The sequence below is a fragment of the Osmerus mordax genome, chromosome 20 (assembly GCF_038355195.1).
Source record: "Osmerus mordax isolate fOsmMor3 chromosome 20, fOsmMor3.pri, whole genome shotgun sequence".
In the NCBI taxonomy this organism is placed as follows: domain Eukaryota; kingdom Metazoa; phylum Chordata; class Actinopteri; order Osmeriformes; family Osmeridae; genus Osmerus; species Osmerus mordax.
Window position 1 is genome coordinate 12194779 of NC_090069.1, and position 72089 is coordinate 12266867.

The 72089-nt window shown below is 44.2% G+C and overlaps 1 pseudogene; it reads left to right on the forward strand.

Annotated features, from left to right (window-relative positions):
• Positions 1-25201: 25201 nt before the first annotated feature.
• LOC136964570 (uncharacterized) lies at positions 25202-55634 on the forward strand (annotated as a pseudogene).
• Positions 55635-72089: the final 16455 nt, after the last annotated feature.

Below are 72089 nucleotides of genomic sequence, written 5' to 3' on the forward strand. Positions count from 1 at the left end.
TTTTCAATTTTTTGGTGTATTGTTTAGTGACTGCTTGATAGTGTATATCATTTTGATGACTTTGTTTATGATTTGAGAGCAACGTTTGATTTTGAGCACAGGTAAAACTGTTTTGAGGCTAAAGTTTCATTTTGCAAGAGGATTCAGAGGTTTTGTAAATAGTGCTTGAAGATGAGGTTTTGTGTTTCTTGTTTACAGAAAATGGAGCAAGGTTTCAGAAATTGTGTTCTAGCAATTGAGAAAAACGGTGTCACCCGTTAATTGTTACTTGTTATCGTCCTCCTGTTTGTTTATTTAGTCTCGTATTTAGTATAGGGACATTCTTGGTTAGGTAGATAGGGCACTCTTTTGTTGATTACTTTTCTTTGGCACCGTTCATTTACATGTACTGTTTACCTGAAATATGAATTGTAAACTTACAGCAATGGCGGTCAAAGGATTCTGTTCCGTCTTGTTGGTCACGGCAACCCCGCCCCTGACGCAAGCGGTTCTTAATACGGACCAATCACAGCCAAGGGGTATCCGTAAAATGACGGACGGACAGTCAGGAAAATCAGGAGGTGCACGTAGAGCTCTCCGAGGGGCTCGGAGAGGGCACGGAGAGGGAGTTCCTCGTCTGAGAGGGCGTTCCCTGTGTCCGTCTCCGTAAAAACGGAGAAGTATAAATCGGCCTTTACGGCCTTTCCCTCTAGAAGAGGTCCGTAACAGATGGGGGCTCGTCCAGGGATCCTCCTTGGTATCGTTTAGTGTTTAGCCTTGTCAGGTTGTCAGTTAGCGTTGTGTAATGGCTTCGTTTGACCTACAGAACTTTGTTGACAATCCGTCTATGGACCGACTCGACGCCTGTCGAAAGGATGATTTATTCGCCGTTGCGGAGCATTACGGAGTGGTTGTGCTCATGACGATAGTCAAAAGTAAGCTAGTCGAGTGCGTTGTAAGCTGGCTACATAAGCAGGTGTTAGGAGGAGGCGATTGTGCTTCTGCAGCTTCCTCTACACCAGGGTCTGAACATGTGGTGGATCAGACTACTGCTGGTCCAGAGTACACGCCCCTTGCCGCGTTACGCCCCTTCCCCTGCCTTATCACATGTGAGTGGTAGTGACCGTCAACTGAGGTTACATTTGGCCCGACTACAGTTCGAGGCACAGGAGAAGAAGAACCAGGCTGACTACCGTCACCGGCCAGAGATCCGCAGACTGGAGATCGAGGCCGAGAAATAGTTGGAGATAGCTAGTGCAGATTGCTCCCCGGCACTCCGTTCAGGGGATAGGAGAGTCTGACGCATTTGATGTGAGCAAGCACATAGCATTAGTACCCCAATTTTGGGAAGCCGAGGTTGACTCTTACTTTGGAGCGTATTGCCTCCTCGCTAGCATGGCCGAAAGATGTCTGGCCTTTGTTACTACAGTGCAAGCTGACTGGGAAAGCTCAGGAAGTGCTGGCTACAGGGGCGGCCTTACCTATGTTTCACCCATTTCAATTGAAACGGGCCCCGCCCTCCAAGGGGGCCCCCAACAGACCAGCAAAAATCCCATTAATTTTCTCTGTAGGATATTGATTGTCAGCCATAATGTCTAAAACATCCAAGGACTGACCATGAGCTACGAGGTTGTGAAACGAAAGTTTCTGCTCCTATAAAAGCCACAAGTCCATATGAAATCAACCTTGTTATTTGCGATCTTCTGTTACAATACTACACTACCCACAATCCTAAGCAAAACAACACTGACTGATATCTCTGATTAGTCGAACTCGCAGTTACCATGGCAACGTTTACCGCCCCCGCGACCGGCTTAAACAATCTAAAGTATCAGTAGGCTATATCAGTAGGCTAGTTTATGTGTTTATACCTTTGCCTTTTTTTGCCGTTAGGTTAAAATGTTAGTTTGAGAGGAAATGAAGATTGACTGCCTTAACAACCCTGCCAGTACGTGTCCTGACTACCTGTCCCACAGGCCCTAGTGCTTGTGTGGGTATCTGACCATCAGTTATTGTAACAGGTGAGTTGACATTAGGGGGCACTGTCTTGCCTAAATCAAGAGCGTCAGTTGGGGAGTCAGAGTCAGTCAAGTTTGAGTCAGGAGGCACACTGGAACCAGTTAAGTCTCCCACAGGTAAGTATTCATCTCCTTGACCACTGACCTCATCAGACTGGGTTCTCGTGGGTGTCAGTTGAACAGAGTCCCTGGACAGAGAATGGGGCATCACATCCTCCACCTCGCACTCATCAGCATCTCCCATAGACTCACACACAGCATCAGATGACGTGCTTAACCACGAGTGAGTACGGTCCTCAGAAGCGTCTACTGCCAGGCCACTCAAGGCATCAACAGAGGGAGGCTGAAACTCACTGGCCACATCTGAGGCATCTTCATTCAGCTCCTCACTGCTTTGTTCTGGAACAGGTAAGAAGCTCACATCCAACATCAGGTTCCGATGGACGACTTTGTTTCTTCTACTGTCATCCCTGACTTTGTAAACGTGACTCTGAGGGTTCCGGTCTATGATGGTATACACGGTGGGCTCCCACTTGTCCGATAGCTTCCTTTTCCCCCTTTTCCGCTTTATTGGCAAACAAAACTCGGTCGCCAACGTTCAGGTGAGTTCCACGGACTCTCTTGTTGTAGCCATCAGCTTGATGTTGCTGTTCTTTCCTCGCATGCTGCTGAGCTATGCCGGCAGCCACATGAAGGTTCGCCATCAACTTCTCTGCATAGGTCTTGTAATTCACCACAACTGGATCCTTCAAGACTTGTTTAAAGATCATATCTACTGGAAGTCTGGGGACTCGACCGTACATCAAGTAGAATGGAGGATATCCAAGTCGTCTCATGATTGGTGGCATTATAAGCAAAGGTCAAAGTCTGTATCTGTTCGGCCCAGTGTTGTTTGGCTGCTAGTGGTAGAGCACGCAACATACTGCCAAGCGTCCTATTGAACCTTTCAGTTTGTCCATTCCCCATGGGATGGTATGCTGTTGTGTGTGTTTTTGTAATCTCTGAGAGGCTGAGGAGTTCGGCAATGAGTTTACTTTCAAAATTGGCTCCCTGATCGGAATGTATTCTCTCTGGGAAACCATAGATGCAGAACACGTTATCCCATAACTTCTTCGCTATTTGCTTTGCAGTTTGGTTGACACAGGGGAACGCATGAGCCAATTTTGTGAACAAAGTGAACATCTACAGATCTTTGTTTACTGTCCTCAGCCATCGAAAAATCAATGCACACCAGTTCCGTGGGTGCTGAAGTGCGAATGCTCTCCACGGGGGCTCGGGCAGCTGGCTCAGGGGTCTTTGCAAGGATACAGCGTTGGCAGCATTTCACATATTCCTTGATGTCTCTTCCCATTTGCGGCCAGAAAAAACGCTGTCGAGCAAGGTGTGCTGTTCTAGTTTGCCCTTGATGCCCAGCGAGATCATGCACACCAGCAAGAGCCTACAGGGCAGGAGTTGTGTCTTGTTCTGAGGGTACCGCCTGAGGAAGAGCCTTGAAAAACTGAGTTGCTCTTATCTCTGCTCCCTTTTCCACCTCTATGTGAGCTTCACAAACAGATCTCACAGCCTACCACTTTGTAAAGCTCTCTCTTGGAAGTCGCTTTGGATAAAAGCATCTGCTAAAAAAAAATGAATAAATGTAAGAGCCTTGGTCTGCCAAGCCAACAGGCGGCACAAACTGATACCTCTTCTCTTTGCTTAATGGGTCTTTAGTTACCCTGTATAGGACTCCGTCCTGGACTTTCAGATGATGCCACTGCTTGCACAGTGTCTTAGCCGTAGCTGTTAACCTACTTCTCCCTCGCCTAGGTGGTGGCCCACCCCTCAGAACAAGTGGCAGGACCTCCCTGATAACTGAATCCGTTTCCTGACTGTGCCTTAGCTCGCCGATGGAGAGGGCAGGAGTTGTGTCTTGTTCTGAGGGTACCGCCTGAGGAAGAGCCTTGAAAAACTGAGTTGCTCTTATCTCTGCTCCCTTTTCCCACTCTATGTGAGCTTCAAAAACAGATCTCACATGTGAGGGCTCTTGACTACCAGCCAGCATGTCTTGAGTGGTGTCCATGGTCGCGCAGCAGCCTGCATCATCTGTCCGGAGACACTGGACCTTGCAGCGGAAGAGATCCTGGACTTTCTCCTCCTGTGTTCCCTCTGCTTCGGCCAACAGACATTCATACGGTTCGCTGATCAACCTTTGGCTCACTGACTTGGCAAAAGGATCTCTACTTAGGGCATCCGCCACGATGTTCTTTATTCCAGGGATGTGTTTGATACTGAATGTGTATGGAGAAAGCTTTGCCACCCACCTTTGTTCGTAAGCATCAAGTTTTGGTTTTGTCATTATATAAGTTAAAGGATTATTGTCGGTCCACACTGTAAAATTGTGGCCCTTCAACCAGTGGCTGAATTTTTCACAAACACTCCATTTGAGCGCCAAGAATTCTGGGCGGTGGGCAGGATACCTCTTTTGTGAGCCAGTGAGAGTCTTGCTCGCAAAGGCGATCGGGCGTGCCTTCATTTCCCCCTCTGGTATCTGGGACAGAACTGCTCCAAGGCCGTCGAGAAGCATCTATGGACAGAATCAGTGGCTTAGAGAAGTCTGGATGGGTGAGGACCACACAGTTCAGGAGCTTCTCCTTGAGGCTGGCGAAAGCGGAGTCGCAGTCAAGGGTCCAGTCTGCAGGTTTGAGCTTTCTGTAGAGTCCTGGATTCTGACTGTACTTTCCACCCTTTCCTCTCCGTTTCTGGCCATCTGTGAGAGCGAACAGGGGTTTTGCAATGGAGGAGCAATTTGGTATGAAGTGCTGGTAGTAAAATACCATCCCCAGGAACGACTTCACTCTCCGGACTGAAGGAGTGCAGCTATCGTTTTCCATCAAGTCCCTCTTTGACATTTTGGTGACAACCTCAACTTTTTCCAGGTCAACAGCAACACCGTCACCGTCAACAATGTGTCCGAGGAACTTCACGGACCTCCGCAAGAGATGGCACTTTTTCGGACTCAACTTCAGGTTGTGCTCCCGCAGCCTCTGAAAAACCACCTCCAACCTGCTGAGAGCCTACTGTTCAGAGGGGGCAAAGATCAAGAGATCATCTAAGTAGCACAGAAGACTGATGAAGTTCAGATCGCCAAAGATGCTTAACATCATCCTCATGAAGGACGCCGGACTGTTGCAAAGCCCCTGCGGCATTCTGTTAAACTCGTGCAGGCCTAGTGGTGATGTGAAGGCGGTGTATTTTTTGTCCTCCTCATGCATGGGCAGGTTATAAAAACCAGATGTGAGGTCCATGGTGCTGAAGACAGTGTTACCACCAAGGGCAGCCAAACAGTCAGATTGATGGGGCAAAGGATGAGCATCCTTGATGGTTCTCGCATTCAGCCATCGGAAGTCTGTGCATATACGAAGATCGCCATTTTTCTTCCAAACCATCACGAGTGGTGAAGCGTATTCACTCATTGATTTCCGTATGATTCCCTGCTCTTCCATCTCAGTGATAGTTTGACGTAGCTTTTGATAGTGGGCTGGCGGCACTCTACGATACGGAAGCCGTAAAGGACGGTCGTCAGTGAGGCGGACTCTATGCACAAAGCCCTTGGCTTTTCCGCAGTCTAGATGGTGCTTTGAGAATGTCCTGATACTTCTCCAACAATGGTACGAGTTGGAGCTTGGTGGAGGGGCTCGCTTCACAATGATCAATGTCAACGTTTCTCAGACCAGACTTCTGCAGCCTGTCTTTCAGATCAGTGTTGTCGTCGTGTTTCACATGACTCACTTTAACAGAGCCATCGCCACTCTGAGAGGAACCCTGGAACAGTGTGAAGTCTTCAGCCGCGACACAAGGAGAGACGTCTGCCAGCTTGCTGTTCTTTTTAAAGGTGAGTGGTTTGTTGGAGATATTGGTGATTTTCATAGGGGTCCAGCCATCTCCCCACAGCGGCGTGACCACTCTCCCCACCATGATGCCCAGAGGCACACACCTGGAAGTGGTTGGCTCCACAATAACCGTGCTCCCAGGGGACTTGGGCACGTTACTTGGCAGTCTACCCCACAGTAGGTACTCTTGTTTGGGGAGGAGAGTCACCGCCTGAGTTAGCTTCACTGTCCCGACTTTTTCCGGCACATCTCCACCCCTCCATCTCCTGAGGCTTGCCATCATCTCCAAAAACTGTTCGCCGTCTGAAGACCCCTGTGTGTTGCGTGAAATAAGTGTCCAAAGTGTCGGCAACTTATATTTTATTGTATATTTAATTCTATTCTAATCCCACTTAGTACTGCTAGTTTATGTACCCTTAGTATAGTTAGTCCACATATTTAAATTTTAGGTATATGTTTATTGTATGCACCTTCCTGCCAAAGCAAATTCCTTGTCTGTGCAAACTTTCATGGCGAATAAATCCCTTTCTGATTTTGACTCTGAATAATTGTTCTAGTTTTTCAGCTGATGTAGCACATATTTCAGCATGTTGGTGCCCACTATGAGGTCATCTTTCTTACCAGTGACTACGAGGACTGGGACCATACACTTCACCCCATACAGACTCAGTTCCATGTTCCATACAATGTGCAGTAGACTGACAGACTCTACATCTACTCTGAACAATGGCTACTGGACTCCTGTTCGGCTACACGGCTACTGCTGTCTGGGCCTTCTGCTCCAGCACACGGTTCAACAAGCCAATGAGAGCCTGGATACAGATGCTCTCGGTCTGAGTAGAGGATGGGGGCTCCATTGCCTTTGAATAGCAGGTGAGGTCTGTGGTGTTATTAGTAGTGACGGTCTCTATTGCTGATGTCTGAGCATGTGCACCAATGTTCTTTGGCTGGTAAGACTTGGCTTGAGACATTGTTCTAGCCTCTCTCTGATGTTCAATGAGGTGTTCCTGAATCTCATTTGCTGTCCACTTCTCTGCTGTTTTGCACTTTAGGATACTTGCAAGAGCAGGGTCAGGACAGTGTTTCACCAGCATCATTGTGACCTCATGGGAGGTCGTCGATGTTTCGCCCCTGCCTCCTCAGACACTCATCTGCGACATCCACAGCCTTATTCAAGCGTATCCAGTAGTCCATGGGACTTTCTCCGGCCAGAGGAAGAGTGTTTAAAAAAATCTGCAAGAGGCATCGAGGAGTAGGTTACCTCACTGAAATGTTGTTTCAGGATATCAAAGACAAGCTTGGAGTCTTCAGCTGGCCACAGCGATAGCATGCTGCGCAGTGTAACTTTAACGATGTCTCTAGCCTTTCCCATTAGTCTTGACATTATCTCCTGGGACTGTTCTTGTGAGGACACACCCCTCTTATTCAAGTAGACGCTCATCATTTCTTCCCACTCATGCACTGTGTGTTTGTCCGTTCCATCACCCCAGAAGTACGGTGGCTCTTTGACATCTGTCTTCATAACTGGGAGAGTCAGTTGGCTGAGCGGTGAGGGAGTCGGGCTAGTAATCCGAAGGTTGCCAGTTCGATTCCCGGTCATGCCAACTGACGGTGTGTCCTTGGGCAAGGCACTTCACCCTACTTGCCTCGGGGGAATGTCCCTGTACTTACTGTAAGCCGCTCTGGATAAGAGCGTCTGCTAAATGACTAAATGTAAATGTAAATGTAAATAACTAACTTTACTCCAGTCATGTTCAAGTCAGACTGTCCATGTCCTAAGTTCAGACTAAGTGTAGGAGTGGTTGGGCTATCTGCACTACTAACAGATCTCTTTAGCTGACTAGCAATGTTCTCTCCGATTTCGTGAGCTAATTGTGTGATGAGATTCCCTAAGTCTGAGGAGCTCACATCTTGACTAGACACTCGCTGTCTTGGAGAATGCTCATCTGTGTGCGCGTGGGTGTATGAGAATACAGGGCGACCCACTGGACTAACACCACTCTCAATGTCTGAGGCATACCCTAACCCATGCGTGAGCAGTGCGGGGGAATGTGCATCAGTATTTACACGTGTGGACGAGAGCGCAGGTTTGCCTAGTGCTCCAGCACCTCTAACTGGCGTGCTCTGGCCCCTACCTAGGCTTACCAAACCAACATCCCCCAAGCTAATTGGTGTCTTTACGTCCTTACCATCAACCATTTTTGCAAAAGTTGTGATGTATTAGGCTATAGCAATAATATGTGAATTACTAGTCAATGCAAATATGAAAAGAAAAAAAGAAATCACGATGTAAAATAATATTGAGATAGAGGCACTTAAGAGTTACACATTAACATTAGCCTGTGTACTTGTCAACGTCCCGAAAAGGTTCTCTCTCGTCACAGCAACCACCGGCGATCACCCTGGCGATGATCTGAAGCGATGTTATCCGGGTCACGGCACCAATGTAGCCGGCGTGGTCTGAACTTCGCCGACTACTGCGTTGTGTTCCGGTGCACTGATGACAGGACGCTGAAGTTCTTTTAGGCACTTTATTTTTCGTTTTTTGCTCAGCCAAGAACGCAAAATGCGAAAATGCGGCACATATAGCCACCACCATCCAACAGGGGGCGCTTACACAACAATACTCTCAACAGCTACCATAAAAGAAACCAAGATTTTGGTGAAATAAACTCATATATACAAAATAAAAAATGAAAGGTTGCACAAATATTAGTCATTCCTTGACATGTTATACTTGTCATGACTAAAAGGAGAGCTCCAACTATGAACTCTCTAGTCTGAGAGTTGTCATGTGTTGGGAGCAGTGAATCTCTTTCTCTGAGACTGTTGTAACTCTCCCCTGTCTGAGCAGAGATTTCTGACCTCATTCTCTCTCATCGCCCCACCTCCTGTCCCCTTGATCCTATCCCCTCCCCTCTCTTTCAAACCATCTCCCCCTCCATCATAACTTTTCTTCTCCATGTCCTAAACTCCTCTCAGACCTCCGGCACCTTCCCCTCTGCCTTCAAACAGGCCAGAGTTAACCCTCTACTCAAAAAACCCTCCCTTAACCCTGCCGTCCTCCAGAACTACAGACCGGTATCACTGTTACCCTTCCTTTCAAAAACAATTGAAAGTGCTGTATCTAACCAACTGTCTAACTTTCTCTCTCAGAACAACCTGCTTGACCCCAACCAATCGGGCTTCAAGACTGGCCACTCCACAGAGACTGCCCTCCTTTCAGTCACCACTGCCCTCCAATCTGCCAGAGCGGCTTCCAGGTCATCCGTCATCATTCTGCTGGACCTTTCTGCAGCGTTTGATACGGTTAACCACCAGATCCTGCTCTCCAGACTTTCTGAGATGGGCATCACTGGCACTGCACTCCAGTGGATCTCATCCTACCTGTCAGGAAGATCCTACCAGGTCTCCTGGGGAGGCAAACTGTCAGGCCCTCGCCAGCTCTCCACTGGTGTCCCACAGGGCTCCGTCCTTGGACCCCTCCTCTTCTCTCTATACACCACCTCACTTGGACCAATCATCACCACCCATGGCTTCTCCTACCACTGCTACGCTGACGACACGCAGCTATACCTGTCGTTCCCCCCGACCGATCCGGGGATCTCAGCTAGGATTGAGGCCTGCCTCACAGACATCTCCGCCTGGATGACCGAGCACCACCTCCAGCTGAACCTCGCCAAAACAGAACTTCTCATCATCCCGGCTAAACCCTCCATCTCCCACGATCTCTCAATCACCCTGGGATCTGCGACGGTGACCCCTTCATCCTCTGCCAGGAACCTTGGGGTTACCATGGACGACAAGCTCTCCCTCACGGCCCACATTGCTGCAGTCTCCCGGTCGTGTAGATTCACCCTCTACAACATCCGGAAGATCAGGAGATACCTGTCTGAGCACTCCACCCAGCTGCTAGTCCAAGCACTTGTCCTCTCAAAGTTGGACTATTGCAACTCGCTGCTCGCTGGTCTCCCAGCATGTGCAACCCGCCCTCTTCAGAGGATTCAGAACGCGGCGGCCCGCCTGGTCTACAATCTACCCAGACGCTCCCATGTTACCCCGCTCCTCATCTCTCTCCACTGGCTACCTATCATGGCCCGTATCAGATTCAAGACCTTGTTACTGACCTTCCGAGCAGTGAACGGGACTGCACCCGTCTACATCAAGTCTCTCCTGCAGCCTTACACCCCCACCCGTCACCTACGGTCTTCTTCAGACAACCGCCTGGTGGTCCCACCGCTCAAGACCGCCCGGTCCCAACACAAGCTCTTCTCCTGTCTGGCCCCCCAGTGGTGGAATCAACTCCCCACCTCTATCAGAGACACTGACTGTCTCTCCACCTTCAAGAAAAGGCTCAAGACGCACTTGTTCCGGGAGTACAACGGTACTTAGGAATGGTTCGCTTGACCCGATGTTAGTTTCCTCAAGGATCACAATGACTCTTGCTTAGAGACTTGTTGCTCTTGTGGTTAGTGGTAACTGATTTAACATTTTTGTACTCGCTGTGATATATTGTTTTTATTATTGTTGCTTGTTTTTTCCACAGGTACACTGGCACTTATAGCGGTTCATGTTGTTTAATTGTAACTTGTTTAACTACATGCTCTTATGGTTCTTCCCTTTGGCACTTACTTTGGTTGTTCACAATGTGTGCTTCATGTTTTGGCTACTCGCAATGTTTTGTGGCTATCTTGTTGTTATGATCAGTGACCTATGCACTTTGTAAAGCTCTCTCTTGGAAGTCGCTTTGGATAAAAGCGTCTGCTAAATGAATAAATGTAATGTAATGTAACGTCATTACTGCCTGACTGTCACAATATATGTTTACATTCTTGTGCCCTATAAAAGATGGTCCTCCGGCTTTCAGAGCTGAGAGAGACATGATTGAGACCTAAGCCTGGTGTCGTGTTGTCATTTTATTGTCAGGGGTCTGGTTTTCTCTCCCAATCTGCAGATTGATAATACTTATTAAAATCCAGAACTCAACTGAATTTAGTCACTCCGTTTATGAAGAGACGGACAAAACACTTTCTTTATCACTGTTTTCCCTTTCGTTAATCTGCGCTTTATTTGGGTTTGGTATTTTTCACACGGCACGAGCACAATTGGCTGCCGAACTACAAACTCTGCCATAGCCTACTTTGTCGGTGTTATTAGTCAAAATGGCAAAGAAATCTAGGGAGTCAGGTGGCTGAGCGGTTAGGGAAGCGGGCTCGTAATCTGAATGTTGCCAGTTCGATTCCCAGCCGTGCCAAATTACGTTGTGTACCTTGGGCAAGGCACTTCACCCTACTTGCCTCGGGGGAGACTGTCCCTGTACTTACTGTAAGTCGCTCTGGATAAAAGTGTCTGCTAATTTCGGAGAACTACGGAGAGCCCCTTGGCTGTGATTGGTCAGTATTAAGAATCGCTTGCGTCAGGGGCGGGGTTGCCATAATAAACAGGACGAACAGAATCCTTTGACCGCATTGCTGTAAGTTTTTATTATTCATATTCAGCTAAACAGTACATGTAAATCAGCATCTGAATTAAAATGTGACGAGAAATGGGCAGTGTAGTTGCTGAAAATGTGCGTATTTTATTGATGAAACGGATCATTTGTAAATTTGCTCCGACTTCTCGATAACATAGGTAAATAAACACTCGACGACGACTTACAATAAACCGTTGCGCCACCTACTCTTCTGGCGGTGAATTGTTTTCAGCACCCACAGCCACAGAAGAACCATAAACGAAGTCTATCCGTGCGTATCCGTGCGCCTGCTCATCCGTAAACGGAGACGAAGAAGCATATTTTGGCCTTAAGTCTCACTTGGGTAAATTTCAACTTAGACTTAAGCCTCAAGCCGTTCCACTAACGTTCCGTTCTAGAGATGGTCCGATCAAGTTTTTTGGTGCCGATCACTGAAATCAGTATCTGCCGATCCGATAATACCGATCAACTAACTGGCAACCTTCGGATTACTAGCCCGATTCCCTCACCGCTCAGCCACCTGACTCCCTACACTCTCACTTACTATAAAATAATAATAAATATTAAAATAATAATAAAAATATTAATCTTTAAATATAAATCACAAAAATAGAATCACGTGCAACATTCCACTCTCTAGAGGGTCTCAAGAGAACTTGGAGCTTATACAGTAGCTTTCCTGTGGAAAACCAATAATACAAACTTAACTGCAACATAAACAGGCTATAGCCAAATATCCAATATGTATCAAGTCAGTCAGTTTCAAGTCGATTAGTCTGCATTTAGGGGGAGATAACATACAGAATAAAGATTAAAGGTAAACAGGAAGTCAGCAATTAAACAAAAAAACTAAACATGTATATAAACATGAGTGAGTGAGACACTATACAAATAGATCTATTTATAGTGTCTCACTCACTCTCACATACTTCAGTCACTCTCACTTCACTCACTTCACGCACGCACTCACTCGGAGAGGGAGTATTCAAACTTCTGATTAAGCAGCATCACTGGCAGATTTGCCTTGATAAATATAAGCATATCAGCATTTTTAAGCGTCAACCTGTTCCTCTTCTCATATAAAATATGTCCTACTGTGCTGAAAAGTCGTTCGCTATCTACACTTGTACAAGGAGCGGAGAGGAAGACTCGTGCTGCTTGTGCAAGAGCAGGAAAGCGATCTTTATTGGCCTTCCAAAAAGCAGTGGCTGAAAATTCCAACCGACTATTTTCCGATAGACGAAAACTATGACAAACGCTATAGTATGGCTTCAAAATTTACAATTAGGAGGCTAACAAGTAACACTAGCAGGTAGTAGCATTGCTACGAGTATTATGCTAGGTTGCTAGCTAACGGAAGCTAACTAAAGCTAGCTAGCTTCCGTTTTGGAAAAATAACTGGGGGAAGCGTCGGAAATATTTAGAACTCACGCATGTAAAGGTTAAAGAATAATTTCTTACCACTGGCGGCTTGAAATGCTAAAGAATATATTGTGCTTATTAAAGTTATGTCTTATGAAACTTAGAAGTGTGTCAGGCTTAAACATGGTGTCTCACACAGGGTGTGGGAAGCAGGCTGTTCTTTGTGTCTCTATCTCTTCATTTTCAGAAACAACCTTGAAACCGGGTGGAGATGGCACCCGAGCAGGTGGGACGCGTAGGCAAGAACCACTCCCTGATGCACGAGAGAACAAGCTCAACCCTCTTTTCATCTTTCTGTTTTAATTGCACTGTATAATATATGCTGGGGCAGGGACAGATAGCCAGTTGGACTTCGTGAACCAGCCCAAACTCTGTTGCGGATAGGGAAACGTAGACAACCCCAGAGCTCTGTACTTGTTGATTTCCAACTGCTGCATTAAAGCTGATATTATGGGACCTCTGCGACTCCAGACCACTCTTTCTAGAACACAGATTTGTGTCATTGAATACCATCATTACATATTGGAATAGACACAAAATATTTCAGTCCTTCAATGCCTATCTAACGTTTTATTGAAACGTCTCTGATAGTAGTTCTCAAAGATTTTATGTCATCTGATTGGCAATGTTTGATCGGCCGTTTTGAGAACGCCTATCAAAACCAATAATGGGAATATCGGCCGATATGGATCGGCGCCGATCAGATCAGAGCATCCCTATTCCGTTCCACTAACAGGCAACGCTAATTCAAGCTAGACCTCAATAAGCTTAGACTGTGCAGCCCAGATCAGGCGATCGTCGAAAAGAGGAGTTATGTCGCAAAAAGTAAAGCGTAAACCAGAAGAGTGGTGTTATTTTCAGCAGCGTAAATTGTGTTTGGGAGTTTTTTTGGAGTTGTCCCCAAAAAGGGCAATGTTGCCGCAATTAACACGGCAAGGGAGACAACTTGTCAATCCATTACGACCGTTAAAATACGTAAATTGTAGGTCTACCAAATCTACTTAACATAACTATATGCAGTTAGGCCTACTGATAATTTGCTTAATTTGATGAGCTGTCTAAAACTGTTCTGACAGTTGCCTAATCACTGGCCAATATTCTCAACAGGAGATTGAGAATAATAGCCCCAAAAAGAACGTGGCAGCAATTGAAAATTGTAGGATAAAATTCAAAACACTGAAGAAGGCCATGGTTAATTGCACTTGATGTGGGCTAATAATGTTTTTGTCTTCACATCTTGAACAAAATTATTAAATTACTTCAAAATAACTTTTTTCAAAATGTATTAACTGATAGGAAAAATGCTGAGCTTTAAGATAAAAGGGAAAGATGCCCAGGACTAAAATGGGGATTCACTGAAATAAGTATTATTGCACAGATCCAGCACAAACGTTCAGATTAGAAGGTGACCCAAACTGTAGCACACTTTGCTTGGCTAGGTTGGTCATTTAAAATTGCTCAGCATGATTAGGAATATATAATTATTAGGGGTGTAACAATATATCGTGGAACAATATATTGCAATGCAACATTTTTACAATATGTATCGTAGAGTTATGGAAATATTTTTACAATATTACGTCCGTTTGATCCTATTGGTTGAGCCACAAGCATGCGACCTACTCTGCACCTGCGTCATGCGTGCATTCACTGCATTCACAGAAATCGCTTGAACTGAGTGAACTCAATTGTATGTACAACAAAGAAAAGTATTGGCAAATGTTTAATGTTTTGGAAAAAATCTGTTAATTGAATTTGTTTCATAAAAAATTATGTTCAAAATATTGTGAGACGTATTGTATCGTACACCCAGTATTGTGATACGTATTTTATCGTGAGCTGAGTGTATCGTTACACCCCTAATAATTATAATATTACGCGTGCATATTTATTCCAAATCCAATTATTACTATTCTGGCTGACAATGTATGGACAGCTGCCCCAGATTTCCAATTAGCATAGTCTGCCTCCACAGATCCAGAGGGGGCTTGGACAGTGGCAGACTGTGGCTGTTTGAAGGGCAGGGGCGGAAACATTTAAAGGGCTGCTACTGCACGACATGGGCTCTCACCAGTGTAACCATGGGAAGCCTCACTTTGGGAAAGCATGCCCTAGTGGGCACATTGTAGGGGAGACTGTTGGGCACAGCATCTAATCGTCTTGTTTGGAAAGGGCACCATTAGGGACACTGCCATGTAGGGGCAGCTTAAAGGGCACTTCATAACAGCACCCTTTTCCATTGGAAGTAAGGGCACGGGAACAGTCAAATATAGACCATTGTAAGGGCACCTTATAGGGTACTGCATCACATTTTCTCTACTATAAAGGAACTCATTAAGACATGTTTTGACATTTATAGAGGGCACACTATCAGATATTGCGCTAAGGGGCACCCTGGGCACTGAAGCATATTTCACAATGTGAATGGCAGACAGTAGAGTCTTGGTCAAATTTTTTGCCACTCAGCGACTAAGTGTTGTACCTACCCTTTCCGTTTTGAGTTAATGTAATGTGTTTCTGAGTTAATGTAATGTTGTTTCCCATTTGGGGGAGCGTGTCCTTGTATTGGGGGGAGGTGAGCAAGTCATCCTATTTGGGGGGAGTTGACTCGTATTTGGGGGGAGTGTTTTCATTTGGGGGATGCACTCATGTTAGTGGGTGTGATTTGCACTTCAGGGCCACCGTACAGATCGGCTTTGTTTGGATTCAGCAGCCATTTGCCAACAACTCAGCCGGATGATTGTAAGTTACTTATTGTCATTGTCAGTAAGATTCAGTTCTTGTATTTGTCAAACATAGCAATGTTCTATTGTGTTTATTTCACAACAATCATGTGTTTCACCAGACGGTAAGCCGCGAAATGTGAAAGAACGGTTCATTGACTAGCTTGCAAAGTACACAGCTTATCCTAGGCCATTATAGAGTTAGCCTAGCTGTAGTCAAACAAGCAAACAAGCCTTAGCTATATCAGCTTGTCTGTCCAACAGTAAACAGCGTCAACTGGACAATTGTAAGTAACTTATTCATTGTTAGTGAGATTCAGTTAATGTATTTGTCAAACATAGCAATGTTTTAGCTGTTATTTTTATTTCACAACACTCCAATCATCTGTTTCGCCAGACTGTAAGCCACTAAATTAAAGAACAGTTAGCTCTAGGCTAGCTTGCCAGGTACACAGCTAGTTTAGTGCTACCCACTATAGCTGAAGAGCTAGGCTAGTCATAAATAATATTTTACTCTGAGGGAATCTAAGTACACAAAAGGGTAGCATAAAAAAGTCTGCCATTGTAATTTAGTTTTGTGTGGGTCAGTAGCCTAATTTCCTAGTAGTTGGCTAGAACGCTGGCATTTCACTCTTTTTTAATGCATAACATTTGCGTTTCCGTTTACGCCCAAAATAACATTGATAAATACATAAACTGTGTATTTTCAACTTCCATTCTATCTTTCACCTATCCTGCTCTGCAAACACTAAAATAAAAAAATGTTGTCATAACTTTTAAAATCTTTAATCAGACCCTCCAGGAATTCGCGATGTTGCGATCGCACCAATTCAGGCGAATTCAACGATTCCCCGCGAATTCAGCGCAACGTTGCAATTTTAACCAATCACCGCAATTTTCCCGCAACTTTGACCAATCATCGTTGTCTCCCACAACTCTCTTCAGTAGGGGTTAAATCCAGTGTTGCACCTGAACGCTTTTATTGAACGAAAGTTCATGAACTCATTGATAATTTTGGTGAACGTGAACTGAAACTGTAAAACAGCACCATGTCAGCATAGAGCGTACAGATCCGGAAGTGATGATGTCTGTTTTACCGAATACGGAAGTGTTTTCCGCATAACCCCTATTACTTAATTTTCAACCAATAACTCAATTAAAATTACAAAGAGGGAAATTCGCAACTTTCACTTGCTCCCGCAATTTCATCGCAACAAACACCTAAAAAACACCGCAACTTTCATCAAAACTTTTTGGAAAAGCTCCCACGAAATCAGGAATTTTAGCCTGCATCTATCACAAAAAAGGCCCGCGAAATCCTGGGGGGACTTTATAATATGCTGTTCTACAATTCCCAAATACTTATGTACAGGGATGGAAATTAAATATTTTGTGCCACTCAATGTTTTAACCAGCCACTTTCTTGTTTTTAACTGACAATGTGTAACTGCATGTGAAAATTAATACTACAAGATCTACAATACTTAAGCAGTTTATTTAATCTCAGTCTCAATGAAACACTGACACTTTCTCTTTTATACATACACAAACCACGAACCTATATACATTTCATTAAATGAGTAGGGCAGATTAAACAACAAACTAACATTCCTCCACCCATCCTCCCCACTCCCAGTACAGTTTACTCCTGCTCATCAGAATCAGATTCTGAAGTTTCAGAGGTGCTTTCCTGAGCGTTCTTCTTCCACGACAGGGCGAACAGCACCCCGACGCGAAGCGGAGGGGTGTAGCTCCGCTCTGAAGGGGCTTATTTTCCCGATAATGACAACGGCGTTCTATACATTATCCCGCTTATTACACGGCTACTTGCTAAAAAAAACTTAACACAGTGTGTCTTATTACAATTTATATGTCACCATTTGTAGTGTTGATCAGCAGAGAAATAGTTCGCCAAAGACATTGAACTTCATAGACGTTGAACATTCTTTAGGTTTCAAATCAGCTTACGTCGCACGCTGGAGTTGAAAAGTTACCGGACTACTTGCGGAGTGCTACGAAAGACGTGAATCCGAGGCAAAAAGGCCACTTCTCTTGACAGCGGTCAGTTATACATAGCAACGGTCTGTTATCAAAAAATAATTGACCGCAGAACGTTGGGAAGCCCCATTCAAGTGAATGGGGCATTCTACAGCATTAAGAACAGCCGTGTAATAATTGTATTCACCCGCCACGGTGGCCGGTAGGTGAAGCGAGTTTACCCGCTTACCCACAACACAAAATTACCCACATTTGGCTGGTGGCGGGTGCTAATTTCCATCCCTGCTTATGTATGTTTCATACGCTCTACGTTTTCCTCTATCTTGTATTGAAATTGGTTGGAAATTAGGTTTTATATTGAATTATGGTGTACGGAGAAGATTTTTGTAAAAATGGCTGTGTGAAATCTTCTTGATAAAGGATGATTTGTCTAACATAATCATACAAATATTTATTTATGTGTGTTCTGGATTACTGCAAAGACTGCGGCCTATTTTCAGAGGGTTTTAGTACTTGTATTACTTATAAAATTGATTTTATTAATTTTATGTAAAGCACTTTGAGCTGCAATTATTTTATGAAATGTGCTATATAAATAAAGTCTTCTTATTATATCATTAGAAAGCCATACTTCCTTTCTTCAAAATGGTATAAACAGTTCAGGTATATTAAAACCCTGTCCATATGTCAAAACCAAACCCTGACACATTGCTGAACACTCAGATAATGATACTATGCTGACAAATCAAAATGTATTTTTATAACCCTTTTTACATGCCTTCATTGAGTCCATCCTCACCTCCTCCATCACCGTCTGGTACGCTGCTGCCACTGCCAAGGACAAGAGCAGACTGCAGCGTATCATCCGTACTGCATCCTGAGGACTACATCCATTCCGCCAATGTTAAACCTATTTTTCATGTATATGAATAAATGAAAAGTGAAATCAATCACTTGAGTGTCTTGACTGAAATGAGCGAAGCAAGTTCAGGCATGGCACTCGGGCAGCGCGTGTCATATCACCCATCGCCGTGTTCTCAGCCCATAGGCTCAGCTCGATAGGCGGCGCTATAAAGTCGCACACATGCACGCACACGCATCCTCGATTACCTTTGTGTTCTGCGCTGCTGCCACCCACCACCATCCCCTTCTCCCCCATGTTGTCTGTCTGTACTCCCTGTGGGGGATTTAACTCGTTGCTCCCTGCCTCATGTCATGCATGCTGCAGTGAAGGCAGGGAGCGCTTCTCCATGTACATCCATTCCGCCAATGTTAAACCTATTTTTCATGTATATGAATAAATGGTGAAATCAATCACGTGAGTGTCTTTACTGAACTACAGTGTATGTGCACACACCTGCTCACTTGTACACATGCACGCCTGCATATTTCCAACACTACCTCACACATAGGGTGTAGGGGACAGACAAGTCTCTTTACATAAGACCTATTATTTCTCCAAATTGGGTGGAACGAGGAGAACTTCCTTGTCAAACAGATTCTTTATGTGAGTTTTATTGTTACAGATTAGGCTCAGCTTCTTGCATGGAGGGTGTCATCTAATGAGGCTGGTTTGTAATTTTTGTTTGTAAAAGGCCGTGTTGATTGGTCTTCCATGCCCATCTCAGCAGGGGCGGATCTACCGGGGTAGATCCGCCCCGGTAGATCTACCCCAGTTGGCAGCTTTGAAAACAAATCAAATTTGTGGCTGATCGGACATTTGCGAGAACTAATTTCTAATATCCCAGTGCAAAATATCCGAATGCAAGTAAATGCAGCACAAGACGACTCCATCCACCCTCCCCACACCGCCGACCTAAGTTGCTTTCATTTGAACACAAGGAAGGCGCGAACTGACCATAGAAGACCATAGAAGACTCCAACTCAAAGAAAGCAAAAATATATCTTCAAATTTCAATAGCTTTTTGGTCATGTGAACTAAAATCCTCATTCATTTCAGTGTCCAATGACTATGCATACATGTTGCACAGCCTTTAGGTTTGTTTTTTAGCACACTTCTCACACAGATTATGCTAATCTACTATGGATATTAATGCATTCAAGACAAAGAAGAGAAGAGAAAGAAGTTGAGAGAGAAATATACATGCAGTGAGATCGAAAAAAGATCAGAGTCACGAAAGAGAAACAGGCAAAGAGATGGAAAGAAAGAGGCAGAGAGAGAGAGACGGTCAAAAATCTAGTAGTAAGCAAAGGCAGGGAGGAGAGTGAATTGGTCTGAAGTTGTGCTTGGGAAGCTGGGAGGGCTGAGAGCTGGACCTCATGCGCACAATCGCTAGGTTTCCATGCAAACAACATAGGCGGTTAAGGGGGAGGATGTTAAGGAGAAGGCAACACCCTTGTGTTGCGCTTTGTTGTGTGACACATACACAGCCCACCCTAGCATTCCAACTCCTATATTTGGCCTTGAATACAATTGCAGGTTTGAGAGTGACAAAAGGGACCAGGGCAGGCTCTGCTGAGGACAACCCACTGTGCACTGTTTATCTGTGTCAGAGGAAGCTACATAACTATGAGTCAATATTATCTTTTCAGCATTCAAATAAAAAAATTCTGAGAGTTGGAGTAGTATAGATGCAATTTGTACAGTGTGTGTATGTTCTCTACTGTTAATGTAGACTTATCGCTCATGGATGTGTGTTTTTACTTGTTTTTGAGTGTGTGTGCGTGTGTGTACTGGGGTAATTATACAGTAGTGGACCTGTGGCAGGACAGTAAATCAAGTGTAGAATGGCTTGGCCCTGCGGCTTGTAGGGTTCCTCACCCAGACGGGACATCAGGGAGGAGACACCGGCCCGACTTAACTGCTGCCTCTAGGCTGCACTGTCCATTGCCAGCACATTGGTTGCTATTAAAAATCTTCTTAAGCCCAGAGAGAACCAAACTCTCGTCATTCTCAATCTATATGCATTTCCATTTATTTTATTAGAAGCAGCTCCTTTTTAAAATTGTCTGTATTTTGTGATTTGGCAAATATTGCTTCATCAATCGCCTGCACATGCAGGTACATAATTCATGCATATGCATGCGTACACATTTACAGACACAGGTACAGGTGAGTTGTTTGTCATTCGACTCTGGGTGTGTCCCCCCTACTACAAGTCAACCAGGGGGAGCGAAGTGCATGATGAGAAGGCCAACCTTGCTTGCCAACACACAGAACGTGACTACAAAGTCCTCTTGGAGCCCAGACATGTGCCAACATGAGTCAAAATCACACCCCAACACCAGCACACACACACATTTTCTCTTTCTGTCGCTATCAGGAAATTAAAACTTTGCTCTTTACAGGAACTAAGTAAAAGGTGAGGGCAAGAGTACTTGAGACAAATGCCACAACTGAGTCAGAAACGCTGGCTTGATGCACACTGTTTTCCTGCCATCTGTTTACCACAGACAGGAGTGCCCACCCCGCCCCCTCTCCCACCAAGCCTCTGGGGTGGGGGTGGAAGCCTGGACCTACACTAAAAAAGGCAGCTATGTTCAGGAACACACCCATCACCATAACCCCAACCCCACCTAAACACTATGATGACATAAGTGCTGCGGGCCAACTTCAGACAGGCTGAACCAGACAGACAGACAGCCCTCCCCTACCCAGGCTTGATAAACAAGGAGTTGGGTGGAGGTGATGTTGCCTAGGCTGATTGGTGATCAGGAGGGGTAAAAGCAGGCAGTTCACCATGACAGCTGACCACACCCACATTATTAGAGTTTTGGTTACACCCCTCCCCAAGGTGCATCTGGTGTAGTGCTGTGGAAAATTAAGATACATTTGGAGCTAACTCAAACCAGCAACTAAGTCAAACCTTTAAGGACAATTTGTTTGGGACAATTTGCCAAGGATATTTTCCATGTTCATACTCATGTCGTTGTGTCAGTTGTAGTTGCGAGTCTTTTCCTACAATAACTTCTGAATTCAACAGAAACTTCAGAAAAAGTTTAATGTGCAGAGTCTGAGACAGAACACAGTCTATAAATAGCCTCACACCTCTCGACCACTAAAGATGAACATGTGAATTTTTCTTAATGCCATGGCAACTTGGAGGTGCAAATGAATCCTACCTGCAAAGGCAAGACTTTGTGGGTGTAAATGCTGTTTGTCAAATCGGTTACTGGTGGAACAAATACTTATTTAGTATTTATTTAGTAAAGATACAATAGACAATGCGACAGTATGAAGGAATCAAAGCGTATAGCCAACCGTAAAGACACAATTATTTCCACCTGCAGATACAGTTAATTCACATGACTGTTGTAGTTAAAAACACTTACCTACATCTGTAATTGCACTCGCTGGGCTAAGCCCTAGCCTCAAGCAGGTCAACATCAAATGGAATATGACTTAGCTATGACTTAAACTGTGGGCAAGACACAGGGAGGAGGGGGATGTTTTGTTGAAAAGATTACCCAAAAAACGAGTGAGTCTCTTAGGACTGTGTGGGATGTCTTTTGGCTGTGGATAAACCCAACACATCCACGACACTCCTATTTTTTGTGCCTGTACAGGCTGTGAGGTGGCAATATGTTTAAAAAACATTTTGTTTCAGAGAGGCCAGCACTGATGGAAAGTCGCTCAGTCGTCAGCGAGGTGTGACCATTTAAACACCCCCGGACCTCGTCCTGTCCCTCCCCGTAACCCATCCCCTCATCACTTTACAGTACAGTAGACACACAAGAACATGAGTAATGTCCAACAAATACACACACACACACACTACACGCACACACTACCCACTTTACTCTTCGTTACATTATATTGTGTTTTTGCAAAAACCTAATCTTATGATTGGCTCGGTTTATCCACAGAAGACTAAGTCAAAGGAGGTAAAGAGTGCAGTCTCACTGTGGAACTAACTGATTAGGTGCCCAGACAACACACACAACCAGTAAAGTTTGCACATCTGGCTAAGATAGACACCTAAACACATTTACAAGGGGGAGATACTTTAATAATAATAATATGCTGACATGGTACTGTTTAGCATACGTGTCACCAGGATCTCTAATGAACATTATATTTTTTTATTATAATTCAGTTTGTCCAATTGTTATTGATTATAAAAAGGATGGTAGGGATGACACAATGTTGCATTTATTAGGAGAGAGATCTCACTCCACTTGTCCTCAAGGATATTGTGGTGGACATTTTTAAAGATAATCAATCGTTAAACTGAACTGGATGAATTTGAAGTTATATTTAGATACATACAATATCTTTGAGTTCTCTCATACCAAATATATATATATATATATTTGCCAAATAGATTTGGACTTCAGAGTTAATTGTATTAAAATAGCCATGAAGGTCAACCTGACTCTTTCATTTCTCTCGGTGTCCTTTTCCACCTTACTTGACACGCTCCAGTCCCTGCCCTCACTTGCACCTGACACCCTTCCTACCCCCTTCCTGTCATAAACCTATAACCCCCTTCTGCCCCTCCCTCGTTCCTATCCATCACCCCCCTCCCCCTTCTCAGCCTCCCTCCCTCTCTCCACTTTCTGACACTCTCTGTGTCCCTCCTGAACTTCCCTCTGCAGTCCATCTGCCCCCTTCCCACCTCTCCCACTCCCTTCCAGCTCACCCACCTACTCAACGGGTGCTCACCACACATGCAGGCACACACACACAGCTCAGGGCTGTCAACGCACTCAACAGGGGGTCCCGTTGCAGTGCGATGGCTACACCAGGAGGGGGAGTGCACCCTTTTACCGTCTCTGCACCTGGAGGAACACTGCATGAAAACTGAGTGAGGAGTAAGCTAATGTTTCATATGTTTCATAATTTCACTGTTCATGTTATACAACATAAGTTAAATGTAAAAGGTAGTGCACCCTTTAAAATATAGCCTAAATGTAAAATTGATAAAATATTTTTGTCCTTTACCATCTACACAGATCACTTTATAGTAACAAAATGCAAATATGTCTTCAGACATTTTTCATTCATTGCACGTATAGAAATCTAATACCTATATATCTCATGTACTTAAGTATTTACTAAAATGATCATGTTTGGTACTTGGCATTTTTTATTTTATTTACATGCACTGACTCTTGAAGCCTATGACCCATCGGCATCTTTAAAGCTTAAAATCTTATTATCTGTCACTCTTACAAGCTGCAAAACCATTATTGTGCCCCTGTTATCGGGGTTTGCTGTAAGAATGGATCTTGCCAGCGCTTGTTTCTCTTGACTAATTTTCCCACAAAACTCTATGGAAACATCAGGCAGTAGAAATAATAGACATAGTTATCCATTCCTTCCACATAGCTCATTTGCAGTAGTGTAATGATTGACACTGGTTTGCCACCTCAGACTTCTCACAGCTGTATCTATGAAGCAGGAATTGAACTATCAACCCCACCTAGTGGTAGGTGGTAGGTTTCACAGGGTTGAAAAGACTAGACTACAGATATTTACATTTACATTTATTCATTTAGCAGACGCTTTTATCCAAAGCGACTTCCAAGAGAGAGCTTTACAAAGTGCATAGGTCACTGATCATAACAACAAGATAGCCAAAAAACATTGCGAGTAGCCAAAACATGAAGCACACATTGTGAACAACCAAAGTAAGTGCCAAAGGGAAGAACCATAAGAGCATGTAGTTAAACAAGTTACAATTAAACAACATGAACCGCTATAAGTGCAAGTGTACCTGTGGAAAAAAGCAAGCAACAGTAATAAAAACAATATATCACAGCGAGATTTTTTTTTTAAACAGTTACCACTAACCACAAGAGCAACAAGTCTCTAAGCAAGAGTCATTGAGATCCTTGAGGAAACTGACATCGGGTCAAGCGAACCATTCCTAAGTACCGTTGTACTCCTGGAACAAGTGCGTCTTGAGCCTTTTCTTGAAGGTGGAGAGACAGTCAGTATCTCTGATGGAGGTGGGGAGTTGATTCCACCACTGGGGGGCCAGACAGGAGAAGAGCTTGTGTTGGGACCGGGCGGTCTTGAGCGGTGGGACCACCAGGCGGTTGTCTGAAGAAGACCGTAGGTGACGGGTGGGGGTGTAAGGCTGCAGGAGAGACTTGATGTAGACGGGTGCAGTCCCGTTCACTGCTCGGAAGGTCAATACCAGGGTCTTGAATCTGATACGGGCCATGATAGGTAGCCAGTGGCGAGAGATGAGGAGCGGGGTAGATTGTAGACCACGCGGGCCGCTGCGTTCTGAATCCTCTGAAGAGGGCGGGTTGCACATGCTGGGAGACCAGCGAGCAGCGAGTTGCAATAGTCCAACTTGGAGAGGACAAGTGCTTGGACTAGCAGCTGGGTGGAGTGCTCAGACAAGTATCTCCTGATCTTCCGGATGTTGTAGAGGGTGAATCTACACGACCGGTAGACCAGATATGCTGAACAAAGTTGTTTCATTAAAGTTACAATATTTAACGTTAAACAAATGCATCTCTTAGAATTTGAATATCGTAGAAAAGTTCATTTTCCCCCATAATTTAATTCAAAAAGTGAAACCTTCTAGAATCATTAAACAAAGTTGCATGTTTCAAGCCGTAACCTTGATGATTACGGTTTACAGGTCATGGAAATAAAAAATCCATTATCTCAAAATATTAGAATACAAACATTTTAACACAAATGTCAACCAGAGAAGAGCTCTAATCAGCTTATTAACTCAAAAAAGGATTCCTGAGCCTTCAATCTCTAAATCTGGTTCAGTACACACAACCACAATTATGGGGAAGACTGCTTACTTGACAGTTGTCCAGAAGACACTCATTAACATCTTCCATGATAAAGGTAAGCCACAGAAGGTCATTGCAGAAATGAATGGCTGTTTGCAGAGTGCTGTATCAAAGCTTCTTCATGGAAAGTTGACTGGAAGTGGAAAGTGTGGTAGGAAAAGGTGCACAAGTAGCAGGGATGGCCGCAGCCTTGAGAGGATTGTCAGTCAAAGCCGATTCAAGAACTTGGAGCTTCACAAGGAGTGGACTGAGGCTGGAGTCAGTGCATCAAGAGCCACCACACGCAGACATGTCCAGGAAATGATAATCCAGAGTCAATGCAGCCATCTACCAGGAGATTTTAGAGCACTTCATGCTTCCATCTGCTGACAAGCTTTATGGAGAAGCTGATTTCCTTTTCCAGCAGGACGTGGCACCTGCCCACAGTGCCAAAACGACTGGTAACTGGTTCTCTGCACATGGTAATGCTGGGCTTGATTTGCCAACCAACTTGCCTGACCTGAACCCCATAAACAATCGAGGAATCTAGGGTCTCAATCAGGGCCAGAGTGGGGCCACTTTTCAGCCCGGGAGTTTCAAGCCCAAGACCGGACCACTTAAAAAAAAAAATGTTTTAAGCATATATTGGGGTGATACAAAAAGGATAATGTTTTAATTACATTTAATATTTATCTTTCAGGCCCAAGACCGGACCACTTTTTTTTTGTATACCAAAAGGCTAATATTTTAATTAAATGTAATATTTTGCTTGCGAATAGGTTGACAACGCTACAACGATATTAGCCGAATAATTGTGTGGCGGTGTGCAAGAACCCGTCGGATGTTGCGGCCGCTCATTGTTGGCTATAGCCTAAGACCCAAAAAAGATCGAAAATCAGTTTTCTGTCAAAATTGAGATTTTTGATGTTTTGTATAGTTAACACCCTAAACTTAATTGTAATGTACAAAAAGTATATGATTACTTATGAAAAACAGTTAATTTCAACGCTTTTGAAAAGAGTTTCAAGGAGTCAGGTGGCTGAGCGGTTAAGGAATCAGGCAAATAATCAGAACGTTGCCGGTTCAATTCTCAGCTGTGAAAAATGACGTTGTGTCCTTGGGGAAGGCACTTTACCATACTTGCCTCAGGGGAAATGTCCCTGTACTTACTGTAAGTCGCTCTGGATAAGAGCGTCTGCTAAATGTATATGTTTAAGTGGGTTTTTCAGCCCCTCCTGGCCTCTTCCTCCGATCCATCCTCCCTGACGCGTATCATTACGGTAGGTCCGCCCGGCCCAGGTATCGGTAGCCTGAGAAACCTTTTTGGAAAAGACGGGCAATGGACCTAGGGGAGAACTCCCTCACATGGTACAACCCATGCAGAGGCTGCGGTGTCAGAATGCAGAACTTGTGCAGCATACTTTAAGAGAAGATAGACTAACGTGACAAATGTCAACAACAAAAAAATCCTCGACCGGCCCAAAAGTGAAGCGGCCCACCGGGAATTCTCCCGATTACCCACTCCGGCCCTGGTCTCAATGCAAGGCCTCTCAATGCAAGATTGTATTGTCAAGAGGAAAATGAGATACACCATACCCAACAATGGAGATGAGCTGAAGACCGCTAACAAAGCAACCTTGGCTTCCATAACACCTCAGCAGTGCCGCAGGCTGATTGCCTCCCTGCCACGCAGCAGTTAATTGTGCAAAAGGAGCCCCGACCAAGTATTGAGTGCAGAAATTAACATACTTTTCAGAAGGTCACCATTTCTGTATTTTAAAGAATATATTGTGCTTATTAAAGTTATGAATTTAGAAGTGTGCTCAGGCTTAAAAATTGGGTCTCACACTGGGTGTGGGAAGCAGGCTGTTCTTTGTGTCTCTATCTCTTCATTTTCAGAAACAACCTTGAAACCGGGTGGAGATGGCACCCGAGCAGGTGGGACGCAACTCCCTGATGCACGAGAGAACAAGCTCAACCCTTTTTTGATACTTGTGTTTCAATTGCACTGTATAAATATATGCTGGGGAGGGACAGATAGCCAGTTGGACTTCGTGAACCAGCCCAAACTCTGTTGCGGGTAGGGAAACTTAGACAACCCCAGAGCTCTGTACTTGTTGATTTCCAACTGCTGCATTAAAGCTGATATTATGTGAGTCAGGTGGCTGAGCGGTGAGGGAGTCACCGGACTAGTAATCTGAAGGTTGCCAGTTCGATTCCCGGTCATGCAAAACTGACGTTGTGTCCTTGGGCAAGGCACTTCACCCTACTTGCCTCGGGAGAATGTCCCTGTACTTACTGTAAGTCGCTCTGGATAAGAGCGTCTGCTAAATGACTAAATGTAAATGTCTAAATGTAAATATTATCGGACCTCTGCGACTCCAGACCACTCTTTCTAGAACACAGATTTGTGTCATTGAATACCATTATTACATTTTGGAATAGACACATAGATTTATGAATCCTTCAATTTAAATTTTTTTATTCTAATATTTCTAAATACTGGATTTTTGATTTCCATGAGCTGTGGGACCTAATTTGCCAATTTACAGCCATAGTTACTGTTATTGTGGCACTGTATTTAAGTAATTGAATCAGAATCAGAAAGGATTTTAATCGCCATGAAAGTTTGCACAGACAAGGAATTTACCTTGGCAGGAAGGTGCATACATTAAACATATAGGAATCTTAAAACTTAAATACGTGGTCTATCTATACTAAAGGTACAAAGTCTAACTAATACTAAGGGGATTTATAATTAAAAAACTAAATATATATAAAATTAAATATAAAGTGTAGCCATAATTTACAATATAAAAATACAAATAGTACAAAATATACAAATAGTGTAATATAGTGCAAAATACAATGTGGTAAGGTGTTATTGTGCAGTTTGTTATTAAAGTCAGTGTGAGCCCTTGGCCTTGTTGAAGAGGTCGAAAGCGGATGGGAAGAAACTGTTTTTGTGGTATCAGTCCTGATGGACCGCAGCCTCCTGCCGGATGGGAGTTGCTGATACAAGAGTGTGTCCAGGTTGGGAGGAGTCGGCCACAATCTTCCTTGCTTGCCGCAGGGTCCTCGAGGGTAGGCATATTGCAGCCGATCACCTTCTCAGCAGATGTTGAGATGTTATTGTTGAACTGTTTTATGTTTACTGTGCCTGGTGGAGGCTGGAGTGGGTGCCATGCTTGAGCCTGTATCACACCACTCATATTAATTAGCCTCAGACAGCGAGAGCTGTGTCTGGTGCCATCTGGAGAGTGAGGAACTTCATGAGATTCTCTGCTCAGCTGTGTCCTTACTGGTGAAACACTGATCGACCTCCTGACACAACTGTGAGCCAGTGGAGTATGAAAGCTCACTTAAAAGATGTTATTAGAGTCATATAAGTTATGAGTGTGGTCACTGTGGAGGTCAGGCAACTACACAAGACTGTGCGGATGATGTTTTAAGTTAATTTCTTTCATCACCTCTAAGTGTAAAAATAGGAAAGGTGGGCTACAGTTGAGACATGGAGTGGTAGACAGAAAAGTAAGATATATTTGAGGTTTAGGATTTGAACAAATCTAGATGCCTTAATGGAACATAGAAACCAAGCAATCTTTATGGAGAAATCTTCTCATGCCAATTCAAGTTGTAGTTTTGAGTTGTATTATCTCAAACTGCCACAAGAGGTCCCTCGTGGACTAGCCAAACAAGCAAACAACCTGGTGCTGTATCTTGATTGACTATTAAAATGATACCTCGTAACGTAAATTGAGACTATGTAGTACAGGCCTTATTTCAGTGATTCCTTTGGCAGCCTCGGCCGGTTGGTGCGTCCTGTCTTGTCTGTTAATTCAGTGTTCTGCCTAGATTGTTTAGTTCTTAGAATTAGTTTTATTTATTTATTGTTTTACTATTTTACTTTTACTTAATTTAAGATCCATATATGTTTAATGTTTGCACCTTCCTGCCACAGTAAATTCCGTGTTTGTGTAACATACATGACGAATAAACCGAATTCTGATTCTGCTCGTAAATTGACTCTGTACTCGCCTCATGCATGCATGTTTATATGCTCATTTTCCTGAATAGAAATGCGCAGGGCTAATGCAGTTGTGGCTTAATAGGGGCCAAGCAGCGAAGCTGCTAGGGCACCTATTGTTTTTGTTAGTTTTATTATTAGGGTTCCTCCGGTGGCAAAACCGTTTTGTTTGGGCGCCATCTTGTAAGGTCAACGAACATACAACATACATCAGTGGGCGTCTTGATCAGCACATTTAGAGGCATCAAACATTTCCAGGGAGGGCCCCTCTGTACTGAATCGAATGAGGTCATCGGTGGTGGATGAACCTTGTTTTTACAGTCAATGGTTCAAACTAATCGTTAATGGAAAATGTAGTTTTTATGTTGTATTCGCAACGGTCGGCGCTCTTGGTTTTTATTTATTGCTAGTTGAAAGGAATAAACGTTTCCCATTGCAAATAATGGTTTGAGTATTTTCGAGTTCCACCACCTCTTTTCACGTAACTGACAGCTGCAATACGTTAAAACCTTAGACGGTATGTCTATGGTTAAAACTTGCTCGCACCTGTGCGCCCAAATATTTTACCACGCTTGGAAACATATTTTTGGGCACACTGTAGTAGAGCCAATATGTATGATTTTAACATTAACAAATGTGTAGGAGAGATTAGTTATGTACTAGTAGTGGTAATAATACTAGTTGACATGAACCATAACTGTTTGGGGATGTTATCTTAACTAGATAGTTACCTAGCAATAGTGTAGATCGCTATATAGATAGCTAGATTCAAGCAGCTTAATTTGCAGACATATGTGTGTTTGTCGATGTATTGATTTGGGAGTGGGGTCTCCCACACTGTTTAATCCACAGCCGGCACCTTTCCTCCTGTGTTTCTGGCTTTGGAAATGCTGAAAAAAATGACACGTCCCTGTGTTAGATCTACAAGTCCTGTAGGCACAAAGTTTCACCATGCTGCTCAGACCTCAAAGATGTCGGACCCTCTTCTCTTAGTAGCGGTTGCAAAGGTAGGATTGGACGAGGGCCGTTATAGGGAGGAGTTTCGGTCAATTGCAAACAAGTGCTCTCTTTTTTTATTCCTTGTGGTGCCCGCCCAGGATGCTAGCACTACATACGATGACTGATTTTGTGATGGGAGCAGACATGGAAGTAGCTCCCTCAACAAACTACGGTGACGAAGACCAACACCCCTGGCCATATTTGCAAGACATGTTTAAATATGTTGGAGTGAACGATTCTTCGACTTTGTACCAGATGAAGTGCCTCTTATGCCTACCTAAAGCTACAGAGATATTGGCATTCAAAAACTTCCCAAACAAACCTCAGGAAACACATTGAGGTAAATTAAGTGAGCTGAGGAAGTGTTGAGTTGAAAGTTGTGAGATTTTGTTGATTTGAGTCATCTTAGCTATAATCATTGTGTAACACTCTTAATTCTTTCTGTAATGATCTCTATAAAATATATATATATAAAATAATAACAACTAAGGAATGGCTGGTATTTCTAGGAACACTCTAGGAGGAATGATACTGGGCACAAAGATACAGTTTGAACATTTGACATTTATTCACAATTATCAGTATCAGTATGTGGTATATGTAGTGAGTGTAGTGTTTTGAAGGGCAATGCTCTAGCACTCAAGAGTTATTTCCATGAAGAAAAATAAAAGAAGAAGAAAGTTATCTGCAGACCTACTACCCGGGTAGTGTAACTAACGTTGGAGATCTCACGTAAAACAAAAAACATGAATGCACAGTCATCTGTTTTCTCTCCGAGTCCACGTGCGACAGGAGCAGCATCCACCGGATGACGACAGGACTTCAGTATGATCCAATCCACAGTCAATTTACACTGGGAAAAAAACAATCGAAGACATCAGATGAAAGAACAAAACAAAATGTAGCTTCCACTTCTTATATCATTAATTCTTTGCCGATGAAAGTAACTTTACTATCTCCAATTATTATATTATAACTTAATTCTTTGATTTTGCTTCTGCGTGTTTGTGTCGACAACTCTGCTCTTTTCGTATGCTCTAGAACTTTTTCTTTTAACCTGAACACCCTGTTACAGCGTCCACTAGTGGATATAACGGGGTATTGCACTAGCGTGTCTTATTAACCAAAAACAATGCAGCTCTAATCACGTAATTACATTCGATTACCTTTTCTATGTAAAAGTTACATATGTTACAATTGCAGCACTAGTTGGCTAACGTGAGCTAACTTAATGTTAGCTAGCCACCACACCATAGGATTGACAGGAGCCGCGAGAGCGCAGCATTAGCCTACTGGCCGTTTCCACATATGTGTTATTCTTCCCGCTCTTATTCTTCCCTCTCTCATTGGGAATGAATGGAGACTATATCCCGCCTGTTGAGCAAGAAACCGCCTCTGCCGCCTTTTCAAAGTTGGTGATTCTAAAGGTGTTTACATGACTTCTTATATGTCTACATAAACTCGGGTTGTTGTTTATATGCTACACGAGTGCTGTCAGGGCAAACAGAATATTGTAGGTCTTAACTGAAGCTCTCAACCATTATTGTTAGCTTGCTGCAAACACTTTACAGTTTTTTTTCAAATACTTACACACAAATTCCTTACTTTCACGCAATATCTGAAACCTGACACTCAAACACCAGAACCACACCTCAAATCTGCAAAACCATACGCACATTTTGGGCCTTTGACTCAGTTTTCAATTTCATAAAACACTTTTTGAAAAACACAACACACAATTCTCCACGTAACACAAAATTCTAACAGGAAGCATCTTGATTTCCTTTTTCAAACACAACCAATGAAAATGCCACACTAATTCATCAGTGCCTTACACTAACTCCTCACATGTGCAAACACTCATTGCTTTACTCAACACCAACCAATCATCAATATTGTATAGTTTATTTTAATCTAATTCCACTTAGTATTGCTAGTTATGTACCCTTAGTATAGTTAGTCCTCATATTTAAATGTTAGATTCCTATATGTTTAATGTTTGAACCTTCCTGCCAAAGCAAATTCCTTGTCTGTGCAAACTTTCATGGCAAATAAAACCCATTCTGATTCTGATCATGGTTTTGGAATAGGCCTATAAATACCCTAATTTGAGTTGATTTACAGTGGTGGGTATAATTTGAACCTTTACTGTAGAAAAGATAACAGGTATGTTACAATATACTGTAACATACACATGTTCTAATGTACAGATAATGGCCGGGTTTCCCAGATTCGTTAAGAAGCTCTTAACGCTTCTTAAGAGCGTTCTAGAGCGTTCTTAGAACGTTCCTAAGAAGCTCTTAGCGTAACGAATCTAAGAAACCCTGCCAATGGCTGTTTTATGCACAACACACGGTATACTATACACAGGGCCGGTCCTTCCTACAGGCGACATAGGCAGCCGCCTAGGGCGGCATGAAGAGGGGGGCGGCATTTTCCCAAGTGCATCCATTACAGTTTTTCTCAATTGTTTACACACAAATACTGGTACTTGAGACACAATGACCACAACATGTAACTCATGCACCAACCCCATGAACCAATTGTGCTAAACTACAAGCACAATTCCTGCTTTACACTCAAATTGCCGTTCTAAAACACACTTTTTTCAAAACACTACACACAATTCTCTGCATTTGGCACAATTTTCATGAAGAAAATCTTTTGTTTTCACAAGGAACACACTGCCATTCAAATACGCACACTGACTCATCGCATGGACAAACACCTGTCACACAGTTTTACAATTAGCAATCAGAGCTTTAGCATAAAAGGGCAACAGGTGACCTCTTCTGTTTTTGAGCAATGGATGCCAACATTGGAAACAGAGGCAGAGGCAGAGGAGTGAGAGTAAGAGGAAGAGGACGGGGAGGACGAGGATGAGGAAGGCCAAGGACCGTAATCTCTGATGAGATCCGAGATGCTTTGGTTGACCATGCAGTCAACCATGGTCTAACAATGAGGGAGGCTGGGCAAAGAGTACAGCCAAATTTGAGCAGGTACACTGTAGCATCCATCATCCGGACTTTCCGAAATGAGAATAGGTAAGAAATCTACTCTCACTACAAAATTGCAGTAGGCCTACTACATATCAATACAGTACTCAATGAGTACAGTAGTACAGTATTGCCTGTGGACTGTTCTGTATGACTGTAAAAATAAAGTATGTTTCAAGTATTTGGAAAATGTATTCCTACTTTGTATTCCAACACAGTATTTACAGTATTTTACTATTTGTTTGGCAGAACTGAAAGATTACCAACACAAGGTGGTCGGGAACGTCTTCTGTCTCCTGAACAGGAAACTGAAATCATGAACATGGTCCTAGAAAATAACGCCATAACATTACGGCAAATACAAAGAAAATAATAATAATGTAACTGTATACACTATACAGTAAATTATTCTGTTGTTTTGTATGTAGACCACTGTATGTGCAACTTTGTGTTGGTTGGGATGTACACTGTGTACATTGTTTTTCTGGGAAAAATACATAAAATATATTTGTTACCGTGTATTTCTGTGTTCTGAGTATAAAAACAATATTTGGGTGTGCTCAAGCCTTCGGCGAGAGCACAACCTTTGTTCTCTCACATATATATTATTATTGGGTGTGCTCAAGCCTTCGGCGAGAGCACAACCTTTGTTCTCTCACATATATATTATTATTATTATTCTTTTTGCCCCCCTAAAACTCAGCCAATATTTGGCCTACATAGACAACGTAGGTGTCAAAAGTTTCGTCTTGGTAGCGATTGAGTTGCTTCTATTGGAATTTACGTTCCGTTGCATGGTTTAGGCTTAGGTTAAGTTTTTGTGGCGAAAAGTGAAGCTAACGGTGGCTAATTTGCTAGCCACAGTCACTGACGTTACTAACGTCACTGCGTCACTAACGTCACGAAAACACGCGTGACTACCTTTGGCAGAACATTCGTTTCGCATCTGTTAACTTGGGGGATAGCTAGGCTAACTATAGCTTTACTGCAAGGCAGCTGCAGAAACGCCACAAGAAAAAGGCCAGGGTGATAACTATTTACTCATTTTACTTTGTGATGTGAAACACAATTGTGATGTGTAATGTACAATATAAGCTGATATTATTAAGGAAGTAGGCCCACATCTACTTTCGGAAACGGTAGTCTACTATTTCACTGAAGCATTAGCATGACATTAGCCTCTGTTGCCCGGGCAACACATACTACAGTGGTCTATGATGCATCTGTTTTCAATCGTTAAAATAAACATTCCTCACAAATACATTTTCGTTGTAGGATTTATTATGACATTACATTACAAGTAAACGATTTGTTGGTGAAATTATCATTACCTGTGGTTTCAAACCAGTGTTGCTCACTGCAACTGTAGCCTACGCTAGACACTACAAAAACATCTACAGTACACAGCTGTTTAGGAAATCAAACGGCGACAGAACATGTTCGGCACTGCCTTTACTTAAATCAAAAGTCTCAGACCACTAACCTGAACTTCATTGCCACAGCCTAAACTTTGTCAATCTGTTCATGAAAATTATTATTTTCAGCCTAAACCGTACAACGGAACGTTGAATCGAATTCAACCAACGCAATCGCTACCAAGACGAACACAGCAGTAGTCTAGTACTGTACCGTAGTAGAATTTACCGGGGCAGCTTCTCCACACAGGGCTATATCGCATTTTGCGTTGTTACTGACAATGATTGCTACCAGTGAGCTTTTTATAAATGAGCGATTTTCCACTAAATAAATGTCAAGCTTATTTACGTTTTGGGGGCATTTTTTCAGTTAGCAGATGGTAATGTTTGAATCGCGATTCTATCTTCTGCCGGTAACGTCGTAGAATAATCTTCAAAGGGGGTTCTTTATTCATGAATGAATGCAATATGAGTAGGCTAAATGCCTGAAAATATCACGAGAAGGGAAAACTTAAAAGGACGTTTAAGTCATAGAGATTAGGTCAATTTTTACACCGGTCTGCCAAATTTATTCGTTTTGATTCAGCTATGAGGCTGCCTCTTGCAGGGGAAATGAGAAGACATCATATTTCATTCTACACTTCACTCGTATTTTGAGTTGTAAATGAGCAGCAAAATGGCCCTATGCATTTTTATATAAAATATACAGACCCCTGTGCAACTGACGCAAGCAAGCACACCCTACAATTTCCCCAGAAATTGTACCCTCTCTAGTCTCAAATATTTTACAACACACTTATGTACTGTCTGTAGTAAGTGTAACACTATGGCCTAACTCACTATGATGAATGAATGTGTGTTTTCCATTCATCATAGTGTTTTACATTGAGCACATCAGTGTTCAAATGGTTCTTATAAATGTCTATTCATATGATGGTTTGTGTTTGTCATTTGAAAACAAAATACCATTTTGAGATTAAATAACATTGTTTTGAATGTTAAGTTTAATTTTGCAGGAGAAGTGAGGGGTTTTGCCCATTGTGTGTGTGTTCTTTTGATTTATGTGTAGAGTTCTGAGAGTATGAGGTATGCATTCAGAAAATGTGTGTAACCAATCGAGAACAACTGTAATTAACCGTGCCGCACAACCAGCAGAGGGCGCCAACTGTGCCACGTCATATGGGGGGGGGGGGGGGGGGGTTCTGTTGATACATTTCGCCTAGGGTGCCAGATGTGCTAGGACCGGTACTGACTATACACAAACATATATTTTAGCACCCATGCATCCATTGACTGCAGTGCACTGCATGATTGGTCACAGTCTGGTGGATTACTGTATCATACCGTGCAACAGTACAGTGACTGTAAGAAGACATTCTGACTATATTGTCAAAAATAGTATATATTACTGTATGCTACAGTTCATGGCACACACAGACACACCATTCTGTAATCACCTTTTTCAAAATTTGGTTTGGTTTCTGTCGTACTACACTCTTTCTTTTGTACTGTGTAATTCTGTATTCACAACCACAAATGCTTATAGTAAAAAATTAGTTTGGTTCCAATATTGTTTTCATTTTACCATGAATATTTCATCTTCTCTGCCATTTACTTTCAATCTTGTACAGAAATGTACAAAGGAGCTCATGAAAGAAGAGCTTTAGGTTTTGAATAACTGTGTGTATATGATATATCCAAACATGTAATATAATGGCAAAAGTGTTTGCAACATGAGACAAATGTGTGCTTTTGAGACGTGTTTGTGATATTTTGAATGCAGTGCTTCATTTTGCAAGAGAAGCGAGGCATTTTGCATTTTGTGTGTGCAGTTGTTGGATTTGTGTGTTAAGTTTTGAAAAAAATAAATTTGTGTAAGCATTTGAAGAAAACTGTAACAGAAAATCCATTGAGAACACATAGTAGCTAGCTAGCTGCTAATAAGTTAAAATAGAACTCGAAACAAGCGCCAAGTAGCCTCCGATATGTGGGGATCGTGATTTAACTGGCTGATATAAATGAATCAGATAAAATAAATAAATCAGAGTAGGGCTGGAACTATTACTCGAGTAACTCAAATAACTCATTACAAAAAATTAGATGTTTTGTTTAATTACAGTTTTTCTCAATTGTTTACACACAAATACTGGTACTTGAGACACAATGACCACAACATGTAACTCATGCACCAACCCCATGAACCAATTCTGCTAAACTACAAGCACAATTCCTACTTTACACTCAAATTGCAGTTCTAAAACACACTTTTTTCAAAACACTACACACAATTCTCTGCATTTGGCACAATTCTCATGAAGAAAATCTTTTGTTTTCACAAGGAACACACTGCCATTCAAATACGCACTCTGACTCATCGCATGGACAAACACCTGTCACACAGTTTTACAATTAGCAATCAGAGCTTTAGCATAAAAGGGCAACAAGTGACATCTTCTGTTTTTGAGCAATGGATGCCAACATTGGAAACAGAGGCAGAGGAGTGAGAGTAAGAGGACGGGGAGGACAAGGATGAGGAAGGCCAAGGACCATAATCTCTGATGAGATCCGAGCCGCTTTGGTTGACCATGTAGTCAACCATGGTCTAACAATGAAGGAGGCTGGGCAAAGAGTACAGCCAAATTTTAGCAGGTACACTGTAGCATCCATCATCCGGACTTTCCGAAATGAGAATAGGTAAGAAATCTACTCTCACTACAAAATTGCAGTAGGCCTACTGCATATCAATACAGTACTCAATGAGTACAGTAGTACAGTATTGCCTGTGGACTGTTCTGTAGGACTGTAAAAATAAAGTATGTTTCAAGTATTTGGGAAATGTATTCCTACTTTGTATTCCTACACAGTATTTACAGTATTTTACTATTTGTTTGGCAGAACTGAAAGATTACCAACACAAGGTGATCAGGAACATCTTCTGTCTCCTGAACGGGAAACTGAAATCATGAACATGGTCCTAGAAAATAACGCCATAACATTACGGCAAACACAAAGAAAAATAATAATAATGTAACTGTGTACACTATACAGTAAATGATTCTGTTGTTTTGTATGTAGAGCACTGTATGTGCGACTTTGTGTTGGTTGGGATGTACACTGTGTACATTGTTTTTCTGGGAAAAATACGTAAAATATATTTGTTACCGTGTATTTCTGTGTTCTGAGTATAAAAACAATATTCTCAAATATTTTACAACACACTTATGTATGTACTATCTGTAGTAAGTGTAACACTGAAAAAAAAAAAAGGCCTAACTCACTATGATGAATGAAGAAGAAGTGTTTTCCATTCATCATAGTGTTTTACATTGAGCACATCAGTGTTCAAATGGTTCTTATAAATGTCTATTCATATGATGGTTTGTGTTTGTCATTTGAAAACAAAATACCATTTTGAGATTAAATAACATTGTTTTGAATGTAAAGTTTAATTTTGCAGGAGAAGTGAGGGGTTTTGCCCATTGTGTGTGTGTTTTTTTTATTTGTGTGTAGAGTTCTGAGAGTATGAGGTATGCATTCAGAAAATGTGTGTAACCAATCGAGAAAAACTGTAATATCATGCTCCCGTATCGCTGTTTCATATGACTCTCGTACATTTCATTTGTACAGAGAGTCTGGGCTCGCTCCATTGACAAGCGTTAACTTCCTTGAAGGCGAGTACTCTGTTGAAGTTTAAAACTATTGGATCTGCCCCAGAGCCACTCTGGATCTGCCATAACCAATCGCTAGCGTTCGCCTTAGCCAACTCCTTCACGATTAACGGAGCTGGAAAATCAAACGAACCCCGTGGGAATCAAAGATTGTTCTTGCCCCTGCTTTAACTTCTGGATATTCGACAGCGTTGCCACAACGGACCGAATGGCTTCGCTCGCATCTTTCTCCGCCACCATTACGGAACTACAACACAAACTAGCGCTCAACGTCATCGTTCTCAGCCACTCCCTCTGTTCGCTGATTGGACAGGTAGAAAGTTAACCGAAGACATCTGACTTACGTACATCAAGCCCAGACGCAGTACAGAAGCAAAATCAAAATTGAGCAGAAGTACGTAGGAGGGCAGAGCCAGGCTAGAGAATCAAGAGACCAGCAGAAAATGCCTTTTCTTAGCTGTATGAAAGACTCTGTCGATATTAACGTTGCCTAGCAACGCTGTCTGCGTGCAGTACTGTGCCTTATAAGTTTTGAGTGCTTAACCCTTGTGCTGCCTTCGGGTCACATGACCCAAAGGTTCACAACGAACCATCCTCGTGTTTACCCAATTTTACCCAATACAAAAAAAAAAAATTACCTTCGCAATGTGGGGGGTCTGAGACGGCCCGACGGTTAAAAGAAAATGCTTCACTTTGTTTTTGTATGCGGTAAAGTTGTCACAATACGACGGTGGGTCACAATGACTGATGGGTCAGAATGACCCGAAGATAACACAAGGGTTAAATCATTATTGTTCAACATTTATGTGAGGCATTGTGTGTGTACCTTATGAAAGTAAGTGTTTTCATGAAGTTAATACTGTGATAGATCGTGTTTGTAGTTGGGCTACGTGCAAGCGCATGTTGCTAGGGTGGACAATAGAACGCGTCATGTTTGGCCAAGGCTAACCAACTGTCAAATACTGTGGAACGCCGGTAGCAAGCGCATTGAATCGAATGCTAAGTTAGCCTGAATGTAGCTAAGAATGCCACTGAGAAATCTGGCACCGGAATTTTCAGGTCCACGTCCTTTTCTTAGCTCTATAACTAGCGACTACTAGCGAGATATTAAAAACAAACATGCCAGTTAACATGTAGACACTTACCCCTTAATGCTATCAAATGTTGGTTGCAATACACATTGAGAAAGTGTATGAAAATAATGTTTATATTTTTTGCTGCTTTGACTACCTTTCATAGAAGGTCGGCACGACCGGGAGACATATCTTAAATGAAAGAGTAGGTTGTTTTTTTCAAAATAAGTTCATAATTTAGTCCATTTTAAAACATACATTTTGAGAAAAATCAAGTTGAAGACATGTTGATGAAAATGCATTGAAATCTGAACGTTCTAATGAACTAATTTTCCGGGACGTCGTATGCTTTCCCTTTAATGCTGTGTTGATATAATTTGATGTTTTAATGTAACTTCTTTTCCTGTTATGATAAATCAGTCAATCTTGATATCAAAATGATTCTAATCTACAAACTAAACCATTTATTGGGTGTGCTTTGCCTTCGGCAAGGGCACAACCTTTGTTCTCTCACATATATATTATTATTGGGTGTGCTTTGCCTTCGGCAAGGGCACAACCTTTGTTCTCTCACATATATATTATTATTATTTTTATTATTTTTGCCCCCCTAAAACTCAGTCAATATTTGGCCTACATAGACAACGTAGGTGTCAAAAGTTTCGTCTTGGTAGCGATTGAGTTGCTTCTATTGGAATTTACGTTCCGTTGCATGGTTTGGGCTTAAGTTAAGTTTTTGTGGCGAAAAGTGAAGCTAACGGTGGCTAATTTGCTAGCCACAGTCACTGACGTTACTAACGTCACCAAAACACGCGTGACTACCTTTGGCAGAACATTCGTTTCGCATCTGTTAACCTGGGGGATAGCTAGGCTAACTATAGCTTTACTGCAAGGCAGCTGCAGAAACGCCACAGGCAAAGAGGCCAGGGTGATAACTATTTACTAATTTTACTTTGTGATATGACACACAATTGTGACGTGTAATGTACAATATAAGCTGATTTTATTAAGGAAGTACATCTACTTTCAGAAACAGTAGTCTACTATTTCACTGAAGCATTAGCATCATGACATTAGCCTCTGTTGCCCGGGCAACACATACTACAGTGGTCTATGATGCATCTGTTTTCAATCGTTAAAATAAACATTCCTCACAAATACATTTTCGTTGTAGGATTTATTATGACATTACATTACAAGTAAACGATTTGTGGGTGAATTTATCATTACCTGTGGTTTCAAACCAGTGTTGCTCACTGAAACGCTGTAGCCTACGCAAGACACTACAAAAACATCTACACAGCTGTAGGAAGTCAAACGGCGACAGAACATGTTCGGCACTCCCCTTACTTAAATCAAAAATCTATCTAACTACTAACCTTAACTTTATTGCCACAGCCTAAACTTTGTCAATCTGTTCATGAAAATAATAAATTTCAGCCTAAACCGTACAACGGAACGTTAAATCCAATTCAACCAACGCAATCGCTACCAAGACGAACACAGCAGTAGTCTAGTACTGTACCGTAGTACAATTTACCGGGGCAGCTTCTCCACACAGGGCTATATCGCACTTGGCGTTGTTACTGACAATGATCGCTACCAGTGAGCTTTTTATGAAAGCGATTTTCCAGTAAATAAATGTCAAGCTTATTTACGTTTTTGGGGGCATATTTGGGTGTGCTCAAGCCTTCGGCGAGAGCACAACCTTTGTTCTCTCACATGTATATTATTATTATTATTTTCTTTTTTTTTTCTTTTTGCCCCCCTAAAACTCAGTAAATACTTGGCCTACATAGACAACGTAGGTGTCAAAAGTTTCGTCTTGGTAGCGATTGAGTTGCTTCTATTGGAATTTACGTTCCGTTGCATGGTTTAAGCTTAAATTAAGTTTTTGTGGCGAAAAGTGAAGCTAACGGTGGCTAATTTGCTAGCCACAGTCACTGACGTTACTAACGTCACTGCGTCACTAACGTCACGAAAACACGCGTGACTACCTTTGCCAGAACATTCGTTTAGCATCTGTTAACTTGGGGGATAGCTAGGCTAACTATAGCTTTACTGCAAGGCAGCTGCAGAAACGCCACAAGAAAAGAGGCCAGGGTGATAACTATTTACTCATTTTACTTTGTGATATGACACACAATTGTGATGTGTAATGTACAATATAAGCTGATATTATTAAGGAAGTACATCTACTTTCGGAAACAGTAGTCTACTATTTCACTGAAGTATTAGCATCATGACATTAGCCTGTGTTTCCCGGGCAACACATACTACAGTGGTCTATGATGTAGCGTTATCTGTTTTCAATCGTTAAAATAAACATTCCTCACATATACATTTTCGTTGTAGGATTTATTCTGACATTAGAAAACGATTTGTCGGTGAAATTACCATTACCTGTGGTTTCAAACCAGTGTAGCTCACTGCATCGCTGTAGCTTACGCGAGACACACTACAAAAACATCTAGCTACAGTACACAGCTGTTTAGGAAGTCAAACGGCGACAGAAAATGTTCGGCACTCCCCTTACTTAAATCAAAAGTCTATCTAACTACTAACCTGAACTTCATTGCCACAGCCTAAACGTTGTCAATCTGTTCATGAAAATGATTAATTTCAGCCTAAACCGTACAACGGAACGTTAAATCCAATTCAACCAACGCAATCGCTACCAAGACGAACACAGCAGTGGTCTAGTACTGTACCGTAGTAGTACAATTTACCGGGGCAGCTTCTCAACACAGGGCTATATCGCATTTTGCGTTGTTACTGACAATGGTCGCTACCAGTGAGCTTTTTATGAATGAGCAATTTTCCACTAAATAAATGTCAAGCTTATTTACGTTTTGGGGGGCATATTTTCAGTTAGCAGATGGTACTGTTTGAATCGCGATTCAATCTTCTACTGCCGGTAACGTCGTAGAATAATCTTCAAAGGGGTTGTTTATTCATGAATGAATGCAATATGAGTAGGCTAAATGCTTGAAAATATCACGAGAAGGGAAAAACTTAAAAGGACGTTTAAGTCATAGAGATTAGGTCAATCTTTACACCGGTCTGCCAAATGTATACGTTTTGATTCAACGATGAGGCTGCCTCTTGCAGGGGAAATGAGAAGACATCTATTTCATTCTACACTTCACTCGTATTTTCAGTTGTAAATGAGCAGCAAAAAAAATATGCTTTTAAATCTATGTAATCTTTATAAATAATAAGTATGCATTTTTATATAACATATACAGAAATATCAGTTGTAAAAATGTCATTCAAAAACGGACCCTTGTGCAACCGACGCAAGCAAGCACACCCTACAATTTCCCCAGAAATTGTACCCTCTCTAGTTAATGTTGTATTGTTATATTTTGAAGTATAAGCAATACATGGACATTTGAAATAGCTGAACTCTGAAAAGTTATCAACCACTTCACACCCATACGTCAATCTCAGGATGGACGCCCAGGTGGGAGTAACTGACCAATCAAAGAGTTCACCTCCAAAAGGATACCCCCTTTCGCAAGGATTATCAAATCTGACCTATCCTTCTCAATCAGCAACTCACTGGACCGCTAGGAACTTGAACGAAAGATTCCTTTGCTCTAACCGTTTGACAACAACGAACGGAACTTTGACTCTTCTTCTTCAAACTGACAACAGTAACTGCGATATTGCTACATTTCTTACTTGTGAACATTGGCATATTGTGATTTAATTTGTTACGTTTGATTTTAGTTTGCAAATGATTTAACCTAACTTTCGTTAGGATTAGTTAACATACTCTCCCATTGTTCTCCAGAAGCCTATCTCTCCCTTCCCCCTCCCCACGCGCTCTCAACCTACCATCTTGCACCAACCCTCATCATAGTTTAGGACCTACTGTATACAATTCAACTCAACTCTCAACTAACCTATAACTTCTCTGGTATTTGTTCATTATAATTACATTTCCTTAAATCAGGGGCGGTTTTAGGCACTGGCGGACCGGGCAGCCGCCCGGGGCGGCAGTTTTTCATGTCACGTGGGGGACGCACGAGCATAAAATAAATAAATAAAAATCTCTGCGCCGCGAAGCGGTTTTCTCTTTTCTATCATTTCACTGTGTGTGGAATTGGCAAATTGTCACCCCCTTCAGGCAGCTGCAGGCACCCCTGCTTGCTGAGAAGGTGCCGTGCACAGAAGCTGTGTGAAAAAAGGGGAGGGGGACAGACAGCTCACCTGACTCATTATAATTACATTTCCTTAAATAAATCATTGTTTATAATACTCGCGGTATCCCTCACGTTATCTGATCTGCTCTACTTTCATAGAATTCACTACTTAAGATTAGACTGATTATTACGAAGGCTATTATTCAATAAGGTTTCCTCTGTCCCTTTAACAAATACGAGGTGGTGCCCCATAAGAACTACATACTTAATTATAAATTAAGTATTGCTAATCTTAAACGAGCAAACCCCGCTACAACCCCGACCCCGCGCAGTGCGGTTCCTCCTGGCCGGCTTGGTCCTAGGCTTCTCCCCCGGCCTGGTGTCCTTGCCTACTTGCTCCTTTGCCTGCCCAAACCTCCGCTCGGCGCTCGAGGCCCCCGCCGTGGTCTCTGCCCTGTTGGCCAAGGAAGTGTCTCAGGGCTTCATGATTGGCCCGTTGGCCTCTCCCCCGTTCCCCGTCTACCGGGTGAGCCCCATCGGCGTCGCCACCCGGAAGTACTCGGGCAAGCAGAGGCTCGTGATCGACCTCTCTGCTGCCAGTCGCGACCCCGTCCCCAGCATCAACAGCTTGATCTCCAGCCCGGACTACTCCCTGGCTTACACTACCATAGACCACGCCATCTCCTTCATCCGCCTGGCCGGCCGCGGCGCCTGGCTGGCGAAGGCCGACATCACGACCGCCTTCAAGGTCCTTCCCATCCACCCAGCCTACTGGGCTTTCTTTGGGGTCTGCTGGGAGGATTCCTACTACTTTGCCGTCCGACTGGCATTCGGCTGCAAAAGCAGCCTGCGCTTATTCGACTGCCTCTCCGAAGCGCTCTGCTGGATCCTCCTCAATGAGTCCAAGGTTCCTTTCTTAGTCCATCTTCTGGACGACTTCCTCACCATCGGCCCCCCTTCATCCCCACCGGCGCAAGGCCTCCACACTCTCACCACGGTGTTCTCACAACTGGGTGTTCCCCTCTCCCTGGAAAAGACAGAAGGGCCAGCTACAACACTGGAGTTTCTTGGTATCACACTGGACTCCGTGGCTTTCTAAGCTTCACTCCCCACCGACAAACTGGACCGCATCACGCTCCTTCTTTCCAACTACCTGATCACTCCCACCTGCGCCAACTCCTCTCGTTCCTCGGCCACCTATACTACGCCCTCCGCATCATTCCCCAAGGCCGCTCCTTCATATCCCACCTCCTCCTCCTGGCTTCATCCGTACAGTCGCTCCACCACACCATCACACTGGACGCTTCCTGTCTCATGGAGTTGGAGCTCTGGCATCATCTCCTTTCCCACTGGAACGGCATCACTTTCTTTTATAACGATCTTGTATCCAACCCCAACGACATGCAGCTCTTCACTGACGCCGCCCCCTCCTCTGGTTTCGGCTGCTACTATAATGGCCACTGGTTCTCCTTCCCATGGCCTTCCGAGTCTGCCCTTCTCCCTCACTGGCCCCCTCATCTGCACATCACGAGGTCTACCCCATCATCATCGCCGCCCCTCCTCTGGGGCCATGAATGGTCACGCCAATCCATCTTCATCCACTCCGACAACACTGCCGTCGTCTCCTGGATCAACAAAGGCCTATCAGACTCCATCACCGTCATGCCCTTCATCTGCCGCCTCACCTGGCTTTCAGTCACACATCAGTTCATAATCAGAGCCGATCACATCCCTGGTCACCACAACACCATTCCTGACTCTCTCTCTCTCTCGTCTCTCCCTGAAGAAATTCAGGCGCTTGGCCCCAGAGGCGGACCCCCTTCCCACTCCGGTCCCTCCGTATTCCTCTACGACCTTTCCGTAACAGCACCCCTCCACGACCTCCACCTCCATACCCAGGACGTCATCCTCCAAGGTCTGTCACCCCGTACACTCTCCACCTACTGGACAGCCTGGAAATGCTTCAGGTCCTTCCACACCATTCACCACCTCACATTGCCCTCATTCAACCTCCTTTCCATCACCAGCTTCATCTCATACGCTCACGCGCACCTCTGTATCCGCACTTCCACCATCCACACATACCTCAGCGGCATCAATTTCTTCTGCAAGTTGCTCTCCGGTTCCCCCTGCACAGCCATCGACACACTAATTTTCTCTCTGAAAAGCAGCAAGACCAATCAGAGCGGGACAGCAGTTCCCATCTTCCTCTTCCGCCTCAATTCTCCCCTCAGCCCCTTCGAGTCACTACAGAAACTCATTCACTCCAAATCCGGAAGCCACGCCCTCCCATCCAGCCCACTATTCATCACGGAATCAGGACTCGTCGCCTCCCGGTTCTGGTTTCACCATCATCTCCGCCCCATCCTCACCAAATCAGGCATAGATCCCACGCACTATTCCGCACATTCCTTCAGAATCGGCGCCGCTTCCTCTGCTTCCAGCCAGGGCGTTGCTGACCACACTATCCAGCTTCTGGGTCGCTGGTCCTCCCAGGCATACCGCCTATACGTCAGGATCAACCTCCCTGATCTCCACCACACTCAAGCTCTCATCAGCCTCGCAGCAGCCCGTAGGTGAGTGTTCCTTTTGGGGATCCGATCGAGCCGCTGCTCGGCCGTGACCCATAAGGACTCTCCGCCACACCCCGAGTCCATACCCGGTAACTATTCACGCACCATCCACATCACCTCCCCGGTAACTATACATGCACCATCTACATAACCTCCACCATCTCTGCATCCCCTAATCACACTCTCATCCTCCCAGGAACCCAGGCCCGACTCTGCTACCGGCCTGCATCAGCACCAGGCTCGGCCCTGCTACCAGCCTACACCAACCGCCCCAGGCTCGGCTCTGCTACCAGCCTACACCAACCACTCAAGGCTCGGCTCTGCTACTAGCCTCAGGCTCGGCTCTGCTACCAGCCTGCGGCACCCTGCATTAGGCTTGGCTCTGCTACCAGCCTCAGGCTTGGCTCTGCTACCAGCCTGTACCACAATGCATTAGGCTTGGCTTTGCTACCAGCCCTGCTTCAATAAAAGCTATCTATTCAATCTATGGTGTGATTACTGAACTCGTGAATGAGTCTTTAAGCAACCTGTGACGTCAGACACTGGCTGCCTCAAGAACTCCCGCGCCTGGTATACATGCAAGGCTGCAACCATTTCTCACGTCAACTGAATCAGGTTGTACTTCGAGATGACCACCCTTTAATGTTCACACGATTAACAGCAAAGGCCTAACGTATGTGGATCCAAGTATCGGTCATGGTTACTGGTTTAAAATATATATTTTTTAGACACTTTTCATGTATCGTTTCAGTTATCGGAACAAAAAACAAACATTGGCAATATAAAACCCACTCTTGGTGACTTTTTAAAAACAATTTCGGCCGAAATGATTCATGGTAGTGATTTGCAAATGTTGTTGTCACGTAGCACAAATCGGAACCAATCATTAGCTTTTTTGTCTGTCAGGAAATGCAAAGATTTTCAAGAAAAAGCGTGAATATTCCGGCAGCTCTCCCTCCTCAGGCCCAGAGCCCGTCAACGGACCATATTAGACATTCTCTGTCAGGCCCCTCTAAACCAGAACCAGAGCCCATATTAGACATTCGCTGCCGGAACTCTCTCCTCAGGCCCCTCTTTTCATGTGTATCCGAGGTATGGTCGGAGGATACTGTAGGCTATTTATATTAATAGGCTAACTTACATTGAACTTCGGTTTTAACATAAGTCAATAGCGTTTAACATAGCGGAAATTACCATTGCGGCTAGCCTTACATATGGCGAACATTATCACAAAATATTGTTTTAAAATGATTAAATTAGCTGGCTAATTCACAGGTGAGGGGGAGCAGCACTAGACTGGCTCTGCCCTCCTACGTACTTACGCTCAATTTTATTAGTTTGTGTTGTAGTTCCGTAATGGCAGCGGAGAAAGATGCGAGCAAAGCCATTCAGTCTGTTGTGGCAACGCTGCCGAATATCCAACAGCTAAAGCCGGAGCAAGAACAAGTTTTGCTAAGTTTTGTTGGTGGCCATGATGTTGTGGCCCTCCTCCCCACGGGGTTCGGGAACAGTTTTATTTTCCAGCTACGACAGCTAGCTCTATTACAGTAGTGGTGAAGGAATTGGCTAAGGCGAACGCTAGCAATTGGTTATGGCAGATCAGAGTGGCTCTGTGCAGATCCAATAGTTTTAAACTTCAACAGAGTACCCGCCTACAAGGAAGTCAACGCTTGTCAATGGAGCGAGGCCAGACTCTCTGTACAAATGCAATGTACGAGAGTCTGGTTAGGACCAGGCTATGATGAGGCTGCCTCTTGCAGGGGAAATGAGAATACATCTATTTCATTCTACACTTCACTCGTATTTTCAGTTGTAAATGAGCAGCAAAAAAAAACGGAACGGAAAAAAGTCTATGCAATCTTTATAAATAATAAGTATGCATTTTTATATAAAATATACATAAATATCAGTTGTAAAAATGTCATTCAAAAACGGACCCCTGTGTAACCGACGCAAGCACACCCTACAATTTCCCCAGAAATTGTACCCTCTCTAGTTGTGAGAATAAGCATTCTCACTATTGTTTTTCAACTTCTTAGTTCTTCCGCTGGTTTTCTATCCTTTAACTAGTCCTGCATACTTTCACCGATTCCTACAATTTTGCAATCAAAACGTTCAGCTCCTTCAGGAGATGTGTGCTATGACTTTTCTAATTTCTCACTTTTATACTTATATTATTATGATATATTAAGGTTTTTGTGCAAATTATTCTCCCATTAAAAGTAATGGTAAATCCTTTCAAATCATTAAAAAGCTTCATCCTCTTTCAAACGTAACTACTTCAGCATACTTTCAGCTAGAGACACCATTCAACCTTTAAAATGTTCATAAGACATTCAGCTATTCCCAAATGATTCAGCTTTTTCAAATATTCAGCCAATTTTGAATTATGACAGTTTGAAATACATTAAAATGTTTGCTCCTTCTTGATTTTTATGAATGAGCAGCAAGCAGAGTGTGCCACTCTGCTTGCTGCTCTGGCTGTTCTTTTTCTGATATTCAACTAAATTGTCAAACCAATTCCTCTAACGTTCATATAGTTTAACTTACAGAAACAAGTTATACCTTAAAATGTAGGAAAATGTGTCCTCTTTCAGCCAATTTAACTACTAAAGAGCTCACATTTACAGATTTTCAGCTATGAGCCTTGAAGCGAGAGCAGCCTCTCAAATTCTCTCACTAACTTCAATTGAGAGGTGGTTAAAATTCGTCAGAGAAAGCGAAAGAAACAAGATTTTGAAACTGCCGATAGTCATATTTCTGACCGCACAGACATATAAAGGACATTTACATTTACATTTATTCATTTAGCAGACGCTTTTATCCAAAGCGACTTCCAAGAGAGAGCTTTACAAAGTGCATAGGTCACTGATCATAACAACAAGATAGCCACAAAACATTGCGAGTAGCCAAAACATGAAGCACACATTGTGACCAACCAAAATAAGTGCCAAAGGGAAGAACCATAAGAGCATGTAGTTAAACAAGTTACAATTAAACAACATGAACCGCTATAAGTGCAAGTGTACCTGTGGAAAAAGCAAGCAACAATAATAAAAACAATATATCACAGCGAGAACAAGAATTTCAGTCAGTTACCACTAACCACAAGAGCAACAAGTCTCTAAGCAAGAGTCATTGTGATCCTTGAGGAAACTAACATCGGGTCAAGCGAACCGTTCCTAAGTACCGTTGTACTCCCGGAACAAGTGCGTCTTGAGCCTTTTCTTGAAGGTGGAGAGACAGTCAGTGTCTCTGATGGAGGTGGGGAGTTGATTCCACCACTGGGGGGCCAGACAGGAGAAGAGCTTGTGTTGGGACCGGGCGGTCTTGAGAGGTGGGACCACCAGGCGGTTGTCTGAAGAAGACCGTAGGTGACGGGTGGGGGTGTAAGGCTGCAGGAGAGACTTGATGTAGACGGGTGCAGTCCCGTTCACTGCTCGGAAGGTCAATACCAGGGTCTTGAATCTGATACGGGCCATGATAGGTAGCCAGTGGAGAGAGATGAGGAGCGGGGTAACATGGGAGCGTCTGGGTAGATTGTAGACCAGGCGGGCCGCCGCGTTCTGAATCCTCTGAAGAGGGCGGGTTGCATATGCTGGGAGACCAGCGAACAGCGAGTTGCAATAGTCCAACTTGGAGAGGACGAGTGCTTGGACTAGCAGCTGGGTGGAGTGCTCAGACAGGTATCTCCTGATCTTCCGGATGTTGTAGAGGGTGAATCTACACGACCGGGAGACCGCAGCAATGTGGGCCGTGAGGGAGAGCTCGTCGTCCATGGTAACCCCAAGGTTCCTGGCAGAGGATGAAGGGGTCACCGTCGCAGATCCCAGGGTGATTGAGAGATCGTGGGAGATGGAGGGTTTAGCCGGGATGATGAGAAGTTATGTTTTGGCGAGGTTCAGCTGGAGGTGGTGCTCGGTCATCCAGGCGGAGATGTCTGTGAGGCAGGCCTCAATCCTAGCTGAGATCCCCGGATCGGTCGGGGGGAACGACAGGTACAGCTGCGTGTCGTCAGCGTAGCAGTGGTAGGAGAAGCCATGGGAGGTGATGATTGGTCCAAGTGAGGTGGTGTACAGAGAGAAGAGGAGGGGTCCAAGGACGGAGCCCTGTGGGACACCGGTGGAGAGCTGGCGAGGGCCTGACAGTTTGCCTCCCCAGGAGACCTGGTAGGATCTTCCCGACAGGTAGGATGAGATCCACTGGAGTGCAGTGCCAGTGATGCCCATCTCAGAAAGTCTGGCGAGCAGGATCTGGTGGTTAACCGTATCAAACGCTGCAGAAAGGTCCAGCAGAATGATAACGGATGACCTGGAAGCCGCTCTGGCAGACTGGAGGGCAGTGGTGACTGAAAGGAGGGCAGTCTCTGTGGAGTGGCCAGTCTTGAAGCCCGATTGGTTGGGGTCAAGCAGGTTGTTCTGAGAGAGAAAGTTAGACAGTTGGTTAGATACAGCACGTTCAATTGTTTTTGAAAGGAAGGGTAACAGTGATACCGGTCTGTAGTTCTGGAGAACGGCAGGGTTAACCCTTGTGTTATCTTTGGGTCATTCTGACCCATCAGTCATTGTGACCCACCGTCGTATTGCGACAAATTTACTGCATACAAAAACAAAGTGAAGCATTTTCTTTTAACCGTTGGGCTGTCTCAGACCCCCCACATTGCAAAGGTTAAAAGAAAATTATTTTTATTTGTTTTTGTATTGGGTAAAATTTGGTAAACACAACGATGGTTCGTTATGAACCTTTGGGTCATGTGACCTGAAGGCAGCACAAGGGTTAAGGGAGGGTTTTTTGAGTAAAGGGGTAACTCTAGGGAGTCAGTTGGCTGAGCGGTGAGGGAGTCGGGCTAGTAATCCGAAGGTTGCCAGTTCGATTCCTGGTCATGCCAACTGACGTTGTGTCCTTGGGGAAGGCACTTCACCCTACTTGCCTCAGGGGAATGTCCCTGTACTTACTGTAAGTCGCTCTGGATAAGAGCGTCTGCTAAATGACTAAATGTGAATGTGAAATGTGAACTCTAGCCTGTTTGAAGGCAGAGGGGAAGGTGCCAGAGGTGAGAGAGGAGTTTAGGACATGGAGAAGAAAAGTTATGATGGAGAGGGAGATCGTTTGAAAGAGAGGGGAGGGTATAGGATCAAGGGGACAGGAGGTGGGGCGATGAGAGAGAATGAGGTCAGAGATCTCTGCCTCAGACAGGGGAGAAAAAGAGTTTTGACATTTAGTTGGGTCAGTCATGGAGGGTGAGAGGGTAGGAAAGGTGGGTTTAGGGAACCGACTGCTAATGTCGGCGACTTTTTTCTCAAAGAAGGAGGAGAAGTTGTCTGCTGTCAGGGTGGAGGGGGGGGGGGGGAGGTGGGTTAAGAAGGGTGGAGAAGGTAGAGAAAAGTTTGTGGGGGTTTGAAGCAGAGTTAATTTTGTTCAGAAAGTAGAGGGTTTTAGCACCAGTTATGTGAGAAGAGAAGGATTTGAGGAGGGAGAGATACTTATCAAGGAGGTCAGGAGAGACCAGAAGTCGACGGCCTGCGTTCCTTGGAGGTGGATGTTGAAGTCCCCAAGGACTATCAGGGGGGTTCTATCATCCGGGAGGACGCTGAGGAGCATGTCCAGCTCCTCCACAAAGTCGGCTTGCGGTCCTGGTGGGCGATAAAGAACAATTAAGCATGCTTTGATAGGATCAGTTAGCATCACATAATGGTGTTGTAGCAGAGCCAACAGACAAACCACGTACCATCACACCTTTCCCCTACCCCCGACAAGGAGAAAGGGGGTTTTCCCCCTTTGTCCTTATCTCCAGAGCAGGAGCTTCAAAGCTTCTGGCCCAGCATGGGGTCAGAAGGTAGACCAAAATGGCCTTACAGTATGGAGACAAAGGATTTTAAGGAAGAACTAACTTTTCTGGATTTACAAACATATTCTCAAGGACTACATGGCTCAGGGACACTATTTCAATGACAGTAGTTGATGTGTTATAATGTATGCTTTCCCTTTAATGCTGTGTTGATATAATTTGATGTTTTAATGTAACTTCCTTTCCTGTTATGATAAATCAGTCAATCTTGATATCAAAATGATTCGAATCTACAAACTAAACCATTTATGAATGTTGTATTGTTATATTTTGAAGTATAAGCAATACATGGACATTTGAAATAGCTGAACTCTGAAAAGTTATCAACCACTTCACACCCATACGTCAATCTCAGGATGGACGCCCAGGTGGGAGTAACTGACCAATCAAAGAGTTCACCTCCAAAAGGATACCCCTCTTTCGCAAGGATTATAAAACCTCGACGCACAAGCAATCCTGGCTTTTTCGCAAGGATTCACCGGAAGTGTTCGCGACACATCTGACCTATCCTTCTCAATCAGCAACTCACTGGACCACTAGGAACTTGAACGAAAGATTCCTTTGCTCTAACCGTTTGACAACGACGAACGGAACCTTGACTCTTCTTCTTCAAACTGACAACAGTAACTGCGATATTGCTACATTTCTTACTTGTGAACATTGGCATATTGTGATTTAATTTGTTACGTTTGATTTTAGTTTGCAAATGATTTAACCTAACTTTCGTTAGGATTAGTTAACATACTCTCCCATTGTTCTCCAGAAGCCTATCTCTCCCTTCCCCCTCCCCACGCGCTCTCAACCTACCATCTTGCACCAACCCTCATCATAGTTTAGGACCTACTGTATACAATTCAACTCAACTCTCAACTAACCTATAACTTCTCTGGTATTTGTTCATTATAATTACATTTCCTTAAATCAGGGGCGGTTTTAGGCACTGGCGGACCGGGCAGCCGCCCGGGGCGGCAGTTTTTCATGTCACGTGGGGGACGCACGAGCATAAAATAAATAAATAAAAATCTCTGCGCCGCGAAGCGGTTTTCTCTTTTCTATCATTTCACTGTGTGTGGAATTGGCAAATTGTCACCCCCTTCAGGCAGCTGCAGGCACCCCTGCTTGCTGAGAAGGTGCCGTGCACAGAAGCTGTGTGAAAAAAGGGGAGGGGGACAGACAGCTCACCTGACTCATTATAATTACATTTCCTTAAATAAATCATTGTTTATAATACTCGCGGTATCCCTCACGTTATCTGATCTGCTCTACTTTCATAGAATTCACTACTTAAGATTAGACTGATTATTACGAAGGCTATTATTCAATAAGGTTTCCTCTGTCCCTTTAACAAATACGAGGTGGTGCCCCATAAGAACTACATACTTAATTATAAATTAAGTATTGCTAATCTTAAACGAGCAAACCCCGCTACAACCCCGACCCCGCGCAGTGCGGTTCCTCCTGGCCGGCTTGGTCCTAGGCTTCTCCCCCGGCCTGGTGTCCTTGCCTACTTGCTCCTTTGCCTGCCCAAACCTCCGCTCGGCGCTCGAGGCCCCCGCCGTGGTCTCTGCCCTGTTGGCCAAGGAAGTGTCTCAGGGCTTCATGATTGGCCCGTTGGCCTCTCCCCCGTTCCCCGTCTACCGGGTGAGCCCCATCGGCGTCGCCACCCGGAAGTACTCGGGCAAGCAGAGGCTCGTGATCGACCTCTCTGCTGCCAGTCGCGACCCCGTCCCCAGCATCAACAGCTTGATCTCCAGCCCGGACTACTCCCTGGCTTACACTACCATAGACCACGCCATCTCCTTCATCCGCCTGGCCGGCCGCGGCGCCTGGCTGGCGAAGGCCGACATCACGACCGCCTTCAAGGTCCTTCCCATCCACCCAGCCTACTGGGCTTTCTTTGGGGTCTGCTGGGAGGATTCCTACTACTTTGCCGTCCGACTGGCATTCGGCTGCAAAAGCAGCCTGCGCTTATTCGACTGCCTCTCCGAAGCGCTCTGCTGGATCCTCCTCAATGAGTCCAAGGTTCCTTTCTTAGTCCATCTTCTGGACGACTTCCTCACCATCGGCCCCCCTTCATCCCCACCGGCGCAAGGCCTCCACACTCTCACCACGGTGTTCTCACAACTGGGTGTTCCCCTCTCCCTGGAAAAGACAGAAGGGCCAGCTACAACACTGGAGTTTCTTGGTATCACACTGGACTCCGTGGCTTTCTAAGCTTCACTCCCCACCGACAAACTGGACCGCATCACGCTCCTTCTTTCCAACTACCTGATCACTCCCACCTGCGCCAACTCCTCTCGTTCCTCGGCCACCTATACTACGCCCTCCGCATCATTCCCCAAGGCCGCTCCTTCATATCCCACCTCCTCCTCCTGGCTTCATCCGTACAGTCGCTCCACCACACCATCACACTGGACGCTTCCTGTCTCATGGAGTTGGAGCTCTGGCATCATCTCCTTTCCCACTGGAACGGCATCACTTTCTTTTATAACGATCTTGTATCCAACCCCAACGACATGCAGCTCTTCACTGACGCCGCCCCCTCCTCTGGTTTCGGCTGCTACTATAATGGCCACTGGTTCTCCTTCCCATGGCCTTCCGAGTCTGCCCTTCTCCCTCACTGGCCCCCTCATCTGCACATCACGAGGTCTACCCCATCATCATCGCCGCCCCTCCTCTGGGGCCATGAATGGTCACGCCAATCCATCTTCATCCACTCCGACAACACTGCCGTCGTCTCCTGGATCAACAAAGGCCTATCAGACTCCATCACCGTCATGCCCTTCATCTGCCGCCTCACCTGGCTTTCAGTCACACATCAGTTCATAATCAGAGCCGATCACATCCCTGGTCACCACAACACCATTCCTGACTCTCTCTCTCTCTCGTCTCTCCCTGAAGAAATTCAGGCGCTTGGCCCCAGAGGCGGACCCCCTTCCCACTCCGGTCCCTCCGTATTCCTCTACGACCTTTCCGTAACAGCACCCCTCCACGACCTCCACCTCCATACCCAGGACGTCATCCTCCAAGGTCTGTCACCCCGTACACTCTCCACCTACTGGACAGCCTGGAAATGCTTCAGGTCCTTCCACACCATTCACCACCTCACATTGCCCTCATTCAACCTCCTTTCCATCACCAGCTTCATCTCATACGCTCACGCGCACCTCTGTATCCGCACTTCCACCATCCACACATACCTCAGCGGCATCAATTTCTTCTGCAAGTTGCTCTCCGGTTCCCCCTGCACAGCCATCGACACACTAATTTTCTCTCTGAAAAGCAGCAAGACCAATCAGAGCGGGACAGCAGTTCCCATCTTCCTCTTCCGCCTCAATTCTCCCCTCAGCCCCTTCGAGTCACTACAGAAACTCATTCACTCCAAATCCGGAAGCCACGCCCTCCCATCCAGCCCACTATTCATCACGGAATCAGGACTCGTCGCCTCCCGGTTCTGGTTTCACCATCATCTCCGCCCCATCCTCACCAAATCAGGCATAGATCCCACGCACTATTCCGCACATTCCTTCAGAATCGGCGCCGCTTCCTCTGCTTCCAGCCAGGGCGTTGCTGACCACACTATCCAGCTTCTGGGTCGCTGGTCCTCCCAGGCATACCGCCTATACGTCAGGATCAACCTCCCTGATCTCCACCACACTCAAGCTCTCATCAGCCTCGCAGCAGCCCGTAGGTGAGTGTTCCTTTTGGGGATCCGATCGAGCCGCTGCTCGGCCGTGACCCATAAGGACTCTCCGCCACACCCCGAGTCCATACCCGGTAACTATTCACGCACCATCCACATCACCTCCCCGGTAACTATACATGCACCATCTACATAACCTCCACCATCTCTGCATCCCCTAATCACACTCTCATCCTCCCAGGAACCCAGGCCCGACTCTGCTACCGGCCTGCATCAGCACCAGGCTCGGCCCTGCTACCAGCCTACACCAACCGCCCCAGGCTCGGCTCTGCTACCAGCCTACACCAACCACTCAAGGCTCGGCTCTGCTACTAGCCTCAGGCTCGGCTCTGCTACCAGCCTGCGGCACCCTGCATTAGGCTTGGCTCTGCTACCAGCCTCAGGCTTGGCTCTGCTACCAGCCTGTACCACAATGCATTAGGCTTGGCTTTGCTACCAGCCCTGCTTCAATAAAAGCTATCTATTCAATCTATGGTGTGATTACTGAACTCGTGAATGAGTCTTTAAGCAACCTGTGACGTCAGACACTGGCTGCCTCAAGAACTCCCGCGCCTGGTATACATGCAAGGCTGCAACCATTTCTCACGTCAACTGAATCAGGTTGTACTTCGAGATGACCACCCTTTAATGTTCACACGATTAACAGCAAAGGCCTAACGTATGTGGATCCAAGTATCGGTCATGGTTACTGGTTTAAAATATATATTTTTTAGACACTTTTCATGTATCGTTTCAGTTATCGGAACAAAAAACAAACATTGGCAATATAAAACCCACTCTTGGTGACTTTTTAAAAACAATTTCGGCCGAAATGATTCATGGTAGTGATTTGCAAATGTTGTTGTCACGTAGCACAAATCGGAACCAATCATTAGCTTTTTTGTCTGTCAGGAAATGCAAAGATTTTCAAGAAAAAGCGTGAATATTCCGGCAGCTCTCCCTCCTCAGGCCCAGAGCCCGTCAACGGACCATATTAGACATTCTCTGTCAGGCCCCTCTAAACCAGAACCAGAGCCCATATTAGACATTCGCTGCCGGAACTCTCTCCTCAGGCCCCTCTTTTCATGTGTATCCGAGGTATGGTCGGAGGATACTGTAGGCTATTTATATTAATAGGCTAACTTACATTGAACTTCGGTTTTAACATAAGTCAATAGCGTTTAACATAGCGGAAATTACCATTGCGGCTAGCCTTACATATGGCGAACATTATCACAAAATATTGTTTTAAAATGATTAAATTAGCTGGCTAATTCACAGGTGAGGGGGAGCAGCACTAGACTGGCTCTGCCCTCCTACGTACTTACGCTCAATTTTATTAGTTTGTGTTGTAGTTCCGTAATGGCAGCGGAGAAAGATGCGAGCAAAGCCATTCAGTCTGTTGTGGCAACGCTGCCGAATATCCAACAGCTAAAGCCGGAGCAAGAACAAGTTTTGCTAAGTTTTGTTGGTGGCCATGATGTTGTGGCCCTCCTCCCCACGGGGTTCGGGAACAGTTTTATTTTCCAGCTACGACAGCTAGCTCTATTACAGTAGTGGTGAAGGAATTGGCTAAGGCGAACGCTAGCAATTGGTTATGGCAGATCAGAGTGGCTCTGTGCAGATCCAATAGTTTTAAACTTCAACAGAGTACCCGCCTACAAGGAAGTCAACGCTTGTCAATGGAGCGAGGCCAGACTCTCTGTACAAATGCAATGTACGAGAGTCTGGTTAGGACCAGGCTATGATGAGGCTGCCTCTTGCAGGGGAAATGAGAATACATCTATTTCATTCTACACTTCACTCGTATTTTCAGTTGTAAATGAGCAGCAAAAAAAAACGGAACGGAAAAAAGTCTATGCAATCTTTATAAATAATAAGTATGCATTTTTATATAAAATATACATAAATATCAGTTGTAAAAATGTCATTCAAAAACGGACCCCTGTGTAACCGACGCAAGCACACCCTACAATTTCCCCAGAAATTGTACCCTCTCTAGTTGTGAGAATAAGCATTCTCACTATTGTTTTTCAACTTCTTAGTTCTTCCGCTGGTTTTCTATCCTTTAACTAGTCCTGCATACTTTCACCGATTCCTACAATTTTGCAATCAAAACGTTCAGCTCCTTCAGGAGATGTGTGCTATGACTTTTCTAATTTCTCACTTTTATACTTATATTATTATGATATATTAAGGTTTTTGTGCAAATTATTCTCCCATTAAAAGTAATGGTAAATCCTTTCAAATCATTAAAAAGCTTCATCCTCTTTCAAACGTAACTACTTCAGCATACTTTCAGCTAGAGACACCATTCAACCTTTAAAATGTTCATAAGACATTCAGCTATTCCCAAATGATTCAGCTTTTTCAAATATTCAGCCAATTTTGAATTATGACAGTTTGAAATACATTAAAATGTTTGCTCCTTCTTGATTTTTATGAATGAGCAGCAAGCAGAGTGTGCCACTCTGCTTGCTGCTCTGGCTGTTCTTTTTCTGATATTCAACTAAATTGTCAAACCAATTCCTCTAACGTTCATATAGTTTAACTTACAGAAACAAGTTATACCTTAAAATGTAGGAAAATGTGTCCTCTTTCAGCCAATTTAACTACTAAAGAGCTCACATTTACAGATTTTCAGCTATGAGCCTTGAAGCGAGAGCAGCCTCTCAAATTCTCTCACTAACTTCAATTGAGAGGTGGTTAAAATTCGTCAGAGAAAGCGAAAGAAACAAGATTTTGAAACTGCCGATAGTCATATTTCTGACCGCACAGACATATAAAGGACATTTACATTTACATTTATTCATTTAGCAGACGCTTTTATCCAAAGCGACTTCCAAGAGAGAGCTTTACAAAGTGCATAGGTCACTGATCATAACAACAAGATAGCCACAAAACATTGCGAGTAGCCAAAACATGAAGCACACATTGTGACCAACCAAAATAAGTGCCAAAGGGAAGAACCATAAGAGCATGTAGTTAAACAAGTTACAATTAAACAACATGAACCGCTATAAGTGCAAGTGTACCTGTGGAAAAAGCAAGCAACAATAATAAAAACAATATATCACAGCGAGAACAAGAATTTCAGTCAGTTACCACTAACCACAAGAGCAACAAGTCTCTAAGCAAGAGTCATTGTGATCCTTGAGGAAACTAACATCGGGTCAAGCGAACCGTTCCTAAGTACCGTTGTACTCCCGGAACAAGTGCGTCTTGAGCCTTTTCTTGAAGGTGGAGAGACAGTCAGTGTCTCTGATGGAGGTGGGGAGTTGATTCCACCACTGGGGGGCCAGACAGGAGAAGAGCTTGTGTTGGGACCGGGCGGTCTTGAGAGGTGGGACCACCAGGCGGTTGTCTGAAGAAGACCGTAGGTGACGGGTGGGGGTGTAAGGCTGCAGGAGAGACTTGATGTAGACGGGTGCAGTCCCGTTCACTGCTCGGAAGGTCAATACCAGGGTCTTGAATCTGATACGGGCCATGATAGGTAGCCAGTGGAGAGAGATGAGGAGCGGGGTAACATGGGAGCGTCTGGGTAGATTGTAGACCAGGCGGGCCGCCGCGTTCTGAATCCTCTGAAGAGGGCGGGTTGCATATGCTGGGAGACCAGCGAACAGCGAGTTGCAATAGTCCAACTTGGAGAGGACGAGTGCTTGGACTAGCAGCTGGGTGGAGTGCTCAGACAGGTATCTCCTGATCTTCCGGATGTTGTAGAGGGTGAATCTACACGACCGGGAGACCGCAGCAATGTGGGCCGTGAGGGAGAGCTCGTCGTCCATGGTAACCCCAAGGTTCCTGGCAGAGGATGAAGGGGTCACCGTCGCAGATCCCAGGGTGATTGAGAGATCGTGGGAGATGGAGGGTTTAGCCGGGATGATGAGAAGTTATGTTTTGGCGAGGTTCAGCTGGAGGTGGTGCTCGGTCATCCAGGCGGAGATGTCTGTGAGGCAGGCCTCAATCCTAGCTGAGATCCCCGGATCGGTCGGGGGGAACGACAGGTACAGCTGCGTGTCGTCAGCGTAGCAGTGGTAGGAGAAGCCATGGGAGGTGATGATTGGTCCAAGTGAGGTGGTGTACAGAGAGAAGAGGAGGGGTCCAAGGACGGAGCCCTGTGGGACACCGGTGGAGAGCTGGCGAGGGCCTGACAGTTTGCCTCCCCAGGAGACCTGGTAGGATCTTCCCGACAGGTAGGATGAGATCCACTGGAGTGCAGTGCCAGTGATGCCCATCTCAGAAAGTCTGGCGAGCAGGATCTGGTGGTTAACCGTATCAAACGCTGCAGAAAGGTCCAGCAGAATGATAACGGATGACCTGGAAGCCGCTCTGGCAGACTGGAGGGCAGTGGTGACTGAAAGGAGGGCAGTCTCTGTGGAGTGGCCAGTCTTGAAGCCCGATTGGTTGGGGTCAAGCAGGTTGTTCTGAGAGAGAAAGTTAGACAGTTGGTTAGATACAGCACGTTCAATTGTTTTTGAAAGGAAGGGTAACAGTGATACCGGTCTGTAGTTCTGGAGAACGGCAGGGTTAACCCTTGTGTTATCTTTGGGTCATTCTGACCCATCAGTCATTGTGACCCACCGTCGTATTGCGACAAATTTACTGCATACAAAAACAAAGTGAAGCATTTTCTTTTAACCGTTGGGCTGTCTCAGACCCCCCACATTGCAAAGGTTAAAAGAAAATTATTTTTATTTGTTTTTGTATTGGGTAAAATTTGGTAAACACAACGATGGTTCGTTATGAACCTTTGGGTCATGTGACCTGAAGGCAGCACAAGGGTTAAGGGAGGGTTTTTTGAGTAAAGGGGTAACTCTAGGGAGTCAGTTGGCTGAGCGGTGAGGGAGTCGGGCTAGTAATCCGAAGGTTGCCAGTTCGATTCCTGGTCATGCCAACTGACGTTGTGTCCTTGGGGAAGGCACTTCACCCTACTTGCCTCAGGGGAATGTCCCTGTACTTACTGTAAGTCGCTCTGGATAAGAGCGTCTGCTAAATGACTAAATGTGAATGTGAAATGTGAACTCTAGCCTGTTTGAAGGCAGAGGGGAAGGTGCCAGAGGTGAGAGAGGAGTTTAGGACATGGAGAAGAAAAGTTATGATGGAGAGGGAGATCGTTTGAAAGAGAGGGGAGGGTATAGGATCAAGGGGACAGGAGGTGGGGCGATGAGAGAGAATGAGGTCAGAGATCTCTGCCTCAGACAGGGGAGAAAAAGAGTTTTGACATTTAGTTGGGTCAGTCATGGAGGGTGAGAGGGTAGGAAAGGTGGGTTTAGGGAACCGACTGCTAATGTCGGCGACTTTTTTCTCAAAGAAGGAGGAGAAGTTGTCTGCTGTCAGGGTGGAGGGGGGGGGGGGAGGTGGGTTAAGAAGGGTGGAGAAGGTAGAGAAAAGTTTGTGGGGGTTTGAAGCAGAGTTAATTTTGTTCAGAAAGTAGAGGGTTTTAGCACCAGTTATGTGAGAAGAGAAGGATTTGAGGAGGGAGAGATACTTATCAAGGAGGTCAGGAGAGACCAGAAGTCGACGGCCTGCGTTCCTTGGAGGTGGATGTTGAAGTCCCCAAGGACTATCAGGGGGGTTCTATCATCCGGGAGGACGCTGAGGAGCATGTCCAGCTCCTCCACAAAGTCGGCTTGCGGTCCTGGTGGGCGATAAAGAACAATTAAGCATGCTTTGATAGGATCAGTTAGCATCACATAATGGTGTTGTAGCAGAGCCAACAGACAAACCACGTACCATCACACCTTTCCCCTACCCCCGACAAGGAGAAAGGGGGTTTTCCCCCTTTGTCCTTATCTCCAGAGCAGGAGCTTCAAAGCTTCTGGCCCAGCATGGGGTCAGAAGGTAGACCAAAATGGCCTTACAGTATGGAGACAAAGGATTTTAAGGAAGAACTAACTTTTCTGGATTTACAAACATATTCTCAAGGACTACATGGCTCAGGGACACTATTTCAATGACAGTAGTTGATGTGTTATAATGTATGCTTTCCCTTTAATGCTGTGTTGATATAATTTGATGTTTTAATGTAACTTCCTTTCCTGTTATGATAAATCAGTCAATCTTGATATCAAAATGATTCGAATCTACAAACTAAACCATTTATGAATGTTGTATTGTTATATTTTGAAGTATAAGCAATACATGGACATTTGAAATAGCTGAACTCTGAAAAGTTATCAACCACTTCACACCCATACGTCAATCTCAGGATGGACGCCCAGGTGGGAGTAACTGACCAATCAAAGAGTTCACCTCCAAAAGGATACCCCTCTTTCGCAAGGATTATAAAACCTCGACGCACAAGCAATCCTGGCTTTTTCGCAAGGATTCACCGGAAGTGTTCGCGACACATCTGACCTATCCTTCTCAATCAGCAACTCACTGGACCACTGGGAACTTGAACGAAAGATTCCTTTGCTCTAACCGTTTGACAACGACGAACGGAACCTTGACTCTTCTTCTTCAAACTGACAACAGTAACTGCGATATTGCTACATTTCTTACTTGTGAACATTGGCATATTGTGATTTAATTTGTTACGTTTGATTTTAGTTTGCAAATGATTTAACCTAACTTTCGTTAGGATTAGTTAACATACTCTCCCACTGTTCTCCAGAAGCCTATCTCTCTCTCTCTCTCTCCTCTCCCCTCCCCACGCGCTCTCAACCTACCACCTTGTACCAACCCTCATCATAGTTTAGGACCTACTGTATACAGTTCAACTCAACTCACTTTCAACTAACCTATAACTTCTCTGGTATTTGTTCATTATAATTACATTTCCTTAAATAAATCATTGTTTATAATACTCGCGTTATCCCACGTTATCTGATCTGCTCTACTTTCATAGAATTCACTACTTAAGATTAGACTGATTATTACGAAGGCTATTATTTCAATATTATTCAATAAGGTTTCCTCTATCCCTTTAACAATAAGAGGTGGTGCCCCCAAGAACTACATACTTTATCATAAATTAAGTATTGCTAATCTTAAACGAGCGAACCCCGCTACATATTGGAGCCCCGTACGAGGCTTTGAAACAGATTGAAATGAGCGATCTATAACTGGTTAAATTAACGCTCCGTTGTATTTAACTATTCCCCCAGATAGCTACGGTTTTAAACACTGTTTGAATACTGTGCTGTGTACTCATTGAATTGGCTTTGTCAAGACAACTGGAGGATTGTATGGTAGCTATCTAGCTTCTGAAGCTACATTTGAGCGGAGGTACGCGCGTGCGCAGCGACACTGCGACCCGTCTCATTTCATTTTGTAAAATCTACAAGGCAGCGCTTCCAAGAGAAGCCATAAGAACCTTTTAACGAGTCATAACCACTACTTATATTGGTACCATACACGCTTCGAAAAGGTGTATTATAGTAGTGTTGGCCATTTGGGTTGAGTAAATCAACCAAGCAACTGATAAGTTGCCATTGTCTAGTTAGAGGAAGATAACAGACATTGATCAGTCCAAAAAGACTTTGATTTTGAAGGAGACTACGCAGTTCTCTACATTAAGCTATATGCTTCTACCTTGTTAAACAATTGGTAAATTGATTAACCTAGCTTTTTGGAAAAAGCTTCACTTTGTTTTGCATGTAATTCAACATTAATGTAAACACTCAACTTCTAGAATCAGTAAAGTAACAGTAAAATAATTATTGAGACAGGAGAAGCTGCTTATTTAAGGACCTTTATTGTTGCTTAACCGGAAATAGTTACCTTTCGTCAACAAAGACCTGTAATTTGAATTTCATTCCGCGCACTTAAAAGTGGAAGTTGTCAGAATATCGGCGCTGTTGACCATACTGAACTGTAATTCTATTTACCCCTCATCAATATCCAACTTTAACAACAATCGCTAAATAATAATTAAACGTAAAGTGTATTATTTTTAGTTTGCCCACTCTATCTGCGATCAGTCCAAAAGGACTTTTGTTTGGAAGTAGCCGAACAACGCAGCCTGTACTGCCACAATATTGTTAAACAATTCCTAAATTGATAAACTAGCTTTTCGAAAAGAAGCTTCACTGTTTGTGCATTCAATTCGAGGTGAATGTAAAACCCTTGCCCAATTTAAAGCTACATTATAGATGCAGCAACAATTTGGTTCATTATCTGTTTGATTCTACAAGCTAAACCGGCTAACTTAATGTGCTATAGTATTTAAATACATTGTACTTTCTCAGTCCAGTTTAGGCTAAAACAAATCAACAGCTACTCAATCTAAATTCTCTAATCGTTTATAGATAATATAACAAGATTACTGAAATTAAGATTTAATATAGGCCTAAAAGAATAAATAATTTATTTGAATCTTTGATCCTGGATGGTGACTTTAATATTAATTTTAATTTCTGAATATTAATCTCAGTTTTTGATTGTTAATCTTTGAATATTAACTTCTGATTTTAATTTTAATATTAATTTGTAAAGAAAGAAAAAAAAGGAGAAATATATATCTTTTTAACAAAAAGAAAACCACTACAAAACTAAAGTGCCTATCAACATTATCACAATAGCATTGTGTTAATAACTTCCAGTAGCCGAACCAAACATGTCTCACCTCACGGAAGCTGAGAAACTGATTGTCCACCTATCCAAGAAAGAAAACCCAAGATATGTGGAAACGCTGACCGATCTAAATTTCGATATGATCACCAGGAAAACTCAAGAAGTGGTCATAGAAAATGTAGGCCAAATATTGAGCAAATCCCAAATTGTCAAGTGCCTATCCAGCCTCGGTCTCAACTATGCTGCACTACTCAGGTTATCAATAACAAAAGTCAACACACAATGGACACAGGCTCTCCAGGATCGAGAGGATGCTCTCAAGGCTGCACAAAGAGAACAAGAGCACAGGAAACGATTGGAACAGGAAACCAGCGACCTGGCTGTTGAACTGGATAGAGCTAAAGCACAGCTAATGGAACAGGAAACACAGCTAATACAACAGGAAATAACCCTCAAAGATGCCCTTGAAGCGAAAGAAAGAGAACGGGAACGACTGGAACAGGAAGCCAACGGCCTAGCGGAAGAACTGGAAAGAGCTAAGACACAGCTAACGCAACAAGAAAGTACCATCAGGAATGCCCTCATGGCTAAGGAAAAGGAACAAGAATTACGGGAGACACTGCAACAGGAAGCCAGCGGCCTAGCTGAGGAACTGGAAGAACTGAAAAAAGAAATGCAGGGGGTTCAGAAAAGCAACAAGGACTCAGCATCACTACTGAAAAACACAGAGAAGGTATTGGACGAAACTAATGGAAAAATAGCAGACTACGACCACTTAAAAGAAGAATGCCACGCTCTCCACTCAAAAATCCAACTCCTGTACCAAGATCTCGCGCACGCCACAGCTGATCGGGGGATGATGAGGGACGAGTTACTTGAAGCAAGAACTGAACAACTATCTACCCTTCAAAAGCTGTACAAAGCGACCGCCACAATCCAGCCCATAGATGATCCAAACAATGACGGAAGAAGGAGACCAGAAGATGCGGAACAGCTGAGCAGGAAACGGGACCAGAAAATGGAACTACAATCCCAACCTGAACGACACGCTCAGACCACAGCCCCAAACAGATGGGATAACGATGATGAACCCTCACGTTCAGCCTATCCACAAAATGCATGGGAAATGCATGACCTGCCACCAGCAGTGTCACTAAATCTGCTATTGAAAATGAGCAGGAACATAGAAAAGTTTGATCCAGACAATCCCACTCAGAGCATTGTGATGTATCTGGAACAACTGAACTTTAATCTCGATCGCCTACCTAGAGCTACAGACGCAGACAAGCTGTACCTGTTGAAGAGCACCTCTTCCAGCTCAATCAGAGCCCTGCTTGACAGGCAACCAGCTGGAGAACGCCACAGCTATGACATGGCTTGCCGGACCCTCAAGGCTTGGCACTCAGAAAGTAAAGGCTCCTGCTGCACTACCGCCCTGCACACAAAACAAAAGGCCAATGAAAACCCAAAGACATTCTATGAGAGGTTCCGGAAAACCTATTTTGCAACAGAAAACCGACCCGGAGGAGAAGAAACTCCCATGTTCAAGTCAGTGTTCATCAACAACCTCTCCCAATCCATAAAACCCTTCATGACGACCTTCGCGAACCAGGAAACCATGACGGCTCTGCAGCTGAGAGACATGGCATATAAATCATGGGCGAACAATAATCGATCTCAAGACTCAAATGTCCATGTGGTGGAATCAGACTCACACCTACAACTAGAAGGAAGAGAACTCCAGAGACCCTACGAACCCAGACCCGCCTACAAGCAACCCTCCTATAATGCAAGAAACCACTCAACAAGACCCACACCGTACCAAAACGAACACAACAACCCTGGACGACACCAGGACAACTATAACAAAACAAACAAACCCCAAAAGTATCAACAAAAAGAAAAACGTGAAGAGAACATAGAAATCATGAAGAAAAACCTTAGTGACATACTAAGAAAATTGGATGAAGCAAACAAAAAGGATCCGTCAGACCCAGCATGACTAGAAGGCCCCAACACGGAAAACACACCTCAAAGGCTCCCCATTGGATGGAAGAAAGGGAAGAGGACCCAAAAACACCACAAACCCACAAGAAGACAACCTCCAGAAACAACAACACACAAACAAGCCCCACAGTTACACACATTTCTGGGTGAGCTTTCCAGAAAAGGAAGAGCTAACCGAAGCTATGTCCCCATCACACTTGAAGATGAAGTGCCCTGCGAAGGATTGCTGGACACGGGTGCAGAAATCTGCCTGATTGCACCCACCTTGGCCGCTCAGCTAAAAGAAATAGCCAGATCAAACAGAAGATGGATTAAAAGTGAAGATAGTGAATTCAACATCACAAGCTTCACCCAAAACAAAGCTCCAGTCACAGAGACACTGTACTTGAAGCTAACATTTGGGGAAATGTCCCTAATCCACCCCATCCATGTCTCACCGCTTGAGACCGAAAAACTGCTGATTGGACACGATCTACTCAACAGACTGGAACCCCTCATTGACTTCAAACGAAACAAGATGTGGACCCACGTCAAGAAGCCCTATCCACTGCCTCACCCTGAAGTCCAGAACACAGTCTTCACAGTGGAAGGGGGGGGGACATCCCACGTCTGATCCACATCTCTCAGAAGAGGACCCGATCCATGGGTTAGATGGCCGTTCCAGACCGCCCCAGAGCTACGCCACTCACCCATCGAGACACAAGGTTCAAAGAGAATCAGCACAACGCCATGACCGTCGGGTGCCATCAGAAACCCACCTGCGACGAGAAGCATCACAAGTCCAAAATAAGTCACATGATGCCAACTGGATGAGAGTGCAGAAAGTAGGAAAACCTACCATGGCCGACAAGCATCCCAGAAGAAGCACCCCAACTGTGACAAGGTGGCACAACCCCCGGAAGAAAACACCGCTACTCGCGGACAACAGGCCATGCACAGAGGCCTGGCCTGGCCTTATACCAGCAACCTGACCCTGTCAAACTGCTGATGAAACAGGTGCACAACAGGTGCCTTGACCAAAGTGTCTCAAAGTCACAAAAACAAACCCTCCTTTAAACCAAAATAATAGGCAAACACCGTCACAAGACGAATATGGCTCCACCAATCTACCAATATTTTTATTTTTATTTCTTAAATCTGTTACCAGAAACCCAACATGATTTACTTTGAGGTACTGTCAAAAGGAATGCCTTAGAGCTACCGCCGCATAAGCCACCTTCTCTGGCCCCTGACAAATAAGACCATGACTCCAGGAAGTCAAGGCACCCACTTCCACTTCTATCTCTCTTTTCTTTCCTTTCATTCTAAGAAACTTAGTAATAAGACCCAAGTTAGCGCCCATTGATTCCTACATTGTTTAGTGTCCACTAATGCCAATGTTTACAGTTGAAATGCTGTCGTAGTGTCGTGTTTGTCTTTTCTCTGCTCTTCTTACGTGCCAACAGCCCAACGACGTCGAGTCATCGGACGTTGCCAGCAGGGGGATATGTAGCAGAGCCAACAGACAAACCACGTACCATCACACCTTTCCCCTACCCCCGACAAGGAGAAAGGGGGTTTTCCCCCTTTGTCCTTATCTCCAGAGCAGGAGCTTCAAAGCTTCTGGCCCAGCATGGGGTCAGAAGGTAGACCAAAATGGCCTTACAGTATGGAGACAAAGGATTTTAAGGAAGAACTAACTTTTCTGGATTTACAAACATATTCTCAAGGACTACATGGCTCAGGGACACTATTTCAATGACAGTAGTTGATGTGTTATAATGTATGCTTTCCCTTTAATGCTGTGTTGATATAATTTGATGTTTTAATGTAACTTCCTTTCCTGTTATGATAAATCAGTCAATCTTGATATCAAAATGATTCGAATCTACAAACTAAACCATTTATGAATGTTGTATTGTTATATTTTGAAGTATAAGCAATACATGGACATTTGAAATAGCTGAACTCTGAAAAGTTATCAACCACTTCACACCCATACGTCAATCTCAGGATGGACGCCCAGGTGGGAGTAACTGACCAATCAAAGAGTTCACCTCCAAAAGGATACCCCTCTTTCGCAAGGATTATAAAACCTCGACGCACAAGCAATCCTGGCTTTTTCGCAAGGATTCACCGGAAGTGTTCGCGACACATCTGACCTATCCTTCTCAATCAGCAACTCACTGGACCACTAGGAACTTGAACGAAAGATTCCTTTGCTCTAACCGTTTGACAACGACGAACGGAACCTTGACTCTTCTTCTTCAAACTGACAACAGTAACTGCGATATTGCTACATTTCTTACTTGTGAACATTGGCATATTGTGATTTAATTTGTTACGTTTGATTTTAGTTTGCAAATGATTTAACCTAACTTTCGTTAGGATTAGTTAACATACTCTCCCATTGTTCTCCAGAAGCCTATCTCTCTCTCTCTCTCTCCTCTCCCCTCCCCACGCGCTCTCAACCTACCACCTTGTACCAACCCTCATCATAGTTTAGGACCTACTGTATACAGTTCAACTCAACTCACTTTCAACTAACCTATAACTTCTCTGGTATTTGTTCATTATAATTACATTTCCTTAAATAAATCATTGTTTATAATACTCGCGTTATCCCACGTTATCTGATCTGCTCTACTTTCATAGAATTCACTACTTAAGATTAGACTGATTATTACGAAGGCTATTATTTCAATATTATTCAATAAGGTTTCCTCTATCCCTTTAACAATAAGAGGTGGTGCCCCCAAGAACTACATACTTTATCATAAATTAAGTATTGCTAATCTTAAACGAGCGAACCCCGCTACAGTGTTCAAATGATTTGGCAGTAACAGGGAGTGGCGTGGATGTGTATTTAATATGTGGGGAAAGAAGCAACCCTGTCCCACCACCCCGCCCGGTTGAGCAGGGTGAGTGAGTGAAGGAGTGGTTGACAGAGAGAGCAGCTGGAGTTGCAGTGTTCTCTGGGCGGATCCATGTCTCTGTCAGCGCAAGGGCATGAAGAGAAGCATGAGATGCAAACGCTGGGATGAAGTCTGCCTTGTTCACAGCAGACTGGCAGTTCCAGAGCCCTATAGAAAGGAAGAGGGCAGGTGGAGAAGATCTGGATAGGTAGTGAAGGTTAGAAGTTGACCGTATATACTTTGTGATATATCTACATCTACGAGAAGTGTAATGAACAGGAATGCTCAGGAAACGCATGCTGGCTATGAAAATGTTCTAGGTAGAATAGAATACAAATAGGGTAGTTATCAGAAGAGGTGATCCGCCTCGTCGGCCATCCTCGGTACAATATACAAATGTGTAGGTTTTCCCGGCTCCAAATTTAGGATTAACTATTAGGTAACTCAGCTGTGGGTCAGGTGAATGCAAATGCTATTTTTATAGCTAAGTATTAACATTGGAGTGAACTAGTGTTGCACAGTAAACTTGTACTAAAGAGACACTTGCATAGCTTCAGTGTTCTTGTGCATACATAGGAGACAATCACTGCAAAAGAGCTGCAGTTCCTGTGCAGACAGGAGAACCTAGCAGAACGCCATCTCTGTAGCACTCCATCCAGTCCACAACCCGGGGTCCTGAAGTCTCGACTTTTACGATACGATGTTAATATACCTCTCTGATCTAACGAGTCTTGCTAGCTGTCGTGACCTCTCAGGTGGGCTTTGGCTACGATGGAGAGCTGGACAGATGGTTGTTCTGCTAGGTTCTCCTGTCTGCACAGGAACTGCATCTCTTTTGCAGTGATTGTTAAGGAGCCTAATGAAGAATCATGGTCATAATTATGTTGGCCCATGCTACACCCCTTCACCAAGTTTCATACAAATCGGTCTGGTAGTTTTTTTAATGTGTTCACACACATACAGAGCGACATTCAAACACACACAGGAGAGAAAACATACCTTCCGACCTGCAGCGGTTTTGCCTGGGTAGGAGGTTATAAACAGTGGATTTAAGTTTGTCTATTTTCAGATCAGATAAAGTTTATCCTTGCTAAAGGTAGAAATGATCACCCTGTTGGATTGTTTACAAGCCAAGTGACAAAATGCTGAACCTATCATTAAAGAATTGCATTGTATGTTCTTTTCACCAGGAAATGGCTGAAACTATTTCCTCAGTGCCATAGAGAGAACGACAGTGGGGATCTATGTCTTGAAAGACACTGCCAGCAGTGGACCCTCTTCCTCGAGGGTGTGATGGTGCTTCAAGATCTTGAGTGTTTCTGCGCCCTAGGCGAGATGTATCAACAGCACCACCCCCCCCCCCCCCACCCCCCCATGTCGCCTGTAGGAAAGACCGGCTCTGGTGCAGAGACAGAATCAGAATGGGATTTATTCGCCATGAAAGTTTGCACTGACAAGGAATTTGCTTTGGCAGGAAGGTGCATACAATAAACATATACCTCAAATTTAAATATGTGGACTATCTATACTAAGGGTACATAAACTAGCAGTACTAAGTGGGATTAGAATAGAATTAAATATACAATAAAATAAAATCTAAGTTGCCGTAAATTACAATATAAAAATACAAAAATACAAATATTACAAAAAATACTAATGTACAAGATACCATTATTGTAATGCAGTGCAAAAAGCAGTGTGTTTTAAGCAAGAAGTCATTAGAGTCTGTGTGGTCCCTTGGCCTTGTTGAAGAGGTTAGAGTTTTTGTGGCGTGAGGTATTGGTCCTGATGGAATGCAGCCTTCTGCCGGAGGGGAGTGACTGAAACAGGGAGTGTCCAGGGTGGGAGGAGTCGGCCACAATCTTCCTCGCTCGCCTCAGGGTCCTCGAGGTGTGCAGGTCCTCGAGGGTAGGCAGATTGCAGCCAATCACCTTCTCAGCAGTGCGGATGATACGCTGCAGTCTGCTCTTGTCCTTGGCAGTGGCAGCAGCGTACCAGACGGTGATGGAGGAGGTGAGGATGGACTCAATGATGGCTGAGTATAAGTGCACCATCATTGTCTTTGGCAGGTTGAACTTCTTCAGCTGCCGAAGGAAGTAAATCCTCTGTTGTGCTTTCTTGATGAGGTAGCTGATGTTCAGTTCCCACTTGAGGTCCTGGGACAGGATAGTGCCCAGGAAGCGGAAGGACTCCACAGTGTTGACTGGGGAGTCACACAGGGTGATGGGGGTGAGTGGGGCTGTGTTCCTCCTGAAGTCCACAACCATCTCCACTGTCTTAAGAGCATTGAGCTCTAAGTTGTTCTGGCTGCACCAGGTCACCAGGTTGGCCGCTTCCCACCTATAATCAGACTCGTCTCCACCAGAGATGAGCCCAATAAGGGTGGTGTCGTCCGCAAACTTCAGGAGTTTGACGGACGGATAACTGGAGGTGCAACTGTTGGTGTACAGGGAGAAGAGCAGAGGAGAAAGGACACAGCCCTGAGGTTATCCGGTGCTGATGGACCGGGAGTCAGAGACTTGTGTTCCCAGCTTAACGCACTGCTTCCTGTCAGACAGGAAGTCTGTGATCCACCTGCAGGTGGAATCAGGCACGTTCAGCTGGGAGAGCTTGTCCTGAAGCAGGGCGGAACAAGGCTCAAGACGCACTTGTTCCGGGAGTACAACGGTACTTAGGAATGGTTCGCTTGACCCGATGTTAGTTTCCTCAAGGATCACAATGACTCTTGCTTAGAGACTTGTTGCTCTTGTGGTTAGTGGTAACTGTTTTAAATTTTTTGTTCTCGCTGTGATATATTGTTTTATTACTGTTGCTTGCTTTTTTCCACAGGTACACTTGCACTTATAGCTGTTCAGGTTGTTTAATTGTAACTTGTTTAACTACATGCTCTTACTGGCACTGAGATACTTAAAAAACATTTCACCCAGCTACTGAACACACTTAACAGATATCAAGATGTATTCATCAGTGGACCGATTGCATGCTTTCGCAGAGGAAAAGAAGCCTTCAGTCGACCACTATCCTTCAACACATGGTTGGCATCTGTCTGT